General features: G+C 44.1%; 1 long non-coding RNA gene across 1 annotated transcript; it reads left to right on the forward strand.

Annotated features, from left to right (window-relative positions):
• The first annotated feature begins 3,428 nt into the window (after window positions 1–3,428).
• LOC148148202 (uncharacterized) lies at window positions 3,429–34,786 on the forward strand. Its single transcript, XR_015759340.1, has 5 exons — window positions 3,429–3,468; window positions 4,107–4,213; window positions 6,967–7,049; window positions 13,947–14,051; window positions 34,442–34,786. It is a non-coding gene; the product is annotated as an uncharacterized LOC148148202 (long non-coding RNA).
• Window positions 34,787–72,089: the final 37,303 nt, after the last annotated feature.

Here is a 72,089-nt window from a genome sequence, read left to right on the forward strand (position 1 = left end):
TCACATTTAAAATACCTGTTATCCATAGGAATGGATGGACTGACAGAATTGGGATCAAATTCCTGGCTAGGGAGTGTGAAATCTGCTTTGATAAAGTCACCTGCATTTACCAACAATAATTTGGCAAGTTTGGAAATTTAACAAACAATACCAACTTCGGTGATGCTCCAGTTAGGTCCCAAGCTCTATGAAAAAAATAACAATGTTCAGGTTTATTGCATACACTCTGAAACACGTGTTTCTTCTACAGATCCTGCAAGTTTCCCCAATGAGCATAGTCCATCCAAATGATGTTGCTAACTTTGGCCAACTCATTTCTTTCCGAGCCTCTATAACCTGAAGAATGACCAGAAGCAATTACTTCACATATGTGGGAACATTACCGACGAGGATTTTTTCCTTCAGAATTGACTTCCATATATTCAGTGCCCAGAAAAGATAAAAAAACTTGTTATCTTTTATAGAGCAATGAGTCAGTGGGAGTAAAACCCTAACCTTTCCTTGCTTAATAATCACGCTGCCTAAATTTTAAACATGAACACTTCTTAATAGTTCACCAGATCCTAACGAAATATTTTGTGCAAAACAAATCACATGATACGTAGTTATTCAGATAATAAAACAACTTTGTTCATTGAAGAACCCAGAGGAAAAGGTCATGAAACAATGTGAGTTTGATATACCTCAATTATCATTTCAAGTGCAATCTCTGCATAAATTCTCCTTTTCCTCCTCGAAGTATTCAACTTCTTGAATAACTGAGAGAATGAAGTCACAGTTGTACAACACAAAATCAGACCCTTCAGTCCAACTTGCCCATGCTGACCAGATATCAAAAATTAATCTAATCCCATTTGCCAGCATTTGTTGCATATCCATCTTAAACCCTTTCTACTGATTATCAGTTTATTTTACTTTATCAGCACTTGAAATACTGACTTTTTTTTCTCCCAACATTGGTTAAAGAAATCATAAGTTCATTCATCCAAGTTAATTTTGTAATCTTTCACAAAGAAACAAGTGAGAACAACATATAGCTGAGTGCAAAACAAAATACTGCAGCTGCGCGATATCTGGGAACACTCTAAAGGTGAGGCATTGATACTGCACAAGTTTGTCAGCACGGTTTCAATTACTGATAATAATTTAGTAATGTCTTAGCCTTCACATAGTTAAGGTAAATGTGAGATATCTGAATTTCATGAATTGGTTCGTATTGCACTTTGAGAAGATTAAACCAAGAATAATTTTTGTTGATCAAAGGAGAAAGTGATGACCAAAGAAGCTGGACATCAGAGTTGAAAAGTGTCATGCTGGAAAAGCACAGCAAGTCAGGCAGCATCCGAGAAGCAGGAGAGTTGATGTTTCGGGCATAAGCCCTTCATCAGGAATCACAGGCTTCAAAAAAATAACTGGCATAGACTTATGCCAGTACATACGTAGAAGGGTCAGAACATGTTACTATCAGATTAGAGACTAATTTCAGATTTGGTACCATTCAGTGCAACATTTCAGTATGATATTTACATATGTACCTAAAAGAGAAGTTGTCTAAAATTACAAGCTCTAGAATGATTATACGATTAAACCTGGCAATAAAGCTGGTGAACAAGAATGGCAAATCAGTCCCATCAGTATCGCCTTGGGCAGTGTCAAGTAAGAATTTGACAACAGAGTTGCCACTTTGGTATAACCTGCAATCTGGCCAAATTGCAGCAAAAATCTGTTCAATTTTATCTGCACACTATTGAATGCAAAATCCTCCTTGCACAATATTGATGCAGCATTTTGGGATGTCATTTTTAAAATATATTATTTTCAAAGTTACTCACAATTAAGAGTGATCACTTGGTGCTGTCTGCATAACACAGTACAAAAAGGAATGAACAAAAAAAAACATGATAACCCAAATTCAGAGTCACTAATTCATTGATATTGCATGGGTCCAGCATTTTTAAGTAATCAATTTTTAAAAATAAATGCAGATACATTTACTAACTATATTGGAGTACAGTCAGGTTTCTTACTGAACGGTGACAGGATTGGACAGACTCTGCATGGATTTAAGAGAGGGGAATCATACTTAGCAAATCTACTGAAAGAATCTACAGAGTCGAATATTAAAGAAATAAATTGCAGGACATTTAGAAAAGCTTATCATTAAACATGGTAGACTGGGTTTTGTGAAAGAGAAACTATATTTGACAAATTTACGACAGTTCATTGAGGAGATAACAAGCAGGGCTAATAAAGGGCAATCCAATGATGTTCTGTATTTGGATTTTCAAAATGTAAATGATAAGGTGCTACATAAAAGTTAATTGCACAATTTAGGAGCTCATGTTATCGGGGTAATGCATTGGCATGGGCTGAGGATTGGTTAACCACACTGGCTGTTGCTGAGTCCTTACTTGGAGTACTGTATACAATGTTAGCTCCTATATTTAATAAAGGGTAAACCAACATCGGAGACCATTCAAAAAAGATTCACTTAGCTGCTTTCAGGACGAAAGGGTTGACCTATCAAGAATAGATAAGCAGGGGTGATCTTATGTCAACAAGATTCTGAGGAACTTGACAGGGTAGATGTTGACTAGATCTTCTAGCACCAGTGAAGTCTCAAACCAGGGACATTACATAAAGGAACATTCTTTTTAGAAAAAGTAAAGAATTTTTTCTCTCAGTGAATGGCTAGAATTTTCTCGCCCAAACAATTGTGAAAGTTAAATGTGGGAGGGGAATGGTTGGGTTACTCTTCGGAGGGTTGTTCTGGCTTGTTGGGCTGAAGGGCCTGTTTCTACACAGTAGGGAATCTGTGATTCTATCTCAAATTATTTTAAAAGAGGGCAGATAGATTTTTGAAATGTTGAGGGCTTTGCGGATCAAGCATAAAAGAGATGTTGAGGTCTGGGTTGGCCCAGCCATGATCTGATAGAATGGGGGAACAAGCTAAAGGGATGAATTGTCTACTCCTGCTCCGATTTCTTGAGGCTCCATTTCATGTTTTTTTTTGTTTCCAAAGAAGAGCGTGATACATTGTGCTAAAGACCTCAGATGTGAAAATGGGGTGTTTATGTACTGATTCAGAAGGCATTGATTCATCAATCACACCTATACAGTCATGAGTAGGAAGGCAATTCCCTCCATGAATAAAGGAAATCTACTGCAGAGCTCACACAAAGGGAATTCTTACCCTCAGTGAACTCTCCCATCACATTACCCAACATATCAGCTAAAGCAGGACACACTGCGCATGCTCTAGCCAACAAAGTGACCCCCGGGTGATCGATTCAGCACCAGACCAATGAAAGAACAGTGGGCGAGGCTGGATGACCAAGCGGGATGTTGGTCCTCTAACCAATCAAAGTGACTGAAGGGCGGAGCTAAACTAAACCATGTGATCACCCTCGCGTGCGGCGCAGAGTCGCTGTAATGAATGTTCGGCAAGTTATGGAGAGAAAGGATACGGTAAGGAAAGAAATAAACAGGGAAACCGGAGAAAAACTGTGCTGCTACGAGCGGAGAGGTTTTACAAACAAATTGTGCACGTCGGAAAATCCAAATTTGAACGTCCCAGTCCCGTGTTTGCAGTAAATGGGGAATTGCCTCAGCGCGGCTGCAGGCCTGAGTGAGCGCCGCCATCTTTATTTGGGGCAACGATTCACTGTACACGTGCGGAGCCGCCATCTTTGTAGGGGGCAAGGTGCAGCCAGGCGCATGTGCAGCCTTTCTCTGGTATCGAGTCTTTGTGATCATAGCAGCCAATACTGCTCTGATTCACATCTGGGCTCCCTCATCACCACTTTGTCAATATCTAGCTTCCTCAGTCTCGAACCATAGGTGTATTTTTGGTCTGTTAACTACTGTATTAAAACTTTTTTAGACCCTTTGTAAATGAGTTTTTCACTGCAGCCCAGCCCCTGACCATGTACTGCTCTATTATCAGATTACTTTTTTCTTGAATATTTTTGACAGTCAAGAATTCTTTTTTCCAACAAGCAAGTGTATTTTCCTTCCATTTCTGACTATCAAATTCTGCACCATTTTCATTCCCTGTAATCCATTTTGCACTCCCTGAAACATCAACTGTGTTTCTCCTTCCACAGGTACCAGTGATCAATGCCAAAACCCTGTTGCTTGTGGAGAGGGTGATGTTTGACTTTCTTGTACAGCTGCAGTTTGTGTGGTGAAGGTGCTCCTACAATGTGGTTGGGTAAGTGGCATTATAGATTATTCATTCAGCAACAGTGTTGATTTGAAAATAATGTCTATTTCAGCAACAGTTTGTATTTTTATTATCATGCTTATAATTTCACAAAAGTACTCCTGAGAACTTTAGTCATAAGACCAGAGATGGAGATATTAGGTCAGGTGACCAAAAGCATTGCCAAAAAACAGGTTTTGAGGGATGTCTTAAAGGTGGAAAGCAGACCTGTGAGGTTTTGGCTGTGAATTTCAGACTATGCTGCTTCAGCAACTGTAGAAACATCCACACAGGTGAAGTAATGAATTAACAAATGGTTGGGAGTCTTAAAGAAAATGTGTTGTCGAGGTCTCACAGTGTGTGGGGTGCAGGGAGCTCGGGATGATCACAGCCAGGAATTAAATCAAGTGTGAGGATTCTAAATTGAGGGATATTGGCCAGGTGCTGGCAGGTGAGACTAGATTGGGTTGGGGTGTCTGGTCGGCATGGACGGGTTGGACCGAAGGCTCTGTTTCCTTGCTGTACGTCTCTATGGCTGTATGCTGTTGATTATAATTAGGAGCCTTTTGATGAATCAACAAGCAGAGATTTAGACTTTCTTGAGATTACAGGGAGGTTGAATGTGGGAAGCTGGCCCTGAGTGTGTTTGGAAAATGAAGTCTGGAGATAACACAAGTTGGATGAAAGTATATGAGCTGAGACAAGGATGGAATCAGCTAGAAATAGTGGTCTTGGAGTGGGACTGAGTTATCACACTCACCTCACCTCTGGGATTCAGCTGGTTGCCAGGTTGTGAATCAGGGCGGTAACACAATCGGGAGCTGAGTGGCCCTGGTGGAGCCTAAAGTGAGTGTCACTCAGCTGGCTGTTGCTGAGCAGCTGCTGCTTGGTAGCCCTGTTGATGACATCTTCCATCACTTTACTGCTGATCGAGTGTGGACTGATAGATGTAAATTTCCTGGGTTGGATTGCCCTGTGCTTTTGTGTTGAACATCCCTGGGCAATGTTCCACATTGTCGGTAGATGCCAGTGCTGGAGCAGTACTTGGCTTGGTGGGTGGCAAGTTCTGGAGCACAAGCCATCAGTATTATTTCCAGAATATTGGCAAGGCCCGTAGCTTTTGCACGACTTAACCATTTCTTGATGTTATTCAAACTTAATCGAACTGGCTTAAAATTCTCATCTGTGATGTTAGAAACCAATGGAAAAGGCTAAGATGGATAATCCCACTTTGCACTTCTGGCTGAAGATTGCTGCAAATGCTGTCACCTTATCTGGTGCATGGGTATGTGAGGCCCCTCCATCAGTAAGGGTGGGGATATCTGTGATGCTTCCTCCAGTGAGTTGTTTAATTGTCCATCACTGTTCACAACTGGGTGTGGCAGAACTGCAGAGTTCCGATCTGTTCCATTGGATGTAGGATCACTTAGCTTTGTTGCTTGCTGCTGATGCTGTTTGATATGCAGATGGTCCTGTTTGGTAGCTTCACCAGGTTGGCACTTCAGTTTTAAGTCTGCCTGGTGCTGCTCATGGTATGCCCTCCTTTACTGTCCATTGTGATGGGTGAGAGCAGGATTTACAAACCCATGAGATTACAGATTGTGCTGGAGTACAGTTCTGCTGCTGTTGATGTCCCACAGTGCCTCAGAGATATCCAGTTTGAGATCCTACATCTCTTCAAAGTCTGTCCCATTTAGAACGGTGATAGTGCCACTCAACACTGTGGAGGTTTTTCTCAACTTTAAGGCAAGACTTTGTCTCCAAAAGGAATGTGTGATGGTCGCTCTTACTGATACTGTCATGGCCAGATGTATCTGCCGCTGGTCAATTCTTAACAATGAGATCAAGTATGTTTTACACTCTTGTTGGTTCCCTCACCACCCGCTGCAGACTCAGTTGAGCAGCTATTTCCTTTAGGATCTGACCAGCTCAGTCAGTAATTCTGTTGCAGAGCTAGTCTCGATTGTGGACATTGAAATCCTGTACCCTGAGTACGTTTGACACCATTTTACTTCCTCAGTGCTTCCTCCAAATGTTGTTCAACATGAAGGAGAACTGATCCATCAGCCAAGGGAGGACGGTACGTGGTAATCGGCAGGAGCCATGAGACTTCCTGGTCTCCGGAGCCAATGCTGTGTACTCCCAGGGCAAATCCTCCCTGTCTGTACACCACTGTGCCACCACCTCTGCCTGGTCTGTCCTGCCGGTGGGACAGGACATATCCAGTGATTTCAGGAGAAAGTGAAGACTGCAGATGCTGGAGATCAGAGTCAAGAGTCTGGTGCTGGAAAAGCACAGCAGGTCAGGCTGATGAAGGGCTTAGGCTCGAAACGCCGATTCTCCTGCTCCTCGGATGCTGCCTGACCTGTTGTGCTTTTCCAGCACCACACTCTCGATATCTCGGGATGGTGATGGTAGTGTCTGGTCATTGTCTGTAAGGGATGATTCCGTGAGTATGAGTATGTCAGGCTGTTCCTTGACTAGTCTGTGAGACAGCTCTCCACATTTTGGCACCAAAAACCATATGTTAGTGAGGAGGACGTTGCACCATTGAGAGGGCTGAATCTGTGGTTGTAATTTCTGGTGCCTTGTTAGTTGCCAACTGGTTCATCCAGTTTCATTCCTGTGTTGAGACTTTGCAGTGATTAATACAGTGAGTAGCTGGCTGGGCCGCTGTCAGGTTGGCAGGATGTTTTTTCACCATTGAAAATGGTTCCATGGAGATCAGGAGATTCCTAACACTTTTTTTTACTTGAATTCAGATTCCACCATCTGCCAAGACGGGATTCGAACCAGGACTTCAGTCGTTTGTTTTAATATTCTGGATAAAAGCTAAATACATCAGGTTTGTTAACTCATTTTAAATATCACTAACCCTGGTTTTGTTTCTTTGTAAAACACTGTCCATCATCCTGTCTCCTCCATCCTCCCCTCCAACACGAGTGAGGAGCACATGGAGTTTCTCTGTCACTAAGACTGAGATAATACGATCTGCTGCTTCTCTCCCTCCCACGAGCCCACTGAGTCAAACTGCCTCACGTGGTGTTCCTGGTTTTTGTCCTAAAACTACATCTTTCTCCAGTCTCTTGTCAAGCCTTATCAGAGCTCACCTTTACCCTAATCTCGCTAAACTCATTTTCCAACTCTCTTTCCTCCGCTGCTGCCTCATCATCCCCCTCGCCAATTCATAGATATTGTTCCTTGTTCTCTCTGTTGGTCTTTTCTGGTTATGTCCTTCTCTCCCATTCTGTGAAAAACTAATATTTGACCTCACCGTTGTTGGAAAATCCTGCTCCATCTCCACTCTCCCTTTCCTTTCTGAATTCCTTGCATTTGGTTTCCCTCAACGATCGATCCTTGGTCTCTCCTGTATCTCACGTACATAGTGCCAGGAAGTGATATCGTCCAAAAACACTGTTAGGTTTGACATGTACACTGACGATGCCCAGCTCTCCATCCCCATCATCCCTCTCCATTACTCCACTGTTACTCAGTTATCAAACTGCTTATCACATTCCCACTACTCGATTAGATTCAATTTCCTCCAATGACACATTGGCACGGTTAAACCCATTGCCTTACCTTTACCTTTCTGCTGAGCCCCTCCCTCCCACTCTGAGGCAGAACTCTGAGGCAGAACGACACTTTTCACAATATTGCTGTTATATCTGACCCCAAGATGACCTTCTGATCAGACATCCACACAATCACAACCCCAGGAATTCCAATCTCTTAAACGTTGCTTTTCTCCACCTCACCCCAGCTCCATTGCCACTGAAACCCCTTACCCTCGTCTGTGTCGCCTTAAACCTGAATAAAAAACAGAATCTTTGATTCCGTGACTCGGAATCTGGTTTCAGACTCCCCTCTCAGTATTTACCCTCAGACACATCCTCTTTTTATTTATCCTGTCAAACCCCCTAAGAATTCCATCTGTCTCAATGAGATCACCTCTCTTTCTCCAAAATCCAGTGAGTAGAGTCCCAACCTTTTCAGTCTTTATTTAAAAGATAATCCCTCCAAACCAGGGATCATCTCATTGAATCTTCCCTGAAATGCCTCCAATAAAGTGACACATTTCCTGATCTAAAGGGACCAAAACTGCTCTCATTACTGCAGATATGGGGGTCTCACCAGCACTTCCACACGGTACTCTCAGGTATACACTCCAAACTCTAATACTGAGAACCTTTGAAACAAAACGTTCCATTCCTCTTCCTGCTTCCCTGTTGTAACTGTGTGGTAGCTTTCTGTGTTTCCTGTACAATTACCCCGGTCCCTTTGTGGTGCAGCTTTCTACAGTTTCCACCATTTAAATAATACTTTGTTCTTTTATTATCTCCTCCAAAATGAGCAACTTCCCATTTTCCCAAGTTACACCCCATCTGGTAACTTGTTGCTCCCTTCTCATGTGCATCTCTCTCTTTTCATAATCCTCTTAGACCTTTACAGTTATGCCTTTTCTAGAAGATATCTCCCCTTCCCATTCTTCCAAACATTTACTGGGAGCACTGGGCAGTGGGAAACAGAGAGAGTTGCTATCTTTTTAGGGATACGCTTTGGAGTGATTTGAGAGGATCTTTCTACCCATTGGCCAGGATGGAGACAACTTGCCCATCGTTAGGCATTAGCCTTTCACACCCATGTCTTACTGATGAGGCAGAGCGGCAGCACGGAATGAAAGAAAAGAAAGTAATTCTTGTTCCCCATATCTCACTGACGCTTGGATCATTTTCTCCAATGTGTCAAAGAACTGCTGTGTTCAGTCACATGAGATCTCAAGTTGGAATCTCCTAGAAACCCACAGATTTCCCCCTGAGTTGAGTGCTGTTGTCCTCAAGGATAATGTGTACAGTCATCCTGGGCCACGAGGAGGGGATAGTGTGGGTTTCTAACTTGGACTGATAGTGACAGATTTTATAAACTTGTATTACAGGGTATTACTGGTTGACATTCAGATGGTAATCTCAGTAAATATTCTGCTAAACTCTGATTGAATTACTCAGTATATCAGGATCTGGATATTTGCATTGTGTGTGTGTGAGTATTGTGTTCCAGATCAATCCCATTTGCTGCTTAAAAATTCTCCTTTGAATCATCGCATTCGCTCAAAAGGTCTCCCCAAACCTTCAAAGTGTCATGTAATCCTTTTATGATGACCTGATGAGTGTAAGGTCTATTATTCGAATGTGTAAGTTTTGTATAAGGATGTCTCAGAGAGGGAGCAGAATATTCTTAAAGGGGAGAATAATCATTTTGAGGAGAGGCTGTTGTTTAATGGTATCAATGACATAGGAATAGAAGAGTTCACATTATTGGATCATTTGAATCTCTTGTGGGGTAGAATTGACCTCCATCAGAAGGATGGATTGTACCTGCACTGGAAAGGAAGAGTTGCTAGTGCTATTCATGAGGCATTAGACCAGTGAAGAAATGTGGGGAAACCGAAAGAGAGGACGAGCGAAGTCTGAGGCTGGTACAATTCAGACGTCAAACAGTCAAGGCAGGCAAAGGCATGGCAGAGAACGAGGTAGGACTGAGCAGTTACACTGCATTTATTTCAATGCAGGAGGCCCGATAGGTCAGGCAGATGAGCTCAGGGCATAGGTTTGAACATGGCAATGGGATAGTATAGCAATTACAAAGGCATGACTTAATGGTGGATAGGACTAGCAGCTTAATGTTCCAGTGTATAGATGCTATAGCAAAGATAGAAAGGGGGCAACAGAGCAGGGGGAGTGGTATTTTTGATTAGGGATAACATTACAGCTGGGCTTCAAGAGGGTATTCCAGGGAGTACATCGAGGCAAGTTATACAGGTGGAACTGAGAAATAAGAAAAGGATGATCTCCTTACTGGGATTGTACTATTGAACCCTCCTCACCCCTTCCCCAATAGTCAGCGGGGAATTGAGAAGCAAATTTACAAAGACATCACTTATCGGTAAGAATAGTATGGTTGTATACAAGACTTGACCTTTTTTATTCATTCACAGGATGAGGGTGTCACTGGCTGGGCCCAAAGGGCAGTAAAGAGTTAACCACATTGCTGTGGGTCTGGAGTCACATGTAGGTCAGACCTGTTAAGAATGGCAGATTCCTCCCCTGAAGGATATTAGTGAATCTGATGGGATTTTTTTTTTCCTCGCAACAATCGACAATGGATTCATAGTCTTTCTTAGATTCCTAATTCCAAATTTTTATCGAATTCACATTCCACCAACTGCTATGGCAGGATTCACACCCAGGGCTCCAGAACGTTATCTGGGTATCTGGATTAACCGTTTAGCCAAAATATCACTAGGCCATTTGGCAGGGTGAGTGACTGAGGTATCCGTAGGACAGCACATCAGCACCAAAATTCCCATGGTCTCTGCGGAACATAGAAAGGGCTGGGGAGGGAAATATATTCGAGGTGGTGGGGTCTGACTGTAGGTAGCGGAAATGGCGCTTTATCTGGTGATAACTGGGGTGGCAACTGAGGACCGGTGGATTATATTCTTCTTGTGGTTGGAGGGCTGATGTAAAGGCGAAGGTGCAGGAAGTGGAGGATATGCATTGAAGGGCATTGTTGATCACGTGGAAGGGAGATGTGGTGCTTGAAGTAGGAAACCTTTTCTGGGATGTCCTGGAGTGGAATTGCTTCTCCTGGGAGCACATATGGCAGAAGCAGAGGAACTGAGAGTACAGGATCACGTTTTTACTGAATATACTCGAGGGTAATCAGGAGAACAAAAAGGGGACATGACATATCTCTCGGAAATAGTTTAAGGAGAATCCAAAGAGATTCTTCAAATACATTAAGGATAAAATAATAACCAGGCAGAGAATAGGACACCTTAAAGATCAAGAAGGCCATCTATGGAACAACAGGAAGTGGGAGAGATACTATGCTATTCTGTTTGAGAGAGTTTGGAGAAATAATAGTGATAGCTTGAAAAGTGTCCATATTACAGAAGAGGTGGTACTGGATGTCTTAAATCGTAGCAAGGTGTATCCCAGAAATTTGTGGAAAGCTAGGAAAGTGATAGCAGTGCTCCTCCCTGAGATATTTATATCATCGTTTATGACAGGTGAGGTGTTGGAAGATGTGTGCCATTATTTTAAAAAGTAGTAAGGAAAGGCCAGGGAGCAAGAGGACAGTCACTCTGACGTCAGTGGCAGGCAAGTTGTTGGAAGGGATTCTGAGGGATAGGATTTACATGTATTTGGAAAGACGAGGAATGATTAGTGATAGTCAACGTGGGAAATTTTGTGTGTGGGAAATTCTCTCTCTCTAACTTGATTGAGTTTTTTTAAAGGCAGACTGTGGACGTTGTCTGTATGGACACTGAGCAGACTGGTTAGCAAGGTTAGATAACATTGAATGTTGGTAGAACCAGACATTTGGATACAAAACTGGCTTGAAGGTAGGCGGCGGAGGGTTGATTTGTGGACTGGAGGCCTGTGAGCAGCTGTGTGCTGCAGGAATGGATATGGGGTCCTTAAATAAATGACTTGGATGTGAATATGAGGTATGGTCAGTAGGTTTACAGAAGACACCAAAATTGGAGGTGTAGTGGACAGTGAAGAAGGTTAGTTCAGAATACAACAGGATCTTGATCAGATGGGCCATTGGAGCAAGGAATGGCAGATGGAGTTCAATTTAGATAAGTATGAGCTGTTGTATTTTGGAAAGGCAAATCAGGGCTGGACGTATGCACTTAATGGTAAAATCCTGGGGAGTGTTGCTGAACAAAGAAACCATGGTGTGCAGGTTCATTGTTCCTTGAAAGTGGTGTTGCAGGTAGGGAGGCGAGTGAAGGTTGCGTTTGGTACACTTAATTTTTTTTGGTCAATGCATTGAATACAGAAGCTGGGGCGTTATATTGTGGCTGGACAGGACATTGATTAAGCCATTCAGGAATTCTGTTTTAAGTTCAAAATTCCCTGTTTTGGGAAGGGTGTTGTGAATCTTGAAAGAGTTCAGACAAGATTTACAACAATTTTGCCAGGGTTGGAGGATTTGAGCTAAAGGGAGAGGCTGAATAGGGTGGGGTTAATTTCCCTGGAGAGTCAAAGACCGAGAGGTGATTTTACGGAGATTTATAAAATCACGAGGGGCATGGATATGGTGAACAACCGGAGTCTTTTCCCCCCAGGTTAGATGGGTCCAAACAAGAGCACACGGGCTTAAGTTGAGAGGGCAAAAATTTAAAAGGAATCTAAGGGGCCACGTGTTCAAGCTGAGCGTGATGTATGTGTGGAATGAGCTGCCAGATGAAGTAGTGGAGGCTGATAGAATTACAACATTTAAAAGGCATCCGATTGGGTACATGAATAGGAAGGGTTTCGAATGATACGGACCAATAGCTGGCAAACGGGACTCCATTAGTTTAGGATTCCTAGTTGGCATGGACCAATTGGACCAAAGGTCTGTTTCTGTGCTGTACATCTGACACTAATAAATGAAAATAAGATGTGTTCCTCTTTTGTGGAGAGCTAGCAGAAGCACAGATAATTATCCTTGGAGCTGAGAATGTTAAGCAATGATTTCGACCAGATGCAGATTTGTTTCCAATGTATTTAATTTGCAGAGAGAGAGAGGAATTGTTAACAACGTCATAATTTTAGTAACTATTTTCAAGTAATTGTAAACTAATGCAGGGTGAATATGTGAACATTATTTTATTCAGTAAATTCTGAGCATCTGGAACAGTCTGAATGGCAGCTGGACACAGATTCAGCAGTTATTCATAAATAGATTTGGAATTTTACTTTTTAAGCAAAGGTTTGGGGGGCTAAGGGCAAATGGGAGGGGAGTTGGGACAGATTTGCAGCATCTCCAGAGGGAGAGAGTATAGCCCCAATGGGCTGAATAGCCCCCAGCCCCAAGCTCTGTGATACTGCCCCATTCACTGTGAATGATGAAGCTCATCCGAGGGCAGAGAGGGAGGATACCACCACTCACCTCACAATGGGCCTCAGGTGATTGATGTCAGCGCAGGCCAACAGGAGGCAGAGGGTGGGACTGGAACACGAGGCAGTACCAGTTTATCTTCCAACCAATCGGAGTGAACGAGGGTATCCTTAAGGCTGGAATGAAAGAAAGGCACATGTAGCAGAGATTTGAGAAACTGGAGGAGATTAGAGATAGGGAGCGTTTTGTGGCTGGAGAGGAATCATATGAATAAGGAAGAGTTGTGAAGCTGGATGAGGTGACAGTGATCGGGAGAGTTGTGAGGATGGAGGAATTTGGAGACAGTGATAATGAGAGTCCTAATGTTATACAGCAAGGAAACAGGCCCTGTGGTCCAACCAGTCCATGCCGACCATAATTCCAAACTAAACTAATTGTACCTGCCTCCGTTTAGTCCACATCCATCCAAATATTTCCTATTTGCGTACTTATCTGAATGTCTTTTAAATATCGTAATTGTATTCACAACTACCACTTCCTCTGGAAGTTCATTCCACACGTGTAATTTTTTAAAAAAATCCCTAATGTCTTTTCTCTAATCTTTCTCATCTCTTCTCAAAATGAATGCACCCGAATTTTGAACTCCCCTCTCTCCCAGCCATTCACCTTTATCTACACTCTTCACGATTGCATAAACCTTTTAATAAGGTCACCCCTCAGTCTCCTAAACTCCAGTGAAAAAAGTCCCACCCTTTCCTGATAACACAATCCCTCCATTCCCATTAATATTCCAGTAAATCTCTTCTGAACCTGCTCTGATTTAATGATATCCTTCCTATAACAGCACAACCAGAGCTGGGTTTAGAAATCCAGAAGAGGCCTCGCCAACATCCTGAACAACCTCAACATAACGTCCCAATTCCTATACTCAAAGGTGTGAAAAATGAAGGTAAGTGTGCTTGAACACTTTCTTAACCACCCTGTCTACATGTAACACGAACTTCAAACACGTGAAGCCCTCGGTCTCTTTGTTCCATATCACTACTCAACGCCTTACTTGTAATGAGTGTAAGTCCTGCCTTTGTTTGTTTTATCAAGATGTAATATTTTGTATTTATTCCAATCCAAAAATCCTTTGATTATAAAGGCAGTAGGAGTATAATTAAGAGGGAAATCAGGAGGCAAAAAGGGGACGTGAGATAGCTTTGGAAAATAGGGTTAAGGATAATCCAAAAGGCTTTTATAAATATATGAAGAACAAAAGGCTAACTAGGGAGAAAATAGAGACCCTCAAAGATCAGCAAGGTAGCCATTGTGTGGAGCTGCAGGCGATGGGTGAGAGAGGGAAACAAGTATTTTGTATCAGTGTTTACTGTGGAGAAGTGCATGTGAGATATAGATATTGGGGAAATAAATGGTGATATCTTGAAAAAAAAGTCCATATTACAGAGAAGGAGGAGGTGCTGGATGAGTGGCTAAGGAGCTGGTGCAGGGGAAAAGGATTCACATTTTTGGATCATTGTGATCAACTCTGGGGTAGAATTGACCTGCGTAAGAAGGATGGATTGTACCTAATTTGGAAGGTGTCTAATATCGAGGCAGGGAGATTTGTTAATGCTACTCGGGAGGCAGTAAATCAGTGAGGAGTAGGTGTGATCGCAAATAGCTAGTGAGAAAAGAGATATCTCTGAGGCTGGTACAGTTCAGAAGGCAAATAGTCATTGCAGGCAAGGGCAAGACACAGAACAAGGTGGGATTTAGCAGTTACACTGCATTTATTTCAATGCAAGAGGCCTGACAGGGAAGGCAAATGAGCTCAGGGTATGGTTTTGAACATGACACTGGGATATCATGCGTATTATAGAAAGGACTGGCAGCTTAATGTTTCCGGGTATAGATGGTATAGGAAGAATAGAAAAGAGGACAAGAGGAGGGGGAGTGGCATTTTTGATTAGGGACAGCATTAAGATTGTGCTTAGGGAGGACATTCCTGGGAGTACGTCCAGTGAAGTTATTTGGGTGGAACTGGGAAATAAGGAAGGGATGATCTCCTTATTGGGGTTGTCTGCGTGGGTTTCATCTGGGTGCTCTGGTTTCCTCCCACAGTGCAAAGATATGCTGGGTAAGTTCGATTATCCTGGCTGAATTGCCACAGTGTTCATGGATGTGTAGGTTGGGTGGATTATCCTGGCTGAATTGCCCACAGTGTTTAGGGATGTGTAGGTTGGGTGGATTATCCTGGCTGAATTGTCCACAGTGTTTAGGGATGTGCAGGTTGGGTGGATTGTCCAGGCTGAATTGCCCACAGTGTTCAAAGATGTTCATGTTGGGTGGATTATGCAGGCTGAATTGCCCATAGTGGTCAGGGATGTGCAGGATGGCCCTGGGAAATGCAACGTTGCAGGGGGAGGTTAGGCAGCTCTGAGGGTCAGTGTCGATGTGATGAGATGAATGGTCTTATTCCACACTGTCGGGATTCTCTGATAATTCTACTAGTTTTAAAATAGTTCCAGAAAATAATAGACCAGATCTAAAAGTTAAGGTTCTAAATTAGACAAAGGGTAATTTTGACAGCACAAGGCAAGCACTTTCAAAATTTATTTGCGGGAGGTTATTCCCAGGGAAAGGGACGGCTGGAAAGTGGGAACATAAGAACATAAGGAATAAGAGCAGGAGTAAGCCATCTGGCCCCTCAAGCCTGCTCTGCCATCCACAAGATCAGGGCTGATCTTTTCATGGCCTCAGCTCCACATTCCTGCTCTCTCACCATAACCCTTAATTCTTTTCCTGTTCACAAATCTACATTTTGCCTTCAAGGCGTTCAAGTTGATAACGTCAAATGCTGCACTCAGCAGGGAATTCCACAGATTCACAACCCTTTACCTGAAGAAGCTCCGCCTGAACTCAGTCCTAAATCTGCTTTACTTATTTTGAGGTTATGCTCTAGTTTGACCCGCCTCCAGTGGAAATAACCTCCCTGCTTCTGTCTTATCTACTTCCTTCAAAGTTTTATTTTTTCCTCTCCAACCTCCCATTCTTCTAAATTACAATGACTACAGAACCAGTTTTCTCAATCTCTCCACATACGCCAACCCACTCAATTCCCAACTCAAGCTAGTGAACCTCCTGTGCCAGTACATCTTTGCTAAGGTAAGGGGACCAAACCTGTACACAGTACTCCAGGTGTGGCCTTCCCAGCACCCTGTACAGCTGCAGCATAACCATCCCTCTAGCAATGAAGGACAATATTCCGTTCACTGCCTTAATTACCTGCTGCACCTGCAAACCAGCTTCCTGTGATTCATGCACAAGGACACCCAGCTCCCTCTGTACAGCAGCCTGCTGCAAGTTTTCACCAGTTCGTCATCAGTTTGCTGTTAGTCCAACTAAAATGGATAACCTCACATTTCCCAACATTGTCCTCCATCCACCAGATCCTTACCCACTCACTTAACCTATCTGTATCCCTGTGCAGACTGACAGTGGTCTCTACAGACATTGCTCTACCTCATCTTTGTATCAAATGTGAACTCTGACACCGTACACTTGGTCCTCAACTCCAAAACATTTGTGTAAATTATAAACCGTTGTAGTGCCAAAAGTAATCCAAACACCCATTTATCCCCGTTCTTTATTTTTTTGTTGGTTAGCCGATCCTGTATCAATGATAATACAATACTCACAATGCCGTGCATCTTTTCCTTATCCAGCAGCCTTTGTGTGGCAACTTGTCGAGTACCTTCTAGAAATCCAGATACACCACATCCACCGAGTACCCCATGTCCAACGTGCTCGTCGTATCTTCAAATAATTCCAGTAAATGCGTTATACATGACCTACCTTCCATGAATCCATGCTGTGTCTGCTCAATGAGACAATTTCTACCCAGATATCTCACCACTACTTCTTTGAGAGATTCAAGCATTTTCTCCACTACAGAAGTTAAGCTAACGGGTCCTTTTTGAAAAATAGTGGCACCACATTTGCAGCTTCCATTCTGTCAAAACCATCCCAGAATCCAACAAATTTTAGTGGATTATTACGAGTTGTATTTGCTATTTCCCCACCATCCCCGCCATCTCCTTTTTCCCTGGGGTGCATTCTTTTTAGATTAGATTACTTACAGTGTGGAAACAGGCCCTTCGGCCCAACAAGTCCACACCGACCCGCTGAAGCGTAACCCACCCAGACCCATTCCCCTATATTTACCCCTTCATCTAACACTACGGGCAATTTAGCATGGCCAATTTGCCTAACCTGAACATTTGTTGGATTGTGGGAGGAAACCGGAGCACCCGGAGGAAACCCACGCAGACACGGGGAGAACGTGCAAACTCCACACAGTCAGTTGCCTGAGGCGGGAATTGAACCCGGGTCTCTGGCGCTGTGAGGCAACAGTGCTAACCACTGTGCCACCGTGCCGCCCACAGCCTAAAGGTAGATGGGCCAGGAGACCCATCTACCTTTAGGCTGTTATCTTTCCCAACATTACCTCTTTACTGGGAATGATTGCTTCTCTGTCCTCATCTGCCATTGCCTCCATAGGCCTGCGACAATGCGAGTACATAGACAGTATGTTCCTGTTAAGGCCAAGGCTGATAGGTGTAGAGAATGCTGCCTGTCGAGAGAAATTGTGGGCCTGGTCAAGAAAATGAAGGAGGGATATGGCAGGTACAGACAGCTGAGTTTGTGTGAATCCCTAGAGGAGTATAGGGGCAGTAGGAGTATACTCGAGGTAAACCACGAGGGCAAAAAAGGGGACATGAGATAGCATTAGGAAATAGGTTTAAGGAGAATCCAAAGTGATTGTACAAATACACTAAGGACAAACGAGTAACCAGGCAGAGAATAGGTACCCGCAAAAATCATCAAGGCTGTCTGTGGAACTGCAGGAGGTGAGAGAGATTCTGTATGAGATTCTTTTACTGAAAGTGGATGTGGCAGCTAGAGTGTTTGGAGAAATTAATAGTGATAACGTGATAAGTGTCCTATTCCAGAGGAGGTGGTACTGGATGTCTTAAACGGTAGCAAGGTGAAATAATCCCTGGGACCTGCTCAGGTGTAACCCAGAACTTTGTGGGAATCTAAGGAAGTGTTTGCTGGACCCCACGCTGAGATATTTGTGTCATTGATAGTCACAGGTGAGGTCCTGGAAGATGGGCGCAATTATTTGAGAAAGGTGGGATGGAAAGGCCAGGGAACAATAGACCCGTGAGCCTGAAATCAGTGGCAGAGAAGTTGTTGGATGTGATTCTCAGGGACATGATTTACATGTAATTGGAAAGGCAAGAAGTGATGAGGGAGAGGCAGCATGGCTTTGTATATGGAAGTCACTAACTTGGACTCCAGGAAGACACAAGGTTCTACATAACAGACCGGTTAACAAGTTTGAGACTGTAGAATACAGGGAGGACTAGATATTTAGAAACAGAATTGTCTAGAAGGTACGGAGATGTATAACATGGAAACAGACCCTTCAGTCCGTACCGTCCATGCCAACAACTTACCCAACCCAACAACTGTGTGAGAAATATGCTGTCAGGATGGGTGCTGGGTCCACTGCTTTTTGTCATTTATAGCAATGATTTCTATGTGAATATATGAGGTATGGTTAGTAGGTTTACACTAGACACCAAAATTGGAGGTGTAATGGACAGTGAAGAAGGTTACCTCAGTACAATGGAACTTCAATTAAATGGGCTAAGGAGGGGCAGATGGGTTTAATTTAGATAAATGAGGTTCTGCATTTTGGAAAAGCAAATCAGAGCAGGGCTTGTACACTTAATGAGGAGGTCCTGGGGAGTGTTGCTGAACAAAGAGACCTTGGAATGCAGGTTCACACTTCCTTGAAAGTGGAATCTTAGGTAGGCTAGTGAAGAAGATGTTTTGTATTGAGTATAGGAGTTGCGACATTATTTTGGAGCTGTACAGGGCATTGATTCAGCTACTTCTCGAATTCTGCTTTCACTCCTGGTCTCCCCGCTATAGGAATGATGTTGTGAAACGTGAAAGGATTCAGAAAAGATGCACAAAGATGTTGCCAGGGTTGAGAGTTTGAGATATAGGGAGAGGCTGAATTGGCTGGGGCTGTTTTCCCTGGGGCATCGCATGCTGAGAGGTGACCTCAGTGGTTGATACACTCGTGAGGGACATGGTGAGGGTGAACAGCCAGGGTCTTTTTCCCACGTTAGGTGTGTCCAAAACGAGAGAGCACAGGCTTAAGGTGTGAGGGAAAAGATTTAAAAGGGATGTGAGGGGCAATGTTTTCAAGCTGAACATGGTATGTATATGGAATGAGCTGCCAGAGAAAGTGTGGAGGCTGGTACAATTGCAACATTTAAAAGGCATCTGATTGGATATGTGATCAGGCAAGTTTGAGAAGGATATGAGCCAAGTCCTGGCAAATGGGATGAGATTAATTTAGGATATCTGGTGGGCATGGACAAGTTGGACCAAGGGGTCTGTTTCTGTGCTGTACATTTCTATGACACTAATAAATTAAAATTAAGATCGGTTTCTCTTTTATGGAGAGTTAGCAGAAGGTCAGAAAATTCTCCTTGGAGCTGAGAAGGTTAAGCAGTGATTTCAACGAGGAGCAGTATTGTTTCCAGGAAATTTAATTTACAGAGAGACAGCATGAGAAATTATTAACATTGTCACAATTTTTATGAACTACTTTCGGTAAGTGGCAAATAATGCAGGGTAAAAACGTGAAGATTATTTTACTCAGTAGGTTCTGAGCGTCTGGAACAGTTTGATTGACAGCTGGATGCAGATTCAGTAGTTATTGTCAAAACAAATTTGCAATTTTCCTTTTTAAAGGAAGGATTTGGAGGGCTATGTCCAAATGGAAGGTGAGTTGGGACTGACTGGCACCATCTCCAGACGGAGAGTGTACAGCCCCATTAGGCTGAATAGCCCCCAGCCCCTGTGCTCTGAGACACTGTCTCATTCACTGAATGACGAAGCTCATCACAGGGCAGAGCCATAGACATGTACAGCATGAAAACACACTATTTGGTTAAACTGGTCTATGCAGACCAGATATCCCAACCTAATCTAGTCCCATTTGCCAACACTTGGCACATATCCCTCTACTCCCTTACTGTTCATATACCCATCCAGATGCCAAATGGTATAATTGTACCAACCTCCTCCACTTCCCGAGAGAAGATTCCATCCACGCACCAACTCCACTGTGAAAGAAATTGCCCCTCAGATCCATTTTAAGTCTTTCCCTTCTCATCTTAAACCTATGCCCTCTCGCTCTGGACTCCTCCACCCCAGGGAAGATGCCTTGTCTATTTATACTACCCATGCCCCTCATGATTTAATAAACCTTTGAGGTCATCCCTCAGCCTCTGATGCATCTGGGAGGATCCCACCACTTATGTCACAATGGAGCCTGGCTGATTGACACAGCTTCAGACCAGTAGGACAGTTGGCGTGATCCTCCAGCCAAAGGGAGTGAATGAGGGGTGGGTCCAGCGGGCCAACACCTGACCATGAGCTTTGCAAGCGCAGTGTCACTGTGAGTGGGAGGGGTCTCAGTGAGTGTGAAGGGACTGGGAGAGAGATGGAGTTAGTGTGGACTGGGAGGGTTGATAAACACTGTTTCAGTCTGCTAGACCTGAAAAAAATACTCGGGGTAAATTAAAACCAAAAGAACTGCGGATGCTGTAAATCACACACAACAACCTCAAAGTACTGGAAAAGCTCCGCAGATCTGACAGCATCTGTGAAGAGAAATCAGTTCTCATTTTGGATCCGGTGACGCTTCCTCAGGTACTGATATTACTGAGAAAAATACTATTGGTTTATATGCAGAAGGTAGGGGTTAAGGAGTAAATGATAGGTGTGGATAGAGTCGAAAGAGAGAGAGACAGAGAGAGAGGAGCAGTTGGACAAAGGAGTGGATATCAACCTGGCTGGGGGAGAGTAAATACCTGTTTATGGGGACTGTTAGTGGTTATCCATAGGTAGTGTGTAATAGCAGGCTATGTAATAACAAGGCCTGGTATTTGAGGTAGGGGGCAAAGAAACTAGAACGTGGGAGAGTTCAGGACCTAAAATTATTGAATTCGATGTTGAAGCCATGGGATTGCAGGGTCCCCGAGTGGGAGATGAGGTGTTGTTCTTCCAGCTTGCTTTAAAGTGTGGCGCTGGAAAAGCACAGCAATTCAGGCAGCATCCAAAGAGCAGGATAATCGACATATTGGGCATATAAGCACTTCATCAGAAATGTGGGAGTGGGGGAAGCTGGCTGAGAGATAAATAGGGAGGGGTGTGTGGGGTTGGGGGGAAGGGAGCTAGGAACAGGCTAGGTAGATGTAGATGGGGTAGTAAAAACAATGACTGCAGACGCTGGAAACCAGATTCTGGATTAGTGGTGCTGGAAGACCACAGCAGTTCAGGCAGCATCCTGATGAAGGTCTTTTGCCCGAAACGTCGATTTCAAAGCTCCTTGGATGCTGCCTGAACTGCTAAGCTCTTCCAGCACCACTAATCCAGTAGATGGGATAGTGGTGAGAGGGTGGAATGGATAATTGGGAAGGATGATGGACAGGTGGGACAGTTCAACAGGCCAGTGCCGAGTTGGAGGGTTGAATCTGTGATGAGGTGGGGGAGAGGAGATGAGGAAACCTTGATGCCGTGTGGTTGAAAGGTCCCAAGGTGGAAGATGAGGTGTTCTTCCTCCAGGGGTCGGGTGGCTCGGATCTGGAGGTGGATGACACCCAGGAATTGCATGTCCTTGGCAGCGTGGCGGCAGAGGGGGGCAGCTGAAGTGTTTGGCCACAGGGCGGTGGGGTTGGTTGGTGCATGTTCCCTGAAATGTTCCACAAGTTGGCATCCTGACTCCCCACTGTAGAGGAGACCGCATCGAGAGCAAAGGACACAAAAAGTGAGGTGTTATTGGATGTGCAGGAAAATCTCTGCTGGATGTGGGAGGATCCTGTCGTGCCTTGGATGGAGTTGAGGGGGGAGGTGTGGGCACAGGTGGCAAGTGAAGGTGCTGGGAGTGGAGGATAGTTTGGTGGGTCGCATGGATCTAATGAGGAAGTCACAGAGGGAATGGTCTCGGGAATGCTGAAAGGGGTGGGGAGAGAAATATATCTCTGGTGGTGAGGTCTGATTTTAGTTGGTGGAAATGGCAGACGATGATGCATTGTATCTGGGTGGAAGGTGAGGAAGAGGGGGATTCCATACTTGTTGCAGTTGGAGGTGTGGGTGCCAAGGGCAGTGGTGTGGGAAGTGGAGGAGATACACGGGAGGGGAAATTGCAGTCCTTGAAATCGGAGGCCATTTGGTATGTTCTGAAGTGTTCTGCCAGCTTGCATCAAGCTTCACTGGAACACTGCAGTAAGCATGAGACAGAGATGTTGGCCTGGGAACAGCCTTGTGTGTTAAAGTGGGGGGCAACTGGATGCTCCGGGTTTTTTTTGCATCAGAACATAGATCATCAGCCGTCTTTTCCACCACCGCTACTGAGATGCTACCAGGTTCCTGTCTACTCCATTAACAGCTTTCCGCCCTTCCAGCCGGATTGTTATCCACTCTTTTGTCTTTCCAAATGTTCCAGTCTCTCTTTGGGCTCTGTCCCCACCTATTATTTACTCTTTAACCCTTATCTCCTGTAGTCCAAAAATGTGCAGATTAGGAGAATTGGCCCAGCTAAATTTCCCGTAGTGTTCAGGGATGTGCATTAGTCCGGGGAAATGGTGAGTAAACGGAATGGGAATGGGTCTGGGTGGGTGTAGAATTGTTGGGCCGAAGGGCCTGTTTCCTGTGGGGATTCTAATTTTCCCAGTTGCCATCGGTTCTGAGGAAGGGTCACTGGACCCATGATGACCCTTTGTGTGTGCAGGAGGAGGAAACGGGAAAGGAGAGAGTGGCAGCAGAAACCGGATGAAATGTATCAGTGGAGACTGGGAGGGTTGAGTGACACTCTGTGCAGGTCGTTAATCTGAATTAGAAACTCCTGGTCCCTGGTTTGCAGCAAAGTGGAAGATGGCTTGGGCCTCAGGCAGTGAGAGGTGCTGGGTTATGGCTGCCATCTTTATCTGGGGCCAAGGTACAGCAAGGAGCATGCACGTGTCCTCTTCCTGGGTGGGGGCGGTGCGATTTGAAGAGGAGCATCCAACACCTACCAAAAGAAGTGTTTGCCTTCACTATTCATCTTGCACTGACTATGAGCTTTGTTTTGTGAATTTATTTTATAGGATATTAGTTGAGAATAATTGAGACTGTGATCTCAAAAGCAAGTTTCTACAGTCCACAGAGTCATCACGATCTGAATATCATTGACATTTAACTGTGAAAGGAGAAAGGTTTATCTGTTCTGTCTGTGGGAAAATATCTTCAATATTTTTGTCAAGCCAAAAGCAGAACGATGTTCAGGTCCATGGTTGGATCACCCTTTGGGTGTGTGTTCAATTCTTGGCCCTGTAGCTGTGGAAGGAGGTATTGGCCTGAGAGAGAGCACAGATTTATCCATATTACACCTCGTCTCTTTGCAGGAACTGTCAGATTTAGTCTCAATCATCCACTTTATGATGTTAACCTGTAAACTCCTTACTTCCAATTCCCTGCAAATTTCACATTGAAATTCCTTGTGGACTCAAATTCCAGCACCATTTCAGGTGGAAAGTTCCAGATTCTGACAACTGTCTGTTCATTCGTAAACTGCTGAAGTCCATTTTGACTCTGGGGTTACAAAGGGATGAATTGAAAGATGAGATGCTGGTCCTGAGCTCCCATTGAGATGCATTGGAACAGTACAGGAGGCTGAGGGCAGTGTAGGTGTGAGCAGACAATGAAAATGACAGGGCTGCACTGTGAGGGCTACTTGGATCAATGAGAGTGTTTTGGAGTTGGATGTAAACAGAGTGAGGTGAGACAGGGAGAAGGTGAAGCTGAAACTCCGTTTTACTTCAGACTATTCAGAAATTTACAGTCCCAATGGGAATAGCCAATTTGTCAGTGATACCTGCGGAGTATTTAAGTTTATAAAAGTACAACATATCAGCTGAACTAAAGATTTGTTTTATTATAATGGGCATGTTTGAAGTGAAGGAAGGTTGCTCACTCATTTAAATTCTCTTAATGGGAGTAACTAGATGAATGTAGTGAGATGTTGTTACAAGAGCCCTCAGACCCGTGGTGTGCTCCTCTTGCACAATGTGGGACATAAGGGATGCTTCCAGTGTCCCTTACGGCTATGTGTGCAGGCAGTGTGCCCACCTGTCGCTACTGAGAAACTGTTTTTCAGACCTGGAACTGAGAATGGACTCGCTGTGGAGCAATGCTGAGATTTTTATGGACAGAATGGTTAATGAGTTAGTCACACTGCAGGTGAGAGTTACACAGGCAGAAAGGGAATGTGTGACCATCAGATCAAGTAAAAGGCTCAGGAAGGAAATGCAGGACTCCCCAGCGGTTATTCCCTTCTCATACAGATACTATGCACCACTTGGAATTCTATAAAGGGGGCAACAGGTGGGGTGGCCTCTCAGGGGAAATCAGCAACAGCCAGGTTCATGACACTGCTCCACTTCACAGAACAGGAGGAGGGAGAATGGCAGAGCTGTAGTGACAGGGGACCCAGTAGACAGGCGTGTCTGTGGCCACAGACATGAATCCAAACAGTGGAATTGAACCCAGGTCCCTTTATTGGTAAGTGCACAGACCAATAAAGGTCAGTGTCCCAAATGCAACCTTCAGCACTTGACCACCCTGAGGCTCCATTTTCCAGGGACTGTGCACTTGTTCTGAGCCCTTCAGAGAGATTGAAGGGGACAGGGAAAAAACAGGAGCAAGGTTGTGTTGCAGATCTATAAAATAACTGTCTCTCTCGCCTCTCGGTTTCTCCCCCCGCCTCGGTCGCCCACACCCCTCGTGCCTCCTCCCCACCACAGGGAAAAGACCTTGTGTATTTACTCTATCCATGCCCCTCCTGATTTTATAAACCTCTATAAGGTCACCCATCAGCATCTAATGCTCCAGGGAAAACAGTGTATTCAGCCTCTCCCTGTAGCTCAAATCCTCCAACCCTGGCAACATGCTTGTAATTCTTTTCTGACCCCTTTCACGTTTCACAATATTGTTTTGATAGGAAGGAGACCAGAATTGCATGCAATATTCCAAGATTGACCTAACCAATGTCCTGTAGAGCCGCAATATGACCTCCCAACTCCTATACTCAGTGCTCTGACCGATAAATGAAAGCATACTAAACACCTATTTCACTATCCTATCTACCTGCGATTCTGCTTTCAAGGAGCTATGAACCTGCATTCCAAGGTCTCTTTGTTCAGGAGCACTCCCGAGGACCTTACCATTAAGTGTATACACCCTGCTAATATTTGCTTTTCCAATATGCAGCACCTCACATTTATCTAAATTAAACTCTTTCTGCCAGTCCTCAGCACATTCGACCCTCTGATCAAGATCCTGTTGTAATCTGAGGTAATCCTCTTCACTGTCCACTACACCTGCAATTTTGGTGTCATCTTACTAACAATGCTTCCTATATTCACATCCAAATCATTTATATAAATGATGAAAATTAGTGGATCCAGCACCAATACTTTGTGACACCCCACTGGTCACAGGTCTCCAATCTGAAAAGCAACCTTCCACCACCACCCTCTGTCTTCTACCTTTGAGCCAGTTTTGTATCCAAATGGCTAGTTCTCTCTATCTTCCTTGAGATCTAACCTTGCTAACCAGTCTTCCATGGGGAACCTTGTTGAACACCTTACTGAAATCCATGTAGATCGTTTACACCGCTTTGCCCTCATCAATCCTCTTTGTTACTTCTTCTAAAAAATTGACTCATGTTCATGAGAGGTGATTTCTCACACACAAAGCAGTTATTAATATCCACGACTTAACTGTACATTGGGGTCTGCGTCACACAATTATAGGTGTTAATATTCTGGATAAAGTTCACGTACACCAGCTTTGTGTTAGTGACTGTGTGTTGAGTCTTGTTAATAACACCAATGCCGGTTAGTTCCTTTTGAAAGGCAGTCCCTTCCGTTCTGCTTGTCTCCTCCATCCCCACCGTAGACAGTAAGTGGGAGGAGCTCATGGAGTTTCCATGTGAGTGAAATTGAGAAAATCTTCCCTTCATTCCATTAGCCCACCAGGAAATAGTGGTAGTGTCCTTACCTCTGAACCACGAGGTTTGGGTTCAAAGTTGAGTAACAGCATCTTTGAAGAGGCTGTTTGGAAAACATGCCCAAGCTTCCAGCTGTCCCTGCCTGAGCCTCCAAATACAACCTTCCTGTAGTTTCTCTCCTGTCAGACTCTCCCATTGCTCAGTTTGTCCAGGATCCCCTCCTGCTGCTGCACTGCTCCTGTCCCTCACTGAGCTGTCCATCCCCCCAGTGTCCTCCACATTCATTCATTGTTTACCATCCTATTGTCCCAGTACTCCAGTCCTCCAGCCCCGCCCCCTCCACCCTATTGGGCAGCAACTGCTGTCAATCACCCAGGGTCCTATGTGATCTGGAGCATGCTCTGTAGGAGGGGCAACCAGTGCACGGGCGCAGTGCTGGCCAATTGTTGGCGTATGTGCAGTATGGGACAGTGCCAGGGAGGCTGTGTGTGTGTGGGATTAATCTGTCATTTGGCAGCTCACTCCTTTCCTCCTCTGGGAACAGGACCCAGGGGAATGGTCCCAGCCCTGGTATCGTGACAAGTGGTCGGCGTATCAGTGGGGGGAGCATTTTGCAGAAAGTTATCTGAACTCGTGTGAAGATTCAGTAATGTTATGGAGAGGATCAAGGATGGGCCTGCAATTAAAGTTCTAATTTGGTTCATTTTAGTTCAACCAGATATGATTTGGCCAGTGTGTGCAGGATGGTTCTTATCAGAGGGTCGGTGTGGGGAAAATAAATAAGAGATTCCAGATTGGGAAAAAAAAATCAGTTTGGGTCTGACCAGGAAGGAAACCCTGGGAGGTGGGAGGAGGATTCACCAACACCCAGGAGGCTCTGATTCAGAGTAATAGACTTGATTAGATTAGATTTCCTACAGTGTGGCAACAGGCCCTTCGGCCCAACCAGTCCACACTGAAGAGTAACCCACCCAGACCCATTTCCCATGGCCGATTCACCTGACTTGAGCATCTTTGGATTGTGGGAGGAAACCGCAGCACCCGGAGGAAACCCACGCAGACACGGGGAGAACGTGCAAACTCCACACAGACAGTCACCCAAGGCTGGAATCGAACCTGGGACCCTAGTGTTGTGGGGCAGCAGTGCCATCGTGCCACCCCCTTTTTTTTGTTCTTAGCCTGCAGGCAGGAGCTAGGGAGCTGAATTCAAGGAGAGGAGAGAGAGTGTGAGAACTGGGTGTGGAGGAAAGGAGTGAGGAGATTGGTCTGGTCTTCAGTTAACGAGAGAGAAATTGTGAGACTGAGATTTAAAGCTTTGGGGCAACAAGGAAACTACAATTTAATACTATCATTGTCTTATAAAGATCTTGTTTTCTCTGTACGGTACTGAAATGGCGGATTTGCGGATGAGAAATTCAAATTGAACTTCATGTTCAGTTTTGATGGTTACTTGATCCGTGCCGATCTGAATATCATTGGCCTTTTCATGTTGAAGGAAAGGTGTGTATTCTGTCCGTGGGTGAATATTTCAAATATCACTGTGACTGGAAACATTACTGAGACACAGCCAAGTCCATGTCAGTGTGGTGACTGTGGAGAGAGATTTCGTTTGTTTTTAAAAGTCTGAAAACATGGCACATTTTCCAGGAACAATTAAGCTACAGATTTGTTTTGTATGAGGACAAGGTTTTAATTAACCAAGCAACCAGAAAGAGACAAGGATGCCTGCACCATGGAACAAACCATGAAAACGGGATTGTTGTAAAGGAGTTAATTATCGATCATGGCTTGTAATTCATTGGCGTTGTCACGTCGGTTCCAGCGCCTTTGGGAAATAGTGGAAATGTGATGAATTTAATGTAGGTTCCAGTTATTAAACGGGAAAAAGTGCAGAAGAAATTTACAAGGATTTTTGCCAGGGCTCAGGGGTCTGAGTTATAGGAAGAGGTTGGACAAGCAAGGATTTTTTTTTGGTTAGAGCAGAGGAAACAGGGGGGGAATCTTTTCTCGAAGTCTATAAGACAATGAGAGGCATGGGTAAGGTGAATGCACTCAGTCTTTTGCCCAGTGAATCAAGGACTGGAGGGCATCAGTTTAAGGTTATAGGAGAAAGAATGAAAGGGAACCTGAAGGGCAACTGTTTTACACAGAGGGTGGTATGTATATGGACTGAGCTGCCAGTGGAAGTGGTTGAGGTGGGTACATTAATAACATGTAAAAAATATTTGGACAAATGCATGGATAGCAAAGGGTCAGAAGCAGATGGGCCAAGTGCAGGAAAATGTGGTTCACGTGATGGGCATTTTGGCGGGCATAGGCCAGTTTGGGCCAAAGGGCCAGCCTCTGCTATAGGATTCTCTGACTCCAAGTATATTTGCTATTTCTCCTGCTATCTCTGGTAGCACCCTGGGATGTATTTCATCTGAGCAAGGAGACGTGTCCACCTTTAACTCCATTAGCTTGCCCAGTTCTAACGCTTTCGTGATGATGGTTGTTTCTTGCTCCTCACCTTCCTTTGTCTCTTTATCAATTACTGGCATGTTCTTCATATCCTCCACTGTGAAGACTGCTGTGTGCTCATATTCCTGAACCCTGCTGGATAGGAATAACTAGGTACAGAACTCTGAGAGGTCTTCTTTGAGTCTTTATTGATGAGACATGGCAGGTACCTTGATAGTGTACATGCAAAACACCTCCAGGCAACATCAGGTAACCCCCCGCCTGTCCGATGTGCCACTCCCATTCTTATACCTTTGTGGTTTTGAATGGAGGCTGTCTCTCAATATTATTTCCATAGCAACGGCAGTTAAAAAGTCGAGTTCAGCTCAACACTTTGTGTGAAATCACATACCCCTCCCCCACACCCCTGTGGCTCAGTAAGGTATCTGACAGGCACTTCAGTTTCAGTGGGGCTGTCTGTCAGGATTCTGATGTTGAAGAACTGGTGTTGGACTGGGGTAGGCAAAGTTTAAAAACCACACATCACCAAGTTGTACTTCCAAATAAACCTGTTGGACTATAAGCTTTTGCAGTGTGCTGTGAGTTTGAACTTGATCAGGATTATCTCTATGGTAACAGTTAAGTGCTTCAACAATTACAGAGGCCATATGTTCCCCACATAATAGGTTCCCCTCTAGCAGTGTAAACTGCTATTCTGACCCTGGGGATAGCTACTCAATCCCATCTAGCTTTCTGTGGATCTTTAAAGTTTTTCTAATCTCCTAGATTCTCCTTGGCCTTTGCCAATTTGTATGCTTTCTATTTCAATTTGATAAACTCCCTTATTTCCTTAGCCACCCATGACAGATTTCTTCTTTTCCTACAGTCCTTTGTTTTCACTGATATATACTTTTGCTGAGCAGTTTGAAATTTTTTTTGATATTCCTCCACTGTCTGTCAACTGTCCCACCCTAAAGTCTTTGCTTCCAGTCTATATTAGCCAACTCCTGCCTCATCCTATTGTAGTCTCCTTTGTTTAAGCACAGGATCTTGGGATTGGATTTAATCTTCCCGCTTTCCAACTGTATTCTAAATTCAATCATACTTAACACAAGTCTTTTATCAGATTATGAGGTGAGGCGATGTTACCTGGGTGTTTTGGTTTTCATTGTCAGAGACCTTGGCTTTGTAATAAAGTACAGGATAGATATTCACAACAGAATGGCTGTTGGAGGTTCCTGGTTACAGGTGTTTCAGGAAGATTAGGGAGGGTGGGAAAAAGGGAGGGGGGGGTGGCATTGCTAATTAGAAATGGTATAACGGCTGCAGAAAGGAAGTTTGAGGGGGATCTGCCTCTGGAGGTAGTATGGGCTGAAGTCAGAAATAGGAAAGGTGCAGTCACCTTGTTGGGTGTTTACTATAGGCCCCCCAATAGCAGCAGAGATGTGGAGAAACAGATTGGGAAACAGATTTTGGAAAGGTGCAGAAGCCACAGGGTCGTAGTCATGGGCGACTTCAACTTCCCAAATATTGATTGGAAGCTCTTTAGATCAAGTAGATTGGATGGGGCGGTGTTTGTGCAGTGTGTCCAGGAAGCTTTTCTAACGCAGTATGTAGATTGTCCAACCAGAGGGGAGGCCATATTGGATTTGGTACTCGGTAATGAACCGGGACAAGTGGAGGGCTTGTTAGTGGGTGAACATTTTGGTGATGGTGACCACAATTCTGTGACTTTCACCTTGGTTATGGAGAGAGATAGGTGCGCACAACAAGGTAGATTTTATAATTGGGGGAAGGGAAATTACGATGCTGTAAGGCAGGATTTGAGGAGCATCCGTTGGGAGCATAGGCTGTCAGGGAAGGATGTGGTGGAAATGTGGAACTTTTTCAAAGAGCAGATACGACGTGTCCATGATATGTATGTACCTATCAGGCAGGAAAGAAATGGTCGTGTGAGGGAGCCTTGGTTGACGAGAGAGGTTGAATGTCTGGTAAAGAGGAAGAAGGAGGCTTACATAAGGTTGAGGAAACAGGATTCAGACAGAGCAGTGGAGGGATACAGGATAGCCAGAAGGGACCTGAAGAAAGGGATTAGGAGAGCTAAGAGAGGGCATGAAAAATCGTTGGCGGATAGGATCAAGGATAACCCCAAGGCATTTTATGCGTATGTGAGAAACATGAGAATGACGAGAACGAGGGTAGGTCCGATCAAGGACAGTAGTGGGAGACTGTGTATTGAGTCGGAAGAGATAGGAGAGGTCTTGAACAAGTACTTCTCTTCAGTATTTACGAACGAGAGGGACCGTATTGTAGAAGAGGAGAGTGTGAAATGGACTGGTAAGCTAGAAGAGATACCTGTTAGGAAGGAAGATGTGTTGGACATTTTGAACAACTTGAGGATAGACAAGTCCCCCGGGCCTGACGGGATATATCCTAGGATTATGTGGGAAGCAAGAGAGGAAATTGCAGTACCGTTGGCAATGATCTTCTCGTCTTCACTGGCAACGGGGGTGGTACCAGGGGACTGGAGAGTAGCGAATGTTGTGCCCCTGTTCAAAAAAGGGAATAGGGATAACCCCGGGAATTACAGGCCTGTTAGTCTTACTTCTGTGGTAGGCAAAGTAATGGAAAGGGTACTGAGGGATAGGATTTATGAGTATCTGGAAAGACACTGCTTGATTAGGGACAGCCAGCACGGATTTGTGAAGGGTAGGTCTTGCCTTACAAGTCTTATTGAATTCTTCGAGGAGGTGACCAAGCATGTGGATGAGGGAAGAGCAGTGGATGTAGTGTACATGGATTTTAGTAAGGCATTTGATAAGGTTCCCCATGGTAGGCTTATGCGGAAAGTCAGGAGGCATGGGGTAGAGGGAAATTTGGCCAATTGGATAGAAAACTGGCTAACCGGTCGAAGGCAGAGAGTGGTGGTAGATGGTAAATATTCAGCCTGGAGCCCAGTTACAAGTGGAGTTCCGCAGGGATCAGTTCTGGGTCCTCTGCTGTTTGTTATTTTTATTAATGACTTAGATGAGGGAGTCAAAGGGTGGGTCAGTAAATTTGCAGATGATACGAAGATAGGTGGAGTTGTGGACAGTGAGGAGGGCTGTTGTCGGCTGCAAAGGGACTTAGATATGATGCAGAGCTGGGCTGAGGAGTGGCAGATGGAGTTCAACCCTGCCAAATGTGAGGTTGTCCATTTTGGAAGAACAAATAAGAATGCGGAATACAGGGTTAATGGTAGGGTTCTTAGTCAGGTGGAGGAACAGAGGGATCTTGGGGTCTATGTACATAGATCTTTGAAGGTTGCCACTCAGGTGGATAGAGTTTGTAAGAAGGCCTATGGAGTATTATCGTTCATTAGCAGAGGGATTGAATTCAAGAGTCGTGAAGTGATGTTGCAGCTGTACAGGACTTTGGTTAGGCCACAGTTGGAGTACTGTGTGCAGTTCTGGTCGCCTCACTTTAGGAAAGATGTGGAAGCTTTGGAGAGGGTGCAGAGAAGATTTACCAGGATGTTGCCTGGAATGGAGAGGAAGTCGTACGAGGATAGGTTGAGAGTTCTCGGCCTTTTCTCGTTGGAACGGCGAAGGATGAGGGGTGACTTGATAGAGGTTTATAAGATGATCAGAGGAATAGATAGAGTAGACAGTCAGAAACTTTTTCCCCGGGTACAACAGAGTGTTACAAGGGGACATAAATTTAAGGTGAAGGGTGAAAGGTATAGGGGAGATGTCAGGGGTGGGTTCTTTACCCAGAGAGTGGTGGGGGCATGGAATGCGCTGCCCGTGGGAGTGGTAGAGTCGGAATCATTGGCGACCTTTAAGCGGCATTTGGATAGGTACATGGATGGGTACTTAATCTAGGTTAGAAGTTCGGCACAACATCGTGGGCCGAAGGGCCTGTTCTGTGCTGTATTGTTCTATGTTCTATGTTCTATGTTCTATGTAGAATATTCTGGACAGTGTGAATGTACTACACAGTCTAAAACCATACATCACTGTCTCCCCTCCATTCACATGATTTGGAAATGCCGGTGTTGGACTGGGGTGTACAAAAATTTTAAAATCACACAACGCCAGGTTATAGTCCCTCAGGTTAAATTGGAAGCACACTAGATTTCGGAGTGTCGCTCCTTCATCATGATCCAATTAAACCTGCTGGACTATAACCTGTTGTTGTGATTTTTAACTCACCTCAATTTAAAATTTGAAAATCATTATCTCCCACACGCTTCCTCACTATCTCATCCACCTGACTATCCTGCTTTTTCCGAAAATCTCCTTTGGTGAAGGTAGTGAGTTTTGGATTCAGCTTTCCAGTTATTACCGTAAAAAGATAAGCCCTCAGCCCAGGAGAGGCAATGCAGCCCTTTGAACCAGCTCCACCATTTAATACCATAATGATTGAGCTGACCTCGGTCTCAGCTGGATTTTTCCCACCTGCTCCCTCTCTCGCCCTTCATCTCATTGCAAATTTAACATCTGTATCTCTTCAGTAAATTTGCTTATTGTCCTGGCATCCACTGTATTTTGAATAAGGAATTCCCCAGATTCACAGCACTTTGAGATAGGTACATTCTTCTTCATGAGAATAGAATAGAGTCCCTACAGTGCAGAGACAGGGTATTCGTCCATGGAGTCCACACCAACCCTATAATGAGCATCCCATTCAGACTCACCCATTTCCTGTATTTCCCATGGTTAATGGCTTAACCTGCACAGGCATGGACACTGTGGGAATTTAGCATAGCCAATCCACTTAACCTGCACATCTTTGGACTGAGAGATGAAACTGGAGCACCCAAAGGAAACTTGCACAGACACGGGGAGAACGTGTAAACTCCACACAGTCGCCTAAGGCTGGAATCAAATCCAGGTCCCTGACGCTGTGAGTCAGCAATGCTAACAATTGAGCCACCTCTGCTTAAAACCTGCTCCTCCTATTAACCACTCCACGCCCCAGTTGGCTGAATCTATATTCCTTACATCAAAAAATCAGGTTGTGGAAGCAGATGTCTCAGTAAAACCCAGTGACAGTCCATATGTTCTGTGTGTCTGTATGTGGATCCTACCCACAACCCTCCAGCCTACACTTTATAATCACTTCCCAGAGACAGGGCTCCAGTGGCTTCATGGGGACTACAACTCCCACAAGCCCTGAGGCAGGGACCACGCATGTGTGGGGAAACCCAGAACTGTACATGTACAGAAAATGGGTGGGTTTTGGAGCATGTACTTTGGGTAAGTATACTTTGCGGAAAGTACTTCACACTGTGATTGGCTGGAGGAGGAATGCATCTGCTCATAGTATTGATCAGTTGGGGGGTCAAAGTGTCACTACACGCATGGAGGACCATTCTCTATTCCCAATTCATTGTAATGGTGGGAACCAACTGATGGGGAACGAAGAAGGATCTGACCCATTCTCCCAGACTGTAGGTTCCTCTTCTGTCCAGGATCTGCCACCTCCCTTTCTGTTTCCTTTTGTTTCATTCTGCTGTTACATTACTGACTTGCAGCAACTGAAGGGAAAGGAAGTGAACCCAGAAAGGGTGCAGAGTCTAACCAGGGACGGGAAGTGGTGGCATGGATCTTTTTATCAGTAATGCTATGAGAATGTGGAGGGTGTACATTAGGGGGTAGCAGAGTCAGAATGGTGGGAGAGAGTAAGTGGGCTGGAGGGTTACAGCTTTGAGGGAAGAAAGGGGAAAAGGATATTCCAGAGAAACTAGAATTGTCTGTTCTGAATTTCTAATCTGTAAATATTCCTTTATACAGGGTGCTAGATGGTGAAGATTTGCAACTGAAATCTCAGAATCATGTGCAGATCATGATTAAGTTAACCAGCATTTGAAGAACCAAAGATAGAGAATCTCTCGGCCAAAATCCTGCAACACTCTCCCTCCCAGCATTGTCGGTCTATCTGCACCAAATGGACTGTGAATGGTTCAAGACAGCAGCTCACTACCATCTTCTCAAGGGTAACGAGAGATGGGGTATAAATGCTGGCTGAGCCAGTGATGCCCATATCCTGGAAACGGTTTCTGTCTCGAGTTGCTAAAACCCAGTTGATGTTACTGCAGGATGATGAGGGAGGCTGAGTACATCCTCCAGGAGGCAGCACCATCACATTACCCCTGCCTACACACAAACAGTAACACAGCAACATCACTGGTACAAAAGTCAGGAAAGTTAAAGGAGGACTTCGATATAGTTCTTCGAGGTAAAGTCATGAAAGGGGATTGGAACACAGCAGGAACAGGAGACTGAGCTGGATGGTCAGCTGTTTCCCATTGAATGGTGGAGCAGGATTGAAAGGCTGAATGGTCTCCTCCTGCTGCTATCTTCCAGGAGATTGAACTTCCACATCTTTTTTCAGTGAGGGATGGTTTGATGGATTTTATTTAACATTTATCTTTAACACAAGGTTTGTAAATTTTGGTTTTAAAATGTTGTAAAGGTTGTTTGCACAGCAAATAAAATTAAAGAAAATAAATTAAACTGTCTGAATATAAGTTTTAAAACTTTCAACCTCCTGTAAAACAAAATCCTGTCTATTCCCGGACCCCATCACTTTCCAGCTACTCAAACTCCAGGAAAATATTCCCTCCCTGTCTGAACCTTTGGTTTGATTTAACTGCTTTTCAGTTCTCGTTCTGTGAGCTGTGAAGCATTCTTTTTCCCATTTCTCCGACCCAGAAATGTTATCACAGTAACTTTCCCACCATCAAAATCATCATTACGCCATTTTGCTTTTGGTTAACATATAATCACCAGCAGAGAAAAATGAGGACCACAGATGCTGGAAGCCAGAGCCTAGATTAGAGTAGTGCAGGAAAAGGGCTTTACCAAAACGTTGCTTTTCCTTCTCCTTGGATTCTGCCTAACTTGCTGTTCTTTTCCAGCACCACTCTAATCTAGACATATCATCACCAGCAGTAACCAATCATTTGTGTAACCAATTGAATATTTCCAAACAAAGCCCATTACTGGCCAAGCAAACCATTATAAGTGACAAAGTGAGAAGGGACTAAATCAAAGTAGAGTTGTATGGAGGGGGCAGCGGTGGAGATAAAGCACTGTATCCCCTGCGGTGCCCACCTCTATCTCAAAGCATCGAGAGCATTGATACGCAGCACATGCTCCTTCTCCAAGGACACTTTGCTGTGTAGCCTTTATCCTCAATCATGGAATAGACTCCCGACAGTGTGGAAGCAGAGCATTGGCCCATCAAATCCCACCGACCATCCGAAGAGCATCCCAGACAGAGCACTCCATCCCTGCAACAGTGCATTTCCCATGGCTGATCCACCTAGTCTGCACATTCCTGGACACTGTGGACAACTTAGCACGACTGGCCCACCTGACCCGCATATCTTTGGATTGTGGGAGGAAGCACCTGGAGGGGACCCACACTATCATGGGGAGAATGTGGGAACTCGACATTGACCAAGGCTGGACTCCAACCTTGTACGTGGTGCTGTGAAGCAGCAGTGCTATGATCATAATTTAAATCAAAACAGATTATCATTGCTTATTGTCACATTGCTGTTTGTGGAGACTAACTGCACAGAGAGACACCCTGAGGTTCAGAAAGTGGCAATATAAATTCAGTCAACTCCAGCCCAGTTCATGTGATGAACAACCACAACATCAAAACTCCAACAGTGTCGTCATATACAAGGTCCTGTGCTGATTCTAATGGACAGTAACTCCAGAATCAGAGTCCTGCAGTGATGTCTGAACTCTACCCCACACGGAGCAGGTGGGTGACCACTTCCCTGTGAGCACTCACTGGGCTCTCAGTCGTGTTGAAGACTCAGCAAATCCTTTGTCACACAGATAGGGAAACAGCTTCTACCCAGTGTGAACCCGCTTGGGTCTCAGGGGACAGGATGAATAACTGAATCCTCTCTCACATACTGACCATATGATTGGCCTCTCCCCCTGTGTGGGCTTGCTGGGGTCTCAGGGGGTAGGATGAATCACTGAATCCCCCCTCACACACTGACCATCTGAATGGTCTCTCCCCTGTGTGGGCTCACTGGGGTCTCAGCAGGTGGTGCATTTGTGTGTATCTCTTCTCCCACACTGGGAACAAGTGAATGACCTTTCCCCAGAGTGAGCTCGCTGGTGTTTCAGCAGGTCACTGCGTGAATCCTTTCCCACACACTGAGCAGATGAATGGCCTCTCCCCGATGGGAATGCACTGATGTCTCCGCAGATGGGAGATTTGAATGAATCCTTTCACACACATGGAGCAGGTGAAGGATCTAAATCCACTGTGCTATCTCTGGTGTCTCAGCAGATTGTAAGATCGAGTAAACCCTTTCCCATACGTGAGGCAGGTGAGCGGCCTCTCCGCAGTGTGACTGTCAGTGAGTGTCCACTGGGAAGGGTAGGTAAATTCCTTCCCACAATCCCCACTTTTGCGTACCCTCGCCCTGGTCCCATCATAATGGTGTCTTCCCAGATCACATGACTGGTTAAATATTCGACCACAAGCAAAACATGGGAATGATTTGTCTGGGCTGAGAATGCTGCGTTCTCCTTCCATATTACCGATAAGGATCTGGACCTGTGCAATTGGATGACTCTGCAGTTGATGTGATGTTAAAGCTGAGTTTCCCATCTGGGAACTCTCTCTCTCTGTAAAACAATTTTTCCCTATCATTATTACAACTCCCAAAACCTGCTTTCCCATCAGTCCTCCTGAACTTCTAAATTTGGACTAATGCAATGACCTCAGTAATGTGCCTTTCTCTCACTTGTTTCTGAAAGTAAATTAGGAACATTTTGAATAACTTTGCACACTTTACCAGAAGAACCCATACCTCTTCTTTCATTTACAAGTTTTAACCCGTGGGAAATTTGTTAGCTTCTCCAATGACCGTTATAATGTTCTGACCACTTCTACAGAGCTAATGTAAGTCAATTCTAACAATTATCAATAGATTGTATCTAACCAGGATGCCCCCACAACAGGAAGTGCTCTGACACTCAATGCCCATAAGTTGTGTTTTTTTTTCTTAAAGCCCCTCATGCTTCTGGCAATCTGGCAATACAATTGAAGATATTTTATACAGTAGCCTTAGAGTCTCAATTGCCAGTTCCAGTCCATGAAGCAGCCAGTTACACACACCAGTGACTTGAATTCTGACGACAGTGTTGCCCTGGCAGGAGAGATTGAAGAGCATGAAACTGTCTTCTCTGGAGTATCTAAAATGAAACACTTGAAATGAACAAAATTCTTCAAAAGCTCGATAGGACAGATACAGGAAGGATGTGCTCCCTGGCTGGTATATCTGGAATGAAGTCAGCACTAACTGTGGTATCTTTACCCAGCATCCCCTTTAGCTGCATCAATGTTTAAGATGTATTTGCTGCTCTAATTCCACTCTCTTGATCACTCCCATTTGTAATGGCTGTACTGTTGGGGCCATGCAAATTTATAACATTTGATTCAATCCATCCCAAAGTCTTTCTGTATAGGTGTCTCACTTTTGTTCACAGAGACTCTCAATCAATCTGACCTCTTCACAATCCCTGCTCTGATATTTCCTTAGAGGGCTCAGAATGAAATGTTCACAGAAGGACAAAAAGAGGCTGATTGGCTCATCAGCTCTCCAAAGGATCGCCTCACCAAATGCCATTCTTTACCTTTACCCCAAAAACATTCCCATTCATCCCCTTCCAATGACTGTTCAATTCTATCCTCTTCATTGTACCTGGCTCCACCACACTCTTTGGCAGTGCATTCCTGACCATAAACCTTCTCTGCATGAAAACATTTTGTCTCATGTCACATATACTTCTTTTATCAATCCCTTTACATCGGTGCCTCCTCATTATTGATTCTTTTCTGAATGTGAACAGTTTGTCCTGATCTACTCTCACGAGACCCCTCTTGAAGGTATCTTTACCCAGTATCATCTGGGATGGTGAATATCTCTCCCGGTCACAGGAGACCAGTGCGAGACCATTCAGGAGCTCTCACTTTGGGACTGGGTTCAGTACACCATCCAGCCTCACTGTACTCCAGTGAATACACACTGGGGAGAGGCCATTCACCTGCTCTGAGTGTGGGAAGCAGTTCACTCAGATATCCAGCTTGATGAAACACGAGCGAGTTCACAAGTAACCACAGTGATTGGATTTGTTTTGTTTGTTCATGGGATCACGGCATCACTTGCTGGGGCAGCATTTGTCATCCATTCTGACTGGACAGGAGATGGTTCAGAGTCAACCACATTATTCAGGGTCTGGATTCACATGTCCGTTGGACCAGGTCAGAATAAACAGTTTCCCAGACCCAATGACATGAAGAGTTGTTTTCTGGTCTATTATCCTATTTCAGAAATGATAAGGAATAATTTTTGCAGTTGAATTAAAAGTGAAAGACCAAAATGGGTTTTAGTCTGATTGAGCACGTCCTTCTATTTTCTCAGTTGTTATTGACAGTCTCATTCCCCTCGCACCAGAACCTGTTCCAGTGTTACAGAAAAGGCAGAATGGTCAGTTGCAGCTGGTCACCTGACCAGTCACTGGACCCAAAGGTTCACTCTCCACAGATGTTGCCAGATCTGCTGACTTTTTCCAGCAATGTCTGTTTTTGTTCCTGATTTCCCAGCATTTGCAGATCGTTAGTTTTTCAATATTGATTTTGTCTGTTGCAGAGGAGTTTATTAATGAGTTTGGAGGGTTTTGAAAATTGCAAGTTAGGCCACAAATCAACCATGATCATCCTGAATGGCAGAGCAGGGTTGAGGGGCTGAATGGCCTCCTCCTGTTCCAATGAAAGTTGTCCATCTGTAGCTTTGGTAACATTCCCCCTCACTGTTCATTTCACATCCATGTCTAACACACTGTTACTGACTGAACAAATCTCCTGTGTTTGAACTAAACCTGCTAATGTTCAGTGGCTTCCTCTCCTGCCACACGGGTTTAACTCTCATCATGGAATGTTGTCTCGTATTACTGTGGGAATGCCCACAAAGGACTCAGCCTGGAGTCTGTATCCCTGAGATCCACAAACCCCATTTATTTTCTTCTTCCTATTTCATTCTGGCGATTGAATTCTCAGTTTCAATCCAATCTCCTGTCATGCTCTTCAACATGTCCATGTGGGTGGACTAGAGGCAGCTGGGATTTAATGAAGGGAAGTGGGGATTAGGCAGAAGAATGAGGAGACCTGATAGCAAAGGCAGTTCTCATTGAAATGGCAGAGTTTCTCCGTGACCCAGTGAGTGGTGAGGCACCTGAGACTGTGGGGGAGGCAGATTTGGGATCAGGGATTTGGGAAAGCACTCAGACACTGACTGACCTGTCCATCTGATTGTTAACTCACACAAAAAGACACAAAGAAAGAGGCACGTTTAGATAGCACTTTTGATGACCTGGGGCAATGAAACATGCTTCAAACCCAATGATTTCAGCCTCAAATCTCTGAAAATATAGACACAAAGCTTCCTACTTGTACCAGGTTGTCTCTCCGGCGTCCTTTTTTCTTGAGAAAAGAGTTTTAAGCTGTGTAGACATTCCTGGTGATGTAACCTCTGTGTCCTTGTAAGATGTATGACTGAATCTTTATTTTCCTGTTCCCTGTGAGCGACATCAGCAGCAGAAACAGGTCCTGACCTGTGCGGGTTTCTGTTGGAGTATTTATACTTACAAATTTATTCTCACCCTCACGTACAGTGTGAAATTGCTGTAAAACAGAAGGAAAGGAGTGAGAGAGCACCCACAGAAACACAAAGGCAGCATGTGTACCTGAGCTGAATGAACCTGGCATGAGGAAAACGTGTCGACAATCACCACTAGTTAGAATTACAGGATCTCTGAGGTGCACAAAGAGACTATTCGGTCCATCGAGTCTGCAATGACCCTACCTCCATAACCCCACATTTACCATGGTTAGCCCAACCCACCTAACCTACACACTACAGGCCATGTTAGTAAACCTGCACATCTGTGGGAGAGTCATAGATTATGTCTAAGTGCTCAGAATTGTGGATGAAGGCTCACAAATACTTGACTCTGACACAAATGCTCTTTTTTTTTTCAAAATAAAATCTGGGGGAAACTGCAACCGGAAAGATTTCTGATTATCTCAGGAGGAAGAGAATTCAAAACTCGTGCCATTGACCCAGGGGGCGCAGTGATAGTTACAGATGTCTGGGAACCATCAGAATTGTAACGGGGTGTGAGCAAGGTGGGGGTGAGACAAGGACAAAAATACATTCTGTCACACGGGGGAAGGCAGGAGAAATTAAACAGCAGAAATGGTAGTGCCTCAAGGCCACAGGGAATGGAGTTAGGGCTGGGAAAGAAACAAGGAAACAAGGTGAGCAGCTGCCAAAGAAATACTTTGAAAAAACAGATTATAACAACATAGAGGACAGAGTTCACAGTCTGAAATTGTTGCTGTCATTGGTGAGTACAGAACGCTGTAAAGTCTGGATCGTTCTATTACAGCCAACACATACAGGATGGACAAAGTGGCCTCGATCTGTCCTGTAACTAACTGACAAATTTATTCTGACTTTTGGAATTCAGGTCGGCTGATATTCATAAATTCTCAAATTGGACTTGAGTTTAATATTCTGGAGAAATGTCAAATAAATCACAATGATCCCATTCTGCAGACTTTAGTCCATAGCCCTGCATGTTCTCGCGTTTCAGTTACATCCTTGTCCTTTTAATCTAATGTGATGCTGGCTACTGCCTCTACCACCCCATCAGTGAGTTCCTGCTCCCCATCATCCACTCCCCTTCTTTCTGAGAATTAGTTTCAATCTAAAACCTCCAGTGTCTGCCCTCTCTGTTATGAATAGCTCCTTCCTATTCACTCGATCCGGATTCCTCAGCATCTTATCACTTCAATTAAATCTCAGCTCATCCTCCTCGGAAAGCATCCCCAACTTATCCAACCTTTCCTCAGAGCAGACATTCTCCAATCATGGAAACATTCTGATCAATCTCCTCTGTACCCTCTCTGGTGAGAACACATCAACGTGGGGACTAGGAGTGAGTGCGGTACTTTAACCATGGATTAACTGGTGTTCCTGACATTTCCCATGTCACCTCCGTGTTCTTGTGTTTGTCGCTGATACAAGAAGTGTCCTGGTTTTCCCACATGGAACTGGATGTGCACTCCATGGGGCTGGGATTCCATACCATGTGTTCATTTGTTAACTAATCCTAAATTAACTCCAGATTAAAACAAAATTATCAGATACCCAACAATCAACTTGTTCCATTATTCTCAAGTCACCTTACTTTTTAAAATTATTACTATCTAAACACAGCAGGCTTTAATTTGCTGAACAAGTATTCAGATGTATTCTCTGTTCGAATCACTTGAAGATTATTACCTTCAGCTACATTTGGTGAATTGAACACTGATTGTAAATATATGAATATAAAATAGATTTGAGTTTGATGATAATTAATCTAGTCTGACATTCGTGTTGATTAATATCAATATAAATAGCAATGGGGTTGATTCATACCTGCCCTCTGGGCAATTAGGCATGGGCAGTAAATGCTGCCGGATCAGCGACACCCTTATCCTGTGAATGAATAAAGGAAAATAAAAGTCTCTACCCAGTGTGAATCTGTACATGTTCAACGATGTTGTGAACATTTCCAAAACTAAGTTCTCTATATGCAAAAAACTTTATGAACTGCCAATACCATTGTTCATTACTTGGTGTGAATAAGAGAAACAAAAATCCTTCAACTTGTGGTTATGAGTAAATTCACTGGTGTCTCAGCAGGATGGATGCCTGAGTGAATCCCTTACTCTGCCCCCCCCCCGCCCCACACACACACACACAATAGACAATAGACAATAGGTGCAGGAGTAGGCCATTCAGCCCTTCGAGCCTGCATCGCCATTCAATATAATAATAGCTGATCATTCCTAATCAGTATCCTGTTCCTGCCTTATCTCCATAACCCTTGATTCCACTATCTTTGAGAGCTCTATCCAATTCTTTCTTAAATGAATCCAGAGAGTGGGCCTCCACTGCCCTCTGGGGCAGAGCATTCCACACAGCTACCATTCTCTGGGTGAAGATGTTTCTCCTGAGCTCTGTCCTAAATGGTCTACCCCATATTTTTAAGCTGTGTCCTCTGGTTCAGCACTCACCCATCAGTGGAAATATGTTTCCTACTGCCAGAGTGTCCAATCCTTTCATAATCAAATACGTCTCAATCAGATCCCCTCTCAGTCTTCGAAGCTGAAGGGTATACAAGACCAGTCGCTTCAGTCTTTCAGTGTAAATTAATCCCGCCATTCCAGGAATTGACCTTGTGAATCTACGCTGCACTCCCTCAAATTTGGAGACCAGAACTGCACACAGTACTCCAGGTGTGGTCTCACCAGGACCCTGTACAGCTGCAGAAGCACCTCTTTGCTTCTATACTCAATTCTTCTTGTTAAGAAGGCCAGCATGCTATTAGCCTTCTTCACTACCTGCTGTACCTGCGTGCTTGCCTTCATTGACTGGTGTACAAGAACACCCAGATCTCTCTGTACTGCCCCTTTACATAAATTGATTCCATTGAGGTAGTAGTCTGCCTTCCTGTTCTTGCCACCAAAGTGGATAACCATACATTTATCCACATTAATCAGCATCTGCCATGCATCTGCCCACTCACTTATCTTGTCCAGGTCACCCTGTAATCTCCTAACATCCTCATCACATTTCACCCTGCCACCCAACCTTGTATCATCAGCAAATTTGCTAATGTTATTGCTGATATCATCTTCTATATCATTAACATATATTGTAAAAAGCTGCGGTCCCAGCACGGATCCCTGCGGTACCCCACTGTTCACTGCCTGCCATTCCGAAATGGAGCCGTTTATCACTACCCTTTGTTTCCTATCAGCCAACCAATTTTCAATCCAATCTAGTACTTTGCCCCCAATACCATGCGCCCTAATTTTACTCACTAACCTCCTGTGTGGGACTTTATCAAAAGCTTTCTGAAAGTCCAGGTACACTACATCTACTGGATCTCCCTCGTCCAACACACACACAGAGAGCAGGTGAACAGCTTCTCCCCAGACTGTCTGGTTTGGCTCGTTTCCAGGTGGGAATGGGTAAAGAATTCCCTTCTGGCATTCACCACATTTCCAGAGTCTGTCCCTAGTGTGGCTGCACTTGTGTTTTCATTTCAGATAAATGCTGGCAGACTGTTATACACACCGTTAGCACCACTCCACCCACCGCTCCCCCTCCCTCCTCCCAGAACCCAGTATAAAGCAGTAAACATCATCTCCTGCTGTGGAGGGACAGCCTGTGTTGGTTTGAGTAGGAACACTGAGCAGATTTACCTCAATGACAATTTAATCGGTGACCAGATCAAGTTAAGTAGGTCCAAATAAAATGCATTATAGCACAGAAAGAGGCCCATTAAATCCAAGCTGGCTCTCTGTAGCAGAATCCAACATTCTCATTCCACATCCGTACCCCAAAATCTGAGATTTTATTTCCCTCAGACCTGATATAATTGTTTTTATCAATCATTCATCTTCTCTGCTTGCACCACCGTAATAGGCAGCATGTTCTGCATATTTCCAGCCAATACAGCAGAGACACTTACTCATCTCCCACTTTCTCAAAACCTCACATCTGGTCTTAATTCTTGAGCCATCACCTAGCAAATACAGATATTTTTGTCTGCTATATCTAGGTGTTATAATCTTATACAGCTTTATCAAAAATATATTCAACTTGTTTACTTCAAAGAAAATCGCAATTTCTTCAAATCAATTCAGTGATTGCATTTTCTTCATCAGTGAACTACTCCAGTAAGTCTGTATGCCACACCCTGAAGATCACTCATATCCTTCCTTGTTGATGCCTATTCTGTTCCACAAATCCAGACGAGACAAGTTTTCTGCACAACAGCAGTAGCTTTATTATTGGACAGCCGGCGAGAGTTTCAAAGTGTCTCTAAAGTAGCCGAGTGTCTTCTTGCAGAGACTCTTCTTCACGAATCTCTGCCTTACCCACAGAGACAGTATATTTAATAGGAATTAGACAAAGGCATATCAGCCACATGGGCGATTGTCATTATATAGTTTAAAGTAGGTAATTATGACCTTACAAAGCTTGATGAATGGCGATGTCCTGTGATAACGTGTGATGGATTACAAAAACTGATTATCGTATTGTTCATGTTTATGTGTTAATGGGAAGAGATTAAGGCAGAAGGGTTCTTCCTTCAGTAAATGGGGGATTCACTTACATATGCTAATATGGAGGGGAGGTAAGACAATGGGAGCGGGAGGCAGTTTAACAGGGTTGTGCCCAGGGCTCTCAGTCTTGTCTGGAAAAGGCAAATTCCTCTGTCTGGGATTACGGGGAATCCACATTTTGTCCTGCAATACGTTCTATTTCGAAGGTACAGTCCGCCTCCCCCTACTGAGGTGTTCTGTCTGTGTTGTAAGAGTACAGGCCTTGTACTCTTACAATACAGCAGTAAGACCTTTGGCAGGAGAATGTTTAACCCTTGAGTCGCCAATGCATCCTGAAAGAAAGCAAAGTATGGAACAGGTCCCTCTGTGGTATTTTAACTTTCTCACCCTGACCAGGAATCTGGTGACCAGAATTGGATGCAATGATTGACTGTGACCTAACTAGAGCTTTGTCAATGGTCAGCATCTATTCCATGAGTTTGTTATCATTCGCTCTATTAATGAAGCCCAGTATCCTTTACGTTTACTCAAAACACTTTATGTTCTCTCTCCTTTAATGATTTGTACACATTGTTCCCCATTCCTGCTGTCCTACTCCCTGTGTCTGTGCCATTCAAACATATATTCCCTTTCTACATTGCTTCTCTCAAAATTGTCAACTTACTGTGTGTTCTAAAGAAGAGACATATTCCACTCAAAATATTATCTCTCCCTCCACACATTCTCCCCCCTGGAAAACAGAACAGGACAGCACCGGAATAATTGGCCCACCATGTCTGTGTGGATCATGATGCCATTCCAAACTAATTCCATCTGCCTGTACATGATCCATATCCCTGCCAACCCATGCCCGCTTATGTGTCAGCCCAAATGCCTCTTAAACATTGTGATTGTTTCTGCTTTTACCATCTCTCAGGCAAGTACATTCTAGTCACTGACCACCTTCTGCATAAGAAACTTGCCTGACACAACTCTCTTTAAACTTGTTCAGATGTTGTTGGAAATGTTCAGCAGGTCATGCAGCATCTGTGAAGAAAAATCACTTAATAATTAGGGGCTGCTCACCCTTCCTCAGATACGTTATCGCTGATTTCTCTTCACAGATGCTGCTAGACCTGCTGAAGCTTTCCCGAAAATGTTTTTGTTTCTGGTTTACGGCATCTGCAGTTGTTTTGGTTTTCATTTCCTTTAAACGTGACCCCTCTCCCCTTAAATCTATGGCCTCTAGAATTTGTCGTTTCCACCTTGGCAAAAGATTCAGATTATTCACTCTGTCTGTGCCTCTTGGGTCACCCCGCAGCCACTGACTTTCTAGTGACAGCAATCCAAGTCTTTCCACCCTCTCCCAATCCAGACAACATCCTGGTAAACCTGTTTTCAACCTCTCCAAAGCCTCCTCATCCTCCTTATGCGGTGCTCAAAACGGCCCACAATACCCCAAAGGTGGCCTAATGACAGTTTTATGTTCAGTCCCCTGACAGAAGAAGGCAACCACCTCCTTCACCACATTCAGGGAGCTGTGAACTTGCCCCTGAAGATCCCTCTGTATATCAATACTGCTCAGGACCTTTCCGTTTAGTGTATACATTCCTCATGTAATGTGCCTCCCAAAATGCATCACCACACATTTGTCCAAATCAGATCTATCTGTAATTTCTCCGTATAACCTTCTAACTGATCTTTCTTGCTGTGTCCTTTGACAACATTCTTCACTGTTCACAGCTTCATCAATTGTACCATCTACAAACTTTCTAATTAAGTTGCTTACATTTTCATGCTAATCACTGATATATGTTGCAAACAACAGATGTCCCAGCTCTGACCCTTGTGGAACAGCACTGGCCACAGACCTCCAGCCAGCAACATGCCTCTGCACAACTGTTGCTGGGAGAAGTATCAAAGAGGAGCCCGAGTTTAGCAGCACACGTGACCTTTATTCAGCGCTCTTTACTTAAGCATGATGGGAGAGTTCCCTCTCGAGAACTCTGTGGCTCCCCCAGCCAAGTACAGCTGGGTTTCCTTCATGCGTTCCGGTAACATTTTCCCCCGACCCGATCTCCTGGGTATGGAATGTCAGCTCGGATATTTCTGTGCTCCCTTTCCCAGTTTCTGGATCTATGTCCCTCTGCAACTTCCCCTCTCAGCTCATGTAGTTGCTTTGCCAGTTCTTTCAAGAATTGTTTAATCCTATCCTTGCCATTGCACATCTCGGGCACTCCCAATACCACACCCTGTGGTATCTGCATAGTCCGTCCGGTCACTAATTCAAAGGGGGACTGCCCCGTTCCCTTTGCTGGGGTTGATGTCAATTTAATTAGGATGGTGGGGAGTATTCTAACCCCTCCCTGCCTGTCTCTGGGAGGGCCTTCGTCAGACTAGCTTTCAGTGTCTGCTTCATTCCTTCTGCTGTCCCTGAGCTCTGGGGGTGGTATGGGAAATGGGATTTCTGCTCAGTACCAAACAGGCCACAGAGCTGTTTAACTATGTTCCCTGTAACATGTGTCCCTTGGTCAGAATCTGCAGGGAATGCTTCCACCCACTGAGTAAACCTATTTATTAAGACCCAGCAGGATCTCCTTCCCTGGAATTGGGTTGAGGGTGGGTGTAAAATCCATCTGTAATTGTTCCCATGGGCCCCTGCGTCCCTGCTGCTGCCTCCATTTTACCCTAATTGTTTTCCCTGGCTCATATAGTGTGTACAAGACTACACCCCTTCAACAAAAAAGCTGCTATATCTCTCCGTGTTCCAGGCCTCTCCCTGTAGTGGAGCATCTGAGATTGCATTGTATCCTGCCCAATACGGGCTGACCCATGATATGTTTTTAATAATGTTTGTCTTTTACAGTGTGATGGCACTGCTGGATCATCCAGACTCTGTCGTGTCCTATTACTGCCCCACCCTTTTCCCATTCCTCTTTCTCCTGTTGTGGGACTGTTTCTGGGAATATCTTTAAACCGTCCTCTCTCACTTCTGCAGCTACTGCCACTGCCATCTCCTCAAATGTCTGCACTGTTTCAGTTAGTATTTCGCCCGCCTTAGCCACATACTCACTGCCCCGCTGGTGTGAGGATTCTACTTTCCTGTGAGCTCTAATCTTCATTATTGCTGCTTCACTGGGAAAGTTAGCTGCTTCCACTAACTCTCTGACCGGTTTTTCATGCTCTATGTGGCCCCCAGACAAGGTGATGTACCTCACCGAGCCCGACCAACACATGGTCATGAACTATACCAAAGGCATGCTGACTGTCTGTGTATATGCTGACTCCCTGACCCCTGGCTAATGTCAGTGTTTCTGTCAGGGCATATGGTGGTTCTGCCAATTCTGGATAACTCTCCACAAAAGGCCTCCAATAATTAAACAATCTAAAGTTTGCCTTACCCCTTCGCGATGTGCAGGTGAATAGTTTTTAAATCATGATCTTTTGTTCCACTGGGATTATCCCCTCTGCCTTCCTGATTTGATCTCCCTGATATGATGTCCCAAGTACACCTCTACCTACCTTCCCAGTTGCACTCTTAATTTTAATTTTAATTTTAAGCCCGGCCTGCCCTAACTGACACAACACTATGTTTAATATTTGGATATGTTCTTTCTCACCAACTGAGGTAATGAGGTGTTGGTAAGATTAAATAGACTAACTCCATCAGCCATACATCGGTGGGATATAATGGAATATTATAGGATCCCTGAGGTAACTGGATCCAGGTGTACTGTTTTCCTTAGACAGTAAACACCAGCTTATTCTGCCATTATGGACCAGAACGCATTCACAATATCAAGGGCTGAGACTATATCCTGTTGCGATTTCAATCCATTAAATACATTGGTGTGGTTAGCAACTGTAGGATACTTTTTAATGGCGGATTTACTGAGGGAGATATAATCAATAGTGAGATGGGATGAGCCGTCTGGATTCAGTGAATTAGTCTGGGATACTGTCGGTCTGACTATTTCCTGCTTCTCTCAATCTGTTACTGTCACAATTATTGCCTCCTCTGCCCCAGCTTTAATGGGATCCGGTTTGTGTGGAGGGTGAGAGCGCCCTCGATCTTTACAGGATCTACAGATAATAACCCAAATTCCTGTTTGAGTTACCTGCCCTGCTGTTTGGGTCCTAGCTATAACTCCCCAGATTCCCTGACTGTTCCAGTCTCCCTGGAAGGTAACTATGGAGATGTCGCTTCTCCTTTGCTTCCTGTCCCGGGCCTGGCCAGGTTGTTCCCATGTTACAGTTCGCGTCTCTACATCAATAGTTGCTCCTAACTGTTCTAAACTGGCAACTCCCAGATGGTGCCTTCCTCAGTTTCACACACCCATATCTGAATATATTTTGCCATATCCATGATCTTCGTCGGGAGAAGTTTATTTCATCCAGCTTCCTCGTTTCCCTCTCCAACGGCTTTCATTTTAGTGATTGAGGGGTGAGGGGCAACTTCATATTGGTAACTGATATAAATGCTCCTGTAGTAATATTATGTTCTGCTGGTTCCCAAACACAGCATCAATGAATATTCATGGGCTATGCATGTGCCTACGTGAACACAGGCCACACACAATGTGAAATGAAATGAAATGAAATACAATCAATACAAGAACGCAAAAAACTGTGGATACTGGAAATCAGAAACAAACATAGCTGATAACAAATTTAAGAATGATGAAAAAACCCTTATTGCAATGTAATTGTGCAATATGATGGAAAGAACTGAAATATTGATGTGAAAACTAGTTAGCCATCTCTTAATTGATAAGACTGATTAATAATCCTTTAATTAATATGAGATTTCAAATGAAAGAGAATGAGATAATTACTATGAGTGTTGGGTGAGAAAACCTTGCTTGATTGTAGGTGTGTTGACCTGAAACGAGTGTAAATATTTCATCATGGTACTGGCACTAAGAAATAATAGATTCAACTCTCATGATGGTGTGATAATTGAAATTACAATTGAAGAATAATTAATGTTAGAACTCAACACTTAAAATGATTCAATATTTTCAAAGCAGTTTGTACTGGATATTCATTAAGATCAGTAAACTGAGAATTAAAGTATTGGGTTAATTTCAAAACAAAAATCACACCTTCAGAGATTATTCATCAGAATAGTTTTGTCATTGAAAGAAACCTCAATTATTCAAGAATTCTGCATTTTCCTCATTTTCTGTCTTTTTCCCACAGGAATCTGCACTGGAACCCTTCTGTTTGCGGGACAAACATATGTAAGTGACATGGATTGAAATCTAATTTGGTGAGTTAATAAGTTTGCAGATGATACAAAGTTCAGTGCAGTTGTGGATAATGTAGAGGGTTGTCAAAGAATGCAGCAGGAAAAAGATAAATTGCAGATATGGGTAGAGAAATTAAAGGTAAAGCTTAATCCCTACAATTGTGAGGTGTTTCACTTTGGGAGCTCAAATATTAAGGAAACGTAGGTAATGGCAGGACCCTGAACAGCTTTGTTGGTCACAGGAATCTTGGCATTCAAGACCATGGCTCTTTGAAAGTGACCATGCAAGTAGATAGGGTGGTAAGGAAGGCAAATGACATACTTGCCTTTATTGGTCAGGGAACTGTTTACAAGAGTCGGGATGGCATGTTGCAACTTTATAAGACTTTGGTTAAGGCATACTTAAAGTATTGTATTCACTTTTGTTCGCCACATTATAGGACGGGTATGGAGGCTTTGGAAAGGGTACAGAGGGCGTTTACCAGGATGCTGCCTGGATTTGGAGACGTAAGAAAAACTCAGGTTGCTTTTTTGTGGAGTGGTGGAGGATGGAGGAAGAATTGTGTAAGTCTGTACAATCAGGAGATGCATAAATAAGATTGACAGTCAGAATGTTTTTCCCAGAGTTGAAACGTCAAAAGTATGTGACATGCGTTTAAGGTTAGGGGAGACAGTTCAAGGGGCATGTGAGGGGCAATTTGTTTTTTTACAAAGGGAGTGGTAGGTGTCTGGAATGAACTTCCAGGGTTGGTGGTAGAGGCAGATACATTAGGGCTTTTTAAATGTTCATTTAGATAATTTGGAAGGATATGGACCAAGGGTAGGCAGAAAGGGTGAGTTTATTTTGCATTATATTCAGCACAACGTTATGGGCCAAAGGGCCCATTCCTGTGTTGCACAGATCTTTGAGAGAAAACTCATGTCTAACACATATGACATTTAATCTAATCAATATTTAGTCACTGGTGTCAAAAATAGGAATGAAATAAGTAGAGAATGAACTTGACTCTAATCTAAAGATATAGTTTGACATTTACACAGGGAATGCTTTGGTATTTTTTTCTGAATTATCAGATATGATGGAGATGTGTTGAAAATGTTTGCAGTTACTGATCTGCTGAACCAAAATTACCCCTTTTAAACTGATGATTGGACTAGAAATCTTTTAGAAAACTTGAAAATATTCGGTAAGGTGAGATGCACATCATAATTTAATCCTACATTTCTTATTGCCAATACTCCAATAAAATATTTTTTCACGTCTATACCAAAAAGATTGATTTTCCATCCAATGCTCATTGGAAATATCTGAATGCTACTCATTTCAACAATCAAAGTAACCATAGCCTCATCGATTAAGAGATATCTAATGACATTTCACCAATAATTACTGTTTATTTCCGCACATTGTATTTTCAAACAGCAATGTGAGATTTCTCTTTAATATTCAATTCACTGACAGCATATTAATAATTTAGTTATTGCTAATATCTAATAACTGATTAATCCAGTAAGGGATATAAAAGTGGAATTATGGCTCAGTACATCAACTGATGGAAAGATGTTGCAGTGTTCAATCTCCTAATTATTGTGAATATCGATGCATATTTTGATTTGATTTGATTATATTTTTCTTCCACGTCAAGATTTATTGTATTTCTGATCTCAGCAAGGGTTAAATATTTTAAAGCTAAAAAAAATCAAATTTGTGACTTTTTTTGTAAACACGAGAAAAAAACTTCCATGCGTTTGTTCTTCCCTTTATCAATCAGAGTACATTTTGAATTGTTGGAAGTTGTACATTTGTGTAAGGAAGGGGAGCTGAATAATCACAGTGAAAATAACTTTTTGCTGCTAAGCATTCTAATTATCTTTTCATTATCAGAAAAATTGCTTTAAACATATTCAGCAGTTATATTTTTCATGAATTTACAATAAGCGCACGATATGTCTATTTATTTTTCCTTCAATTGTCACGATATTAATTTATTCGTAAGAGCCTATATACTTAGTACCATCATTATTGTGAATTACCATTTCATTCTCAGTGCATTGCGTAGAAACAGTCGAGTTAATTCCCAGCCCAATTATCGGAGTGAACATTGGTTAGTTTTCATTTGAGTAATCACAATTAATTATAATCCCACCCTTCCTTGGTGGGATGAAAGGAACCTGTGGAGCTCCAGTAGAGTGTCTCCCACGAGACCAGGAAGTGTGGGTTGAGTTCCCATCTTCAACAGAGATGCGCCAAAGCAGCTTAGAATGGTGATTAGAAAATATCTAAGCAGAGTTTGAATTGCTTTTCAATCCAAGTTTGGATTTGCTCTGTCTGTTGTTCATTCCAATAATCACAGAATCTGCAATTTATTATCTTCAGATCATTAATAAATGTATGTATCACATTACATTGTCTCTAAATTTTAGATTTGAGGACACTGTAGTTTTTCACATTTAAAATATCTAAATAATGACATTCATTTTTTGGGCTGGGAATTATTTATTCAAAATACCTTACTACTTCCACTTATCTCACTTTGTGTATGATGGCTTCAATGAATTTTGCTAAGCAATTCTACTAAACATGAAGATTTTGTTGACTTTAAATATTATCTTTAGCACTCGCTGATCAATCTATTCTTAAATCAAAGAATCATAGAGTCATAGAATCCCTATAGTGTTGAAACAGGCTACTTAGCTCAACAAGTCCACACCAACCCTCCGAAGAGTAACCCACCCAGGCACATTCCCTTGCTCTATTCCTCGACATTTCCCCTGACTAATGCACCTAACCTACACATCCATGAACACTATGGGCAATTTAGCATGGCCAACTCACCTAACCTGCAGACTTGTATACTACCAGAATGTTATTGAAATCAATGCTCACACAAAACACTATTCATAAAGCCAGGCAATGGTCTCATGATCATTTAATTACTGTTGAGTGGAATAATCTGAGTAACTGCCTTATTGTTCCTGAGATCAATCACCACAGTAAGCATCTGATTATCATCCCCTCCAGTAAATACAATGAGTGTCTTCTGAGATTTCTGTTCAGTAATTATCCAAGATACGTATTGCTCACAGCAGTGTTTATTCTTCATTACGAGTAGCCAAGGATTCTAACAGCCATTGATCTTGATCTTATTGTTACTGAGTGCAGTAACCACAGTAAACATTTGGTTACCATTCTTGCCAATAAATACAAGAGCTATCCTCTTACTTTTCAGCCCAGCAATTACACATGATAGTAGTTACTCAAAGTAGTATTTATTCTTTATTACGATTGGCCAAGAGCACTAACAGCCAGACTTGTCGATAGTCCTGATTTGTTCATGTTTTCAAACAAGTTTTCAGTCTAATTATTTCAAAAAAAAGAGTCATTTGACTTAGTTCAAATGTAGATGTAAACATTTTCGGATCATTTCCATTCAAAGTATTTATTTGCTTATTCGGATCAAACTTGAATTTGCTTCTGTAAATTCAATTTACTATGTTTTCCATTCATGGAAGTACTCGTTAATTGGTCCTTCTTTTCATCTTAAATCTGATGCAAATTTGAAATACTGATTACAGTGAAAATTATATGAATTGTGGGCGGCGTGGTGGCACTGCTGTTTCACAGCGCCAGGGGCCCTGGTTCAATTTCCACCTCAGGCAACTGTCTGTGTAAAATTTGCACATTCTCCCCCGTGTCTGTGTGGGTTTCTTCCGGGTGCTCCGGTTTCCTCCCGCAATCCGAAAAATGTACAGGTTAGGTGAATTGACCATACTAAATTGCCCGTAGTTTTAGGTGAAGGGGTAAATGTAGGGAAATGCGTCTGGGTGGGTTGCTCTTCGGAGGGTCAGTGTGGACTTGTTGGGACAAAGGGCCTGTTTCCACACTGTAAGTAATCTAATCTAATCTAATCTAATCTATAAGTGTGTGGTCTCTAAAAGAAAACCATGGAAGGTTAGATAGAATTCTTGAACAGCCTGTATATTTGAATGAAAAAAACAATTCCTTCCAAAAAACAAAGTTAAAAAATCACACAAAAGCAGGTTATAGTCCAACAGGTTTATTTGGAAGCGCTAGCTTTCGGAGTGCTGCTCCTTCAACCAACTGATGAAGGAGCAGCGCTCTGAAAGCTAGTTCTTCAAAATAAACCTGTTGGTTCATAACCTGGTGGTGCTTGTTTTTTTGAACTTTGTACAGTTCAATCCAACACTGGCACCACCAAATCATTCCGAAAACACTCCACATATGTACCTTTTAACAATTCAACAATCCTGCAACTGGATTACAATTCTCAGTTTATCTATTTAATAAATATCTAATCAATATCTAACAACTACTGGAAAACATAAATCATTTTATCTGTTAAAACACACAATTTAATTATCAATTCATTGTTATCACTGTATGTGAACTATATTTTCACTCCCCAGTGATGTGAAGTGACCCCTGGGCAGAAATTGTACGTTCTAAATTCACCTACAACCAGATAAATCGGGACAAACACAAAATTAATCAAACTAAGTCAAACAGCAGGGAGAATCAATCAGTTCCAGGATGACCCAAATTTTCTTACACCTTGACTTCCAGCCAATGCCTGAGCATTATATACCTCTCTTGGAAATGTCAACAATGACGGGTTTTTGCACCAACACATTGAATGCTTTGAATCCAGCTATTGACCACATGTAGACATTTGTCACAAAGCTATCATTCATTGGGCGGCACAGTGGTTAGCACTGCTGCCTCACAGCGCCAGAGACCCGCGTTCAGTGCCCGCCTCAAGTGACTGACTGTGTGAAGCTTGCACATTCGTCCCGTGTCTGCGTGGGTTTCCTCCAGGTGCTCCGTTTTCTTCGCACAATTGTTTCCTGATACACTTCCTCCACATATGGCTTTCCTGCACCAAAGTTGTTTTTTTTCATTTCTTGGTGGGCGGACTCGAATCTCGACTTTACTGCTGCTTGCAAAATTGTTCCTTCTCAATGATTCCCTGCCCCTATTCTTCCAATTAGAGGTGTTCTGCTCAAATTCTTTAATGAACAGGCAATTTGTACTAATTTTCCAATGTAATGCCACTGTGCAACAATTCTCCCATTTACTGATACCCAACAATTCTCCCACTGCCTGACACCCTGACACCTGTCATGGAAATTTAATCGACTCTAATCAACTGCTATCAAGAGCAAAGGAAAGGCTTTATTTTTCAACATCTGCATGCAGGGCGGCCAAAATACTTGGCAAAAGTGCCTTATGTAAGAGCTGTGAACAAAATTCACATATTCTTTTTGTACTATTCTTATCACATGCTCAATGACAAGTGTTGTGAAACATTCGAGCTCATATTTTCTCATTCCCATGCCTTGGACATAATTGTCTTTATGATTTCCAAAGCTTTTTTTATGAACTCGGCTGCTCGCAAGGCCAGGTGAAATGTTTGCAAAGTTCCACAAAGACAAGCTGACTCCTCGACGCAGAATTCAGCAAAGTATTTGCATATTTCAGCGAAGTATTAAATTTTGCAAATCATTCTCTGACAGATTCCACAGTAAATGTTAATTTTGTTAATTTTCCATTACATTTTCCAATTTTTTGTCATTTTTCAAAAAGGACAGCAACCAGAAAAAACGCCAGATCGTCATACATCAAAAATAATTTATGAACACCAGGCATTTCCTCAGACACTCTAACAAAGCTTTGTGGTGGTTTTTCCACTTACCTGGTTTGCCCGATACACCAGCCCATCTACACACGTCACATTCGTCAACGTCGCTGTAGGGTGTGGACAAGCAATCGGATCTTCCTTCTTTCGGGCCACGATAGTTTAACATTTCGTATCCTACTGCATTCATAAGCAAGTGGTGTCGGCAGGTACACAACTAGGTTCTTATTCAAAGCAGTATGAGTAAGACCAGTCCTACAACGAGTAGAACGATATGCGTCCAATACCCCCATCCTCCATAAGGGACGTGAGCCATCGGGAGCAGGAGTCATCTGCTCGTGGAGGCGGTCATATAGCTGCCTTCATATCATTTATTAAACCAGTAATATTTTGGGACTCATCAGAAACATTAATACAGCATGAGGTACCTAACGTTTTGCAGACGCCCCCTCTCTCGGCCAACAGGATGTCTCGTACTAATTGATTTTGTGTCACTGCTTCCTAACCACCATTAACTCAGTGTTAATGAGTGCTAGGCCTTCGTCCGTCTCATTTGCGAATACACCATATGGGAGGATGTTCTGCGAGTGTGTACCCATTCCAATGCAGAGGGATGCCCCTTCGAGTTCGGCAATTGCTGCCTTTTAGGGAGAACACTGTTGTGTTGGTGGACTGTATCGCGTTGTAGCAACACCCCTTTCTCCCCGGGAGAGTGGTGGTACCCTTTCTCGCCACCTGGCCAGTTTATACCTGCCATCCTGATTAGATTAGATTACTTACAGTGTGGAAACAGGCTTTTTGGCCCAACAAGTCCACACACACCAGCCGAAGCGCAACCCACCCATACATTTACCTAACACCTAACACTACGGGCAATTTAGCATGGCCCATTCACCCGACCTGCACATCTTGGTGACTGTGGGAGGAAACTCATGCAGGCACAGGGAGAATGTGCAAACTGCACACTGTCAGTCGCCTGAGGCGGGAATTAAACCGGGGTCTCTGGCTCTGTGAGGCAGCAATGCTAACCACTGTGCCACCGTGCCGCTCATGGTCTGACCATTGATAAAGGAAAAAGCAATGTTTATGGTCGTATCATTTGCATATGTTGCTGTACAAGAGTCATTGTTCAAATACAGCATCAAGGTACACTGGGAGATACCCAAAATGAGTCTCCCCCAATTGGTGCAAATATACGTTTCTCACCTGCAATCCACTGCCTGGAATGCTGTGGTCGGTAGCGTATCAGGCATGGGACTGTAGTTATCCTGGAGTTCGGGTGGTGATACGAGATTTGCCCAAATTGTCCCCCACTATCAGGGTCAGGCTAGTCGCTTCCCGTGGAAGCAGACAGCTGGCATTTCTCGCCAGGCTCTCAGTAATTTGCTGGGCAGTCTATCTTTGAGCTGTGTGCAAACATCCAACAAGTGTAGCCAACGTCTAATCTCTTGTTTTGTCTTATGACCAAAGCACATGCTCTGTTCCCTTCACATCTAGCAATGACTCTTTGCAGCTCCCAACCTACTGGCGTCGCATTTATGCCATTTATCTCCAGCAGGCAAATTCCCCTCCTGCGTTAAATTCGCTCTCTCGCCACGGCCGTCTTCCTTCGTGTTCGGGTGTGTCATTAATGACCTTTTCCCGGCTTGGGGTTAGGTCCATGATCTTGTTCGATTGGTTGCCATACCCCATTGCTCCCATGATCTGTAATACATTCTGCACTGCATCTCGGAGGGCGGGGGTGGGGCGACTGCTCCACTATATTCACCTGTCTACTGATGTCGGAGAAGGATCTATCTATTCCACACCACGAGACTCCCTCATTGCTCTTCTTAGTCTTACTATGATCATAGAATATGTATTTCCCATGTCAGGTGCCCCTTTTGCCCCATGTGGTGGCTACTACTAAGTGCCAGTCACCGGCGCGCCATGGATCCCTGCATAAATCTTAATAATCGAATTTATAGTCGTCGTTGTTACTGAACGGCTATGGGTCGCATGCAAAGATCCACTTCGTCCTATCAGTTAAGGTTACCGTCAGCTGCTGCATCCCAGACGCCCCTGCCCTTATGAATAGTCCTACCAGGGCGCTTGCCAACAGTTTGAACTGGGGCAGCCCCACATTTGCTTAAGTCTTCTAATAAATACTTGCTCTAAATTGGTTTTGGTGTTGTGCGATGTCTCCTCAGTCTCAGCTGCAAGTTTGTAATGGCTGGCGTGTATCCATGTGGCTGTTCCGGCGATCTTAACAGCTGTCTGTGCTGTAAGGCGTACTTGCAACGTTCCCAGCCACCTCTTCGCCTTCCTGTTTTCCCTCCTGAAGTCTTTCGCCACTATTCATGCTCTAGGTTATAGATCGTACATCTTCCCTTCTGCTGATTGGGGTAGTGCTCTCTTCACTTGATTCTGTATTTGGGACAGAAGAGTTTCATGCAGTAACACAACATCTCATCCTCACAGTGGCCTGTTATTTGGTTTCCCTTACATCTCGGGACAATTCCTGTGTTTGGGGCCTACCAAACAAAATCTCAAACGGGCTAAGATGAGCTCTCCGTCACCTCCTAGATCTCATACACATTAGCACAACTGGAAGTGCCTTTGTCCATGCCATCCCTAGTTCCTCACAGCATTTTGTCAATTTATTTTTTTAAGGTAGAATTTTCTCTTTCCGCTGCCCTACCGCTCGTTTGGTGGTAGGCACAGTGTTATCTCATGTTTATTCCCAAATACTCACTAATCTGCTGTAGGGCATTATGGAAAAATGGTGTCCCACTGTCACTACTAAGCCTAGAGTGTAGGTTTGCTCGCTGAGCTGTAGGTTTGACATCCAGACGTTTCATTACCTGGCATATGGAGGTTAGTGGGCTAGTGTAGTTTAGGTGGGCTTGGATCAGCGCAACATCGAGGGCCAAAGAGCCTGTACTGCGCTGTATTTTTCTATGTTCTTTGTTCTAGGTAACATCATCAGTGACGAACTCCAAGTGAAGAGAAGCTGTTATCTTCTGCTTTCTAGTTATATGTTTGTCCAGGATGGGGTTCCTGGGTTTTGTGGTGATGACATTTCTTATTCGTTTTCTGAGGGGTTGATCGATACTATCTAGATATATGTCTTTTTTATGGCGTTGTGGTTGGAGTGCTAGGTCTCAAAGAATTCTCTGGCATGTCTTTGCTTAGCCTGTCCCAGGATAGATGTGTTGTCCCAGACGAAATGGTGTTTATCTTTCATCCGTGTAAAGGGCTACGAGGGAGAGAGGGTCGTGTCTTTTTGTGGCTAGCTGGTGCTCTGTATCCTGGTGGCTAACTTTCTTCCTGTTTGTCCTATGCAGTGTTTGTAGCAGTCCTTGCATGGAATTTTGTGTATGACGTTGAATTTGTCCATGGGTTGTACTGGGTCTTTTAAATTTGTTAGTTTTGTTTGAGACTGTTGGTGGGATTCCGAGGGTCTTAGTAGTCTGGCTGCCACTTCTGAGACTTCATTGATGTATGGAAAGGTCGATAGGATTTCTGGCTGTGTTAGTCTACTTGTCGTGGTTTGTTCCTGAGGAATCTGTGGACTGTATTTTTTAAGTATCCATTCTTCTTGAATACGTTGTATAGGTGGTTCTCCTCTGTTTTCCGAAGTTTGTCTGTGCTGAACTGTGTGGTGGTTCGTTGGAATAGTGTTCTGATACAGCTTCCTTTTTGCGTGTTGGTTTGGTTGCTGGTGTAGTTAAGTATTTGGTCAGTGTTTGTCGGTTTGCTGTATATGCAGACACACCATAGAATTCCGAGAGACCTCACACTCCAAACACAACGCCATAAACAAACACATAAATCGATTTACCATCTGTCAACCCCTCAGAAACGAATAGGAAATGACATCACCACGAACCCCAGGAACCCCATCCAGGACAAACATATAAATAGAAAGCAGGAGACAGCATCTTCACTTCTCTTGGAGGTAGCCAGGTAATGAAACGTGTGGATAACAAACGTACAGCTCAGCGAGCAAACCTACACCCTAAACCTCAACCGGAGCTATAAACCTTCACAAACCTTGGGACTACTAAGCCTCTCAGGGATGCTCCATCTCGGAATTATTTCAGTTAGGAAAGCTTTGGTTACGGCACTGGCATTCTGTTTTTCCGTGGGGAACGCTTGCACCCATTTGGAAAACATATCAACTATTACCAGACAATACCTTTTTCCTTCGCAGGGTGTTAGTTTGGTAACATCCAATTGTAAATGTTCAAATTGTTTTTGGGGTTTCGGAAGTGCTACATGACTCATCTGTATTCCCCTCTCTACATTATTGTGTCACAGATAACACATCGTTCACAATATTTCTGGAAGTAATGAGTAAATCCCTCAATGTACCACTGTGCTGAAATGCTGTCATATCTCCCCTCTTTTGACACATGTTCCTTACCGTGTGTCAGTTTGGCATAGAATGGAAATAATGATCGCGGTAGAAAAGATTTAACATTGGGGCCACACCATACCCCTTATCTCAAACTGCACTCTGCTTTTTCCCACTCAAACGTGTCTTCAAGCCTGGACTTCGACTGTGACTCCCGTACGTCTGCTGTTGGGGTAAGGATTTTTGTCAGTCCCATGTCAAACCGATCATTTACCGGCTGCTGGGCTGCCGTCTTTGCCGCTGAGTCTGCCCTTGCATTTCCTTGAGAAACGGAATCGATATTTTTCGTGTGGGCATCATATTTACACACAGCGATTGATTTAGGCAATACGGCTGCTTCCAAGAGGTCAGAAATCTGATCACGGGTGTGTGATGGGCTTTCCGGTGAAGGTCAAGAATTCCCTGTATTTCCATAGGTTTCCAACATCATGTGCAACTCCGAATGCGTATCTGCTATTGGTTAAATATTCGCTGTGTTTCCCTTAGCCAATTTATATGCCTCAGTCAAGGCTATCAGCTCCGCTGCTTGCGCTGACAGTTGAGAAGCGAGTGATCCCGCTTTGAATACCTCATGGGTAGTTACTACAGCATGCCCAATAAAATTCTGGCCTATCTCCTTGCTCCTGAATGCTGACCCATCCACAAAAAACACCATATTTAGATTCTGAAGTGGTGAATTCTGTAAGTCTTGTCTCGGCAGCACATTTCATTAATTACAGCGATACAATTATGTGGGTCTCCGTCTCCTTCTCTAGTGAGAGGATTAGCAGCATTAAGGACGTTACATCGTTTTATTGCAATGTTAGGCTTCTCCAATAACACAGTATTGTATCTGAGTCAACGTGATGCCGACGTATGTGCTGTCTTTTGTTCGGAAAGCAGTAAGGATACTGCATGTGCGATCAGTTTGGTTAAGTCGCCATAGCCGATTATATCCCTGGACACTGCAACAGCCTTTTCAGCTGCAACCACAGCTCGCAGGCATTTACGCAATCCTGCCGCTACGAGGTCTCGCTTAGCCAAAAAATAAGCTGCCAGCCTGAATTTTCCCCCATGATCCTGCAACAACACAGATGTCATGCAGCCATGTTTCTCATCTACCTTTGACAGAAGGCTTGTTTGGATTCGGAATCCCCAGTGTAGGTGTACTTTGAAACGTCTTTTTCAATTCAACTCGGCCGCTGGGATCCATTGCAACGGACCTGGGTTCTGCTACCCTTTTCCATGGGCCATGTCACTTCAGGGCGCCTGAAGATTTGTGTAATGTGGGATAAACGTTCTTCAGTAGGAGCGTATGCCCAAAAAGAATAGCAATTGTTTCTTCATGTGAGGCCTTGGAATTTGCTGAATTACTTGCACTCTGTCTTGACCAATGGCCTTCCCTTGTTCAGATATTAAGTGACTGAAGAACTTCACCTGTTATTGCATAAATCGAAGTTTTGCGAGACTGGCTTTATGCCCTTCCCTCGTGCAATGCAAAGGAATCCTTCTCACATTGTTCCTCTGTCGGTTCCACTATTAAGCAATCGTCTACAGATTGCAGAAGCGCAGACCCAGGGGTTAAAACAAGAGTCTCCAGACTCCTGCGTAGAGCCTCATTATATATGGTGGGTGACTCATAGTAACATTGACAAAGTCGTGTGAACTCATAGGATTTCCCTTTGAATGAAAAAGTGAACCAGAATTGACTATCTGCGTGCACCGTTACACTAAAGAATGTATTTGCTAAATGCACAGCAGGGAACCATTTACTATCCGGTCTAAATTGAACGAATACAGTATAGGGTTTGGGAACATTTGATGCGTGCGGGACAACACTGTTATTGACTGCCTGTAGGTCTTGAACAAACCTCCATTCCTCCGGTTCACTTGGAATTTTTGCCTTTTTGATCAGAAAAATGGGAGTTTTCACCGGTGAGTTTACATAGGGGATTATCTCTCTAGCCATTGGGAAGGATTGAAAGACTGGAGTAACTACGTTCATGGGTTGTAACTGGTATTGTGCCCTGCAAGGACGATACTCCGACTTCGTGGTTACTCGTATTGGTTCACAACCTCGTATAAGCCGCAAATCATGTTTTCCTTTTACGCATAATTCAGTAGGGACCGTTATTAATCTTGAGTCTGAGAATTTATCTTAGGGAAACGCCAGGCCAGCCTTCTAGGCTCTTCAGGGCTCGGGGGGGTTACCTCGAATGTAAGTTGGACAAATTAATTTCTGCCTATATGTCCGCACATCTGCATTAAACCACATACCCACATCGTCCCAGTACACCCAACATTTCGTTCTTTATGCCTTTAGTACCCATGGCTCCAAATCCTGCCAGCAGTCACTGGACACCTTCGCCAGTGACACGCGAGGAGCGTAGCCTTCCACATCAAAAATATAGAGTTTACTTGCCGTTACAGGTACTTTATATAAGTTCACACTGACTGCACATCTGCCATCCCTTCAATAAAATTCGCACAATAACAACTGACCTGGTTTAACCAATCTCCTGAACCAATACTTCTCTTATGGTTCCTCGGGGCCACCGTGGTGTATGTGTGCTGTGCAGTGCAGCATATTCCCGCAAAAAAAAAACGGTGTTAATAGGATTAACATGGTTACCTGCTTCCAGGGGGAGTGAATTGCTCAATCAACTCATTGCTCTCTGGCTTAATCGCCACTCATAGACATACACCAGGGGTCCTGGGTTGTATTTTGCTGTTTACACTTGTGAATCTTCCCTTTGAATTACCTGCAAGCCCGTCGGAGTACTGAGCAAATACAACCCCAGTCTCACTATGAGATCCCGAGCCATCAAATGTAAAGGACAGAATTCCGCTAACAAAATTGAGAATTAGAATGTATACACATTACTGATTTCACACAATATGGGTGCGGTAAAACTCTCTCATATCACGACGCCTGATGCCTCCATTGAGTTCAGGAATATTCCACTCATCTTTATTGGCGTCAACTCTCTGAACTGTCTTGATTTGAGGAGTGAATGTGCTGGCCATGTATCTACCAAAAAGGTAACTGGTGTACCTGCCACATATAACATAGAGTTAGGCATCGACATATACGCATCATTGTTATATTGAACATATTGTCCACACTTCGCAATCTCAATGTTCAATATAGAGTTGGGACACATCTCAGTGCCCGTTAGGTTAGTAGAAGTGATTAACGTAAGGGATTCTTCGTTGCCAAGTATAAAGGAAAGAGGTTTACCTGTACCTTGTGGACTGCCCACCTCAACCTCAGTCGTCCCCTGTCAGTCACCATGCTGTCCAGCCTCCAGGACCGATTGAGGCTGTCTGTGCGGGCACTGTCTCGACCAGTGGTCCATTGCTCCGCAAACAAAGCACCAGCCAGATATATCTCTACAAGCGCACTTCCGTGATCCCTTCCTCTTTTGCGAACTCCACCTGTGACTCTCTCTTTTCCCGCAGTTCCTCCCTCCAACGACTGAACGACCATTTGCATCATAATAAGCTGAGGTTTATGTGATTGCTGTTCCATCTTTAATTTCCGGTTATGGTTCTCTTGAGCCAGCAATTTTTCAGCATGTATCATGTATTGTTCTACCTAATTCAGCTTTCCCGTGTCCCAGGTAATACACTTATATTGTTACCTACCTTGTTGTTTCGTAATTCATTCCATTGATAAAGCTGCTCCTCAGGTGCCTCAAACGGTGTGATCTCTGTCGTCGTTATGTCCTTGGGTGGTATCAGTCCACAATGGACGTTATCGACTTTCGTGAGGTGCTTAAGGTACTGGGACATCGTCTCGACTTCTTTAGGGATTCTTTTCAATTGATTGTGGGTACGATATGCTATTGGTGATTCAGCAGACCCTGAGGCGGCGACCGTTGACTTGGAATCTTCGCGAAGTGGATCTCGTAGGGGGGCTGTAACTCTTCGAGGGCACCCATTAAGGTCAGGATCTGATCCAGTCTTAAGACACTGTACAGCTTCAATAGGTTGTTTTCCGTGTGTGTGTGCATGTGCGCTGGTGTTTGTACCTTTACTTGATCTATATTTTATTCGAGATTTTCTTTCCCTGAAATCAGGCTCAGCCTTCAACATGTTATAAGCACTCCAATTCACAGGTTCTATGTTACCCTTCCGTTTCTCCTTCTCTCTCTCTCCTCCAACGGTGACCTCAACATTTGCAACTGCATGTTACTAAAACTTCCTTCCTCCAGAAAAACACATTCCTTGATTTACATTTTTAACTGCTTTACAGAAACTAGGCCATAATTATTTAGCGTATATTGTATTTTTTCTTGACCATTCCGAGTTGTCTGTCGACCCTCTTTTTGTTCGCTCTTGCTGGAGCCGATTTTGATGGATATTGGAAAAGTGTTCATCTCTTTCTGTCTGTCTCTCTGCCGATATATCTGTCTATCTCTATCTATCTCTCTCTCTCTCTCTCTCTCTCTCACGATACCATAATCTTCTCTTTGCCAATATAACTTGCTTTTACCTCCGGAGGTCCCCTCTCATTGGGCGCAACCGCCTCTTTGCCTTGGTTTTCACAAACCAAGAACCCACGTAACCGGTACAGCTTTGGCGACTCCAACGCTGCCCATGGTGGGCTCCAAGTCTCAAACCACCGTTAATCTTGCTGTCCCTTAAACTCTCTAGAGACGGCAATCCTTTCCCTTGAGTTTTACTCGAATACCGCGCGAGAGTTCACTGGTCCCTCTTCCTGGTTCATTTATTCTCTTCGAACGAGTCTCTATGTTCGATTACTTTAGCCACAACTCTTACCCCGACCCTATTCGATTCGGAACGCGACTCTGGGGCGATCCACGTATCCCCAGTCCTCGCACGCAAAGGTGCCAATTCAGCGCTCGAGATGAAGTGAAAGACCTTCAAGGCAGTGGCGCATACACCTCCTGGGAATCTTCAAAATCTTACCCAGTCGCAGGGTCCCAGGCGAGCCCCCTAGTTTACTGCCGTAGAATTTCAATCGACTCAACGCAAATGCTAGCAAGAGCAAAGAAAAAGTTTATTTTTGAAATTTGCAGAGTGGACTCGACACATTCGCAAGACGCCTCATAAAATGGACGCCTGACGGTTTTCACATATTCCCTTTATATTATATATCGCCTTGCCTTATCACACCTCAAGCCAGGAACCTGGATCAGTCGAGTTCCTTTCCACACATGGAGTTGCTTTTTTCTAATTCATTGACTGCTGATATAATAGCTTATTGGCCTTGAGAGTCAGCTGTAAATTAGGTTGAACTTTACATTTTTTCTGTCGTTTTGCAAAGTTAGGTCCATACTTCTTTGTTTCAACCATGGTTTCACAGATTTCACAATAAATGATAATTTTCCATTACAGGGGATCAGGCTGACAGTGACTCAATAAGTGTGATGGAGTGAGGATGATAGTGACACAATGAGCGTGAGGTGTCAGCGTGGTAGTGATGCAGACTGTGTGAGTGGATCAGGCCGATAGTTACGCAGTGAGGGGGGTCAGAGTGATAGTGATGCAGTAAGTCTGAGGGATCAGACCGATAGTGACGCAGTAAGTGTGAGGTGGTCAGGGTGAAAGTGAAGCACTTCGTGTGAGGGGTCAGTGTGACAGTGACGCAGTAAGAGTGAGTGGTCAGGCTGGTAATGACGCAGTAATTGGAAGGAGATCAGGCTGATAGTGATGCAGTAAGTGTTACTGTGTCAGGCTGATCCTGACGCATAAAGTGGGAGGGGACAGGTTGATACTTACGCAGTAAGTGTGATGGGGTCAGGCAGAGGTTGACGCAGTGAGTGTGAGACAGTCAGGTTGATAGTGAGGGAGTAAGTGTGTGCGTTCAGGCTGGTAGTGACACAATAAGTTGAGAGCGTCAGGTTGATAGTGGCCAATAAAAGTGAGGTGTTAGGGGAATAGTGACGCAGTAAGTGTGAGGTGTCAGGCTGTTAGTGATGCGGTAAGTGTGAGGGTGAGTCTGATAGTGAAGCAGTAAGTGTGAGGGGGTCAGGCTGATATATAACGCAGCAAGTGTGGTGGGGTCAGGCTGATAGTGTCACAGTATGTGTGAGGGGTCAGGCTGATAGTGATCCAGTATGTGTCCGTGAGTCAGAGTGATCCTAATGCAGGAAGTGAGAGGGGACAGGGTGATAGTGACGCAGTGAGTGTGAGGTGTCAGCGTGATGGTGACGGAGTAAGTGTGAGTGTTCAGGCTGATATTGATGCAGTATGTTGAGGGCGTCAGGCTAATATTGGCCAGTAAGTGTAAAGTGACAGGGTGATAGTGATGCAGGAAATGTGAGGAGTCAGACTGATATACACGCTGAAATTGTGAGGGGTCAGGCTGATAGTGATGCGGGAAGTGTGCGAGTGCCAGGCTGATAGTGACGCAGTAAGTGTGTTGGGAGCAGAGTGATAGGAACGCAATAAGTGTGAGCGGCTCTGGATGATAGTGACAGGTCAGTATGAGGGGGAGGATGGTAGTGATCCAGTGAGTGTGAGGTGTCAGGATGACAGTGAAGCAGACTGTGTTAATGTGTCATTGTGATAGTGGAGAAAGTGATGACTGCAGATGCTGGAGATCAGAGCTGAAAATCTGTTGCTGGAAAAGCGCAGCAGGTCAGGCAGCATCCAAGGAACAGGAGAATTGACGTTTCGGGCATAAGCCCTTCTTCTTTTATTGGCCATTCCTGAAGAAGGGCTTATGCCCGAAACGTCGATTCTCCTGTTCCGTGATGCTGCCTGACCTGCTGCGCTTTTCCAGCAACACATTTTCAGCTCATTGTGATGGTGACATGGCAAGAGTGATGGGGTCAGGGTGACAGTGACGCAGATGCTTTCAGGGGGTCAGGTTGTAGTGATGCAGTAATTGTGAGGGGTCAGGGTGATAGTGACGCAGTGAGTGTGAGATGTCAGTGTGATAGTGACGCAGAACATTTGAGGGGCCAGGCTTATAGTGACGCAGTATGGGCAAGGGGTCTGGGTGACAGTGATGTAGATGCACTCACAGGGCCAGGTTGGAGTAAAGCTGTAAGTGTGAGTGTCTCAGGCTGAAAGTGATGAAGTAAATGCGAGGAGCTAAGGCGGATAGGGATGTAGTAAGTATGCAGGGGTAGTGCTAGAAGTGACGCAGTAAATGTGAGTGTTGAAGCTGATAGTGACGCATTAGGTTTGAGGGGATCATGCTGATCTTGACGCAGTAAGTGTGACGTTGTCAGCATGATAGTTACGCTGTACGTGTATGGGAGCACAATGATCTTGACGCAGTAACAATGGGGAGTGAGGGTGATAGTGACGCAGTAAGCATGAGTGGGTAAGTCTGATAGTGACGCAGTATATGTGAGGGAGTCAGCCGGGTAGTGGCGCAGGATGTGTGAGATGGTCAGGCTGATATTGATGCAGTTAGTGTGTTGGGGTCAAAGTGATAGTGACGCAATAAGTTTAAGCGGTACAGGATGAAAGTAACATAGTGGGTGTGAGATACCAGTGTGATAGTGATGCTGTAAGTGTAAGGGGTCAGAATGACAGTGACACTAAGTGTAAGGCCCTCAGTGTGATAGTGCCGCAGCAAGTGTGGGGTGTCAGGGTGTAAATGACGTCGTAAGTGAGAGAGGAGCATTGCGATAGTGAAGCAGTAAGTGTGAGGGGGTCAGGCTGACAGTGACACAGTCAATGTGACGGGGCATTGTTTTAGTGACAAGATAAGTGTGAGGCGTCAGTCTGATACTGACACAATAAATGTGATGGAGTCAGGCTGATAGTGACACAGTAAGTGTGAGGGGTCAGACTGATAGTGAGACAATAAGTGTAAGAATCCAGGGTGATAGTAACATGGGAAGTGTGAGGGCGTGACTGAAAGTGACGCAATAAGTGTGTGGCGGTTCGGCTGATGGTGACGCAGTAAAAATAAGGCCGGCAAGGTGAAAATGGCAAAGACTGTGTGAGTGGGTCAGGGTGATAGTGATGCAGTAAATGTGAGGAGGGCAGGGTGAGAGTGACGCAGTAAATGAGAGAGGATCAGAGTGAGAGTGACGCAGTAAGTCTGAGGGGTCAGACTGATATTGACGCAGATGTATGAAGGGGTCAGGATGATAGTGACACAGTCACTGTGAAGGGGAGAGTTTTAGTTACACAGTAAGTGCGAGGCGTCAGACTGAAACTGATACAAAAAGTGTGAGTGGGTCAGAGTGATAGTGACGCAGTACGTCTGAGGGGTCAGGCTGATAGTGAGGCAGTCAGTGTGATGGGGCAGAATTTTAGTAACATGGTAAGCGTGAGGCGTCAGTCTGATACTGACACAAAAAGTGTGATGGAATCATGCTGATAGTGACGCAGTAGGTTTTAGGAGTGAGGGTGATATTAACATAGGAAGTGCGAGGGCGTCACTGTTAGTGACGCAATATGTGTGTGGCTGTCAGGCTGATGGTGACGCAGTAAAAATGAGGATGTCAAGGTGAAACTGGTGCAGTAAGTCTGAGGCTGGCAGATGGACAGTGATGCAGTAAGTGTGAGGGGTTCACGCCGATATTGAGGCATGCAAGTGTGAGGGGCCAGGTTGACAGTGACGCTGTGTGCCGGCGGGTCCGGCTGATAACGACGCAGAAAATGTGAGTGTCTCAGTGTGACAGTGACGCATTACGTGTGAGAGGGTCAGGGTGATAATGACAGAGAAAGTGTGAGGGGGTCAGGTTGATAGTGATGCTGTAATTGTGAGCTTGGTCAGCGTGATAGTTAGGGGCTCAGGCTTATAGCGACATAGCAATTGTGAGGGGGTCAGGGTAGTCGTGACGCAAAACGTGTGAGCGGGTCAGGTTAATAATGATCCAGTACGTGTGAGATGTCAGGCCGATAGTGACGCAGTAAAGGTGGGAGTGTTGGTGTGCTAGTGACGCAGTAAGTGTGACCCGCTCAGGATGATAGTGACGCGATACGTGTGAGGTTTCAGGTGGACACCCATGCGGTAAGTGTGACGTGTTCAGAGTGACAGTGACGCAGACACTTTGAGGGTGTCAGATTGAGAGTGACACAGGAAATATGAGGGGACAGGTTGATAGTGACACAGTAAGTGTAAGGGGTCAGGCTGATAATGATATACTAATTGTGATGGAGTCAGGATAATAGTGGTGCAGTGAGTATGTGTTGTTAAGGTGATAGTGACAGACACGGTGTGAGTGGGATAGAGTTATAGTGATGCAGCAAGTACGAGGAGATCAGAGTGAGAGTGTGCAGGGTCTGGCTGAAGGTGACACAAGAAGAGTGAAATGTTCAGGGTGATCTGGACGCACTAAGTTTGGGGGTCAAGGTGATAGTGATGCTGTAAGTATGAGTGGGTCAGTCTGATAGTGACACAGTACATTTGAAGGGATCAGGCTGGTAGTGATGCAGTAAGCGTGAGGGGGTCAGGCTGATATTGATGCACGAAGTGAGAGAGTGTCAAGGTGTGAGCAGGTTAGAGAGAGAGTGACGCCACTAGTGAGTGGGGTTTGGCTGATAGGGATGCAGTAGGTGCGCATGTGTCAGGGAGTGAGTGATGCAGGAAGTATGAGGGTGCCAGAGGGATAGTGACGCATTAAGTATGAGGGGATCAGAGTGGTTGTGACGCAGTAATTCTGAGGGGATCAGAGAGACAACAACGCAGTAAGCATGAGGGGGTCAGTTTGTTAGTGACGCTGTCAGTGTGAGTGCCTCAGCCGAATAGTGATTAAATAAATTTGAGAGAGTAATGCTGATTGTAAAGTGATAAGTGAGAGTGAGTCAGGCTGGTAGTGACGCTGTAAGTGTGAGTGTTGAAGCTCATAGTGAAGCAGTAGGTGTGAGGTGGTCAGCGTGATTGTGGCGCAGTAAATGTGAGGGTCAAGGAGATAGTGACATAGTAAGTTTGAGGAGGCAGTGTTGTAGTGACACGGTAAGTGTGAGGCGTCAGTCTGATACTTACATAAGAATTGTGATGGAGTCAGGCTGATAGTGACATAGTAAGTGTAAGGAGTCAGGATGATAGTAACATAGGAAGTGTAAGGGCGTGACTGATAGTGACAAAGTAAGTGTTTGGCAGTCAGGCTGATAGTGACGCAGTCAAAATAAGGGTCTCGAAGTGAAAGTGGCGCAGTAAATGTCAAGGCGCCAGATGGATAGTGATGCAGTAAGTTTGAGGGTTCACGCTGATATTAAGGCGGTAAGTGTGAGGGGTCAGGCCTATAGTGATGCAGTAAGTGTCGGCGGGTCAGTGATGCATTCAAAGACCAAATATCCAAGGCTCACTGTAGTGCTGAACAGCGAGACTTTTCAAGGCGAAGACAAAAATCAATAGTTCTCATCCTGGTCATAAATCACAATGCTTCATTTTAAAATTGTCCTCTCCTGGTTCTAGATTCACCAATGAGGGAACAAAATTTAATTGCACCACCCTGTTTATCTCTTCAAATATTTTGCAACTCTCAATGAGATTACCTCTCTTGCTTAGAAACCGTTAAAAAAGGCCTGATTTGCCCAATTTCAAATCAGAAGACTAAGGTTCATCCATGATATCAAGGCTAATCACCATTCGTGCTATTTCCTCATATGGCTTTCGTATCTTTCCTAAATTGAGGATTATAATTCCTCATACTGTAGTCCAAGTGTGGTCGAACTGACACACCATCCATTGGAAATAATGCTTCGTTCTAGTGCCCTGAAAGCCTTCTGCAGCTTTCACAACAGACTTCTACAACTGCTACTAGACTTCAATGACTTATTAAAAACTTCTCCAAGATGCATTTCTAAAAATCTGTACATCAGACTTTCTACTTCAAACCTTCGACAAATAATCTCCACACATTTCCCTCCTGACAAGTATGATAAAGTTAAATCGTCGCTATTTATTAGATCATGAGGGACATGGATAGGTTGACTCGTCAAGGTGTTTTCCGGCAGGTGAGGAAGTCAAAATTTAGAAAACATCGGTTTAAAATTAGTGGATAAGGATTTAAAAGGGACGTCAGGGGCAACTTTTTCAGACGTGTCCAGAATGAGATGCCAGAGAAATTGGTGGAGTCTGGTACAACTGTAACATTGAATGGCATCTGGATGGATATATGAGTAACTTGGTTAAGAGGGATGTGAGCCAAATGTTGGCAAATGGGACCTATTAACTTAGGATATCTGTCCACCATGGTCAAGTTGGAAAGAAGGGCCACTTTCTGTGTTGTATTGTTCAACGACTTGATGACTCTAGAACAAACGCAAAAACTTTGCAAATAATTCCGTGAAGACGATTTCAAGTTCCAAATCTTCGGTTAATCTTCTTCTCTTGTGCTCACAGGTTCGTTACCTAATGTCAGAACTTACAGATTAGTTGCTGGATCCATTCCTGTAAATTGGTTCTGCATTCTTTCTAATTCCGACTTTTTTTTACGAATGTAGCTAGTGTTTATGGACTTATCATCAATTTTTTCTAATACCATATTTCGATGAATATGAAAACCCAACAGCATATCTAATTTGGCACCAGGTGATGAGCAATTGAGTCAAAATCGATCGGACGCAGTGAGACAATGATCCTCTCTTCGTGGTGTACATCCGTGACTCTATAATTCGACGAAGAATCATTCCCACAACTTCAGCTGTGTCAGAATCTAGTTTGCGGTGAAAGCCTGTCAATCTGCTAAGGTAACGTTCGTCTGGGTTAGGATCCTGCAAAGGATTTGGCGAAATCTTTGGGTCTTGACAATTTGTTCTTCCAACAAATTAATTCAGTTGTTTTACTGTGAAAATTAACATTCTAGCTGCAGCTGTGAAGGCCGAGAGGGTAAGGCGTTGGATTTGAAATCTAATGGGAGTCCCCCTGCGCAGGTTCGAATCGTGTTCACAACGTAGAATCCTTTAAAACTCATTAATTCTTTTGCAGGATTTGGATTTCGTGGAGCTTGAGCTTTGCATTCAATCGAAAGTAAATTTTCAACTGTGAAGAATCCGAAGTAATT

Source organism: Chiloscyllium plagiosum, unplaced genomic scaffold (assembly GCF_037043375.1).
Source record: "Chiloscyllium plagiosum isolate Xiang-an unplaced genomic scaffold, Cpla_swu_hap1 HiC_scaffold_14, whole genome shotgun sequence".
NCBI lineage: Eukaryota > Metazoa > Chordata > Chondrichthyes > Orectolobiformes > Hemiscylliidae > Chiloscyllium > Chiloscyllium plagiosum.